At 40.7% G+C, this 72,089-nt stretch overlaps 3 protein-coding genes across 5 annotated transcripts in view; 2 read left to right on the top strand and 1 right to left on the bottom strand.

The window, feature by feature from the left end:
- Window positions 1-14,958, top strand: part of Ranbp16 (Ran-binding protein 16) — a 33,541-nt gene extending 18,583 nt beyond the window's left edge. Inside the window, 9 exon segments of the mRNA XM_074108343.1 lie at window positions 1,225-1,384; window positions 2,109-2,299; window positions 3,577-3,706; window positions 4,596-4,677; window positions 6,158-6,296; window positions 7,790-7,867; window positions 9,978-10,084; window positions 10,896-11,110; window positions 12,047-14,958. Coding sequence (XP_073964444.1) covers window positions 1,225-1,384; window positions 2,109-2,299; window positions 3,577-3,706; window positions 4,596-4,677; window positions 6,158-6,296; window positions 7,790-7,867; window positions 9,978-10,084; window positions 10,896-11,110; window positions 12,047-12,143 — 1,199 coding nt within the window. The 3' untranslated portion in view covers window positions 12,144-14,958.
- A 7,375-nt stretch (window positions 14,959-22,333) lies between these two features.
- On the bottom strand, window positions 22,334-39,055 carry LOC141442643 (ATP synthase subunit beta, mitochondrial-like). The gene is made up of 14 exons (XM_074107683.1): window positions 38,631-39,055; window positions 38,001-38,182; window positions 35,947-36,058; window positions 35,448-35,525; window positions 35,068-35,250; window positions 33,833-33,970; window positions 32,601-32,698; window positions 30,827-30,925; window positions 29,883-30,041; window positions 28,428-28,550; window positions 27,405-27,617; window positions 25,727-25,846; window positions 24,008-24,079; window positions 22,334-22,575 (listed from the first exon to the last, which is right to left on the bottom strand). Exons 1-14 carry the CDS (start codon window positions 38,671-38,673, stop codon window positions 22,471-22,473), a joined length of 1,725 nt encoding a protein of 574 aa, XP_073963784.1. The 5' UTR covers window positions 38,674-39,055; the 3' UTR covers window positions 22,334-22,470.
- Window positions 39,056-42,796: 3,741 nt separating this feature from the next.
- Window positions 42,797-59,196, top strand: LOC141442654 (uncharacterized). Of its 3 annotated transcripts, none has more exons than XM_074107696.1 (5): window positions 42,797-42,962; window positions 45,585-45,835; window positions 55,256-55,348; window positions 56,612-56,772; window positions 58,029-59,196. In XM_074107696.1, exons 2-5 carry the CDS (start codon window positions 45,727-45,729, stop codon window positions 58,170-58,172), a joined length of 507 nt encoding a protein of 168 aa, XP_073963797.1. In that variant the 5' UTR covers window positions 42,797-42,962; window positions 45,585-45,726; the 3' UTR covers window positions 58,173-59,196. The 3 variants fall into 3 exon arrangements, with proteins under 3 accessions (XP_073963797.1, XP_073963796.1, XP_073963798.1); XM_074107695.1 differs by having other exon boundaries at window positions 45,549-45,835; XM_074107697.1 differs by lacking the exon at window positions 42,797-42,962 and having other exon boundaries at window positions 45,487-45,835; window positions 56,627-56,772.
- The last annotated feature ends 12,893 nt before the right edge of the window (window positions 59,197-72,089 follow it).

The following is a 72,089-nucleotide window of genomic DNA, read 5'->3' as shown; positions in this document are numbered from 1 at the left end:
TCCGGCTCCAGCTTCAAAAAACTATTATTTGTTTATCAAGCCGTGAGGACCCTACCTTATCCTTTCACATTGTCACAATATATCATTCTATTAACTCCGACAGTTAGATTATGGAAAAATATGGGACACGTATCGTCACTACTTTGAAAAAATCTCGTATCTCAAATCACTACGTCAACAAAATTGACCTTTGAAATAATGTTCGTAAAGTTCAATTAGAAAAGTATCAATTTTGAGATACGAGCTTTTTTCAAAGTAGTGACGGTATTCTTCGGTTTATCGAATTATTAAAAATCGGCAAAGGTATAGATCAAACTTCCGGAGTGGGGGCTTGTGACGTCACCATTAGGTAAAAATCGTACCATATAGTGACTTCACACGAAACTTCTAAGCACTGTATCCTCGTCATTTTTTGTTTCTCATACAAAATAAAAAATACGTGTACAATATTTTTTAAATATCTAACTGACGGACTAAACAGTTTTTTTAGTCGTCTAGCCTATTCCACGATCCAGCAATCTATCTATCAAAATTTATAGAAATAGAAACATTTATTCGCTATTCGCAAAAATTGCAAAACATTTCATTACATACGTGTAGACAATTTAAGAGAGAAATAAAAAAAACACCCAGATCTATTAACCGTTTTAGCTTACTGTGACAAACTTTCGCATTGTAACAACTTAACTCGACCACAATTAAAGTCTTCAATCAATTTAAATCTTTACAAACACACACACACACATACACAAACATGACGCCTGTATTCCCAAATGGGGTAGGCAGAGCACACGAAACGTTACCGCTTCGGAGCCACTTTTAGCAATTTTAGGTTTTAAGTTTGACAAAAACGGTACAATAGTGACAGGTTGCTAGCCTGTCGCCTACGGTATACCTTAACCTATATATTTTGTCGCCTCTTACGACATCCAAGGAAGAAATGGAGAGGTGTAATTCTAACCCAACACCACACGGGAAACAGGTCCCGTCTTATTATTTTCCCTCAACCCACTGACACTGATAGCTGTCACATTTAAAGCATTATATAAAAAAAAACTATCTTACTAACATTTACGTTTGTAATTAGTTTCAATATATAGCTAATAGTGACTATCTTAATGCTTACAGTAGAATTATAAGCTATCCATTAGGACATTTAACGAATCTCCGCTGTGCCAGTATAATAATATCTATAATCTGAGCTAATTTTTATAATGTCCACAGCGGCTTTCGAGAGCTTAGTGAGCCTCCTGGGCCCCCCAGAGAGTCCCCTGTTCGCGTCAGAAGACGCCAAGAAGACCCTGATAGGACTCGCGCGCGATCTGCGCGGCCTGGCGTTCGCCTTCAACACCAAGACCACATACATGATGCTGTTCGATTGGATGTGAGTACCGAGAGACTCTAGTATAGTCTAGTGAGCCTCCTGGCCCCTAGAGAGACCCCTGTTCGCGTCAGAAGACGCCAAGACCCTGATAGGACTCTCGGGCGATCAAAACCAAGACCACATTTACATAATAAAACCTAACAAGAGCATGTCGAGCCATCCTACCTTCATAATAGGTTCAAAAGTTAGGCAAAAAGGTTAGGTTAGGTTAGGTAAGTTAGGGGGTTAGGTTAGGGGAGGCATGCATATTTTTGAATTTTCTAAACGATTATTTTTATTTATGAAACTGTTGATTTTATCGAAAAATAGTATTTGAAGACCTGCTACCATTTTGACAAGACCTATCCAACTACACCCACACAGCAGGGGAGTGGGAAAAAGAGCAAAATCACATTTTGCTCATTGATTTTTAATAGCAAAACTTAGCTCAATATTTTGACACCAGTCCTTCCAGTTCTTGGCGACGTATTAAAGAGTGGCACCATAAGTAAAAACAGTCAACGAAAAAGTGAGCACATCCCATCAGTTCCCATCATCGGGTCTAGCTTAGTATCTCGGGCAGAAAAAAGATCATATAAGTGTCATATATCATATAATCTGCTTTGAAATGTACATGGTCAGGGAAACTTAGAAATGTGGTCAGGTAAGTCAGGGAAAAGTCTGGGATTTTTTTTAGGATTTGTAGTGGACACCCTGTAACCAATAGTTATCTGTTTATTCCCAGCTACCCGGTATACATGAAGGTCCTCCTCCGCGGCATCGAGGTGTGGTTCTCTGAGCCGGCGCTGACCACGCCCGTGCTGAAGGTCACGGCGGAGCTCGCGCAGAACAGGAACCAGCGGCTGCACTTCGACGTCAGCTCGCCCAACGGCATCCTGCTGTTCCGGGAGCTGGCCAACGTCATCTGCGGCTACGGTGAGCGTCCTTGTCTGACACGCGGCGCGGCGCGAGACAGCTGCTCACAGTTATGTTATGTACATCCACATCTTCATATCCGAACTCGCTCAGTTCCGCGTCCAGTGGCCCATTTCACAAAGCCACAAGTTACAATTTACAAGCAGTAGTCTCTTTTCAATGCATACTATTAAACAAGGACTACCGCTTGTAAATTGCGGCCATCTTTGTGGGTGCATGCGGCCAATCTGCCCGGCCCAGTCTTATTTAAGCTCGATCCAGATTCGATCAGTTTTTTTAACCCCCAGTATGCTGCGCTCCATAGCACGTTGGCAAATCTTGATCTTGGATTTCTTGTTTCCAGTCGAAAGGCCATGTTTGCGCACCGTAGGTCAGGACAGGCAATATACACATGTCGCCGAGTTTGCGCTTCAATGTCACAAATTAAACTAAAACATCAGAATCTCGCCGCCCATCCAACTCGGATGGGCAGCGTTTGGGAAACTTCGTGATATCTTCTCGTCCAATATTCCGCAGTGCCTGGAGACGAGTCTTCGACCAGTGTGTGTTGCCAGTGATGACTTACAGCGCTGGGACGTGGTCCTTGACTTTTGGCCTTTTAGAGAGGCTCAGAGTCACGCAACGAGCTATGAGAGAGCTATGCTTGGAGTTTCTTTGCGCGATAGAATCCGCAAATTCGTCGAAGAACTAAAGTCACCGACATAGCTGGAAAAATATGCAAGTTGAAGTGGCAATGGGCGGGCCACATCGCTCGAAGAACAGATAAGCGTGGCGACCATGAACCGGAAGACGAAGCGTTGGCAGGCCTCCCACCAGGTGGACTGACGACATCGTGAGAGTTGCGGGAAACCGGTGTATGCAAGTGGCGAGTTGTCGTTCATTGTGGCGTTCTAAGGGGGAGGCCTTTGTTCAGCAGTGGACGTCTTCCGGCTGATGATGATGATGATGATGGTGATCAGAATCTTAAAATCGAGATTCAAATTGAAGTCAAAATTAAAATGAAATGATGTTTAATAAATATCACGGGACAATTCACACCAATTGACCTAGTCCCAAAGTAAGCTTAGCAAAGCTTGTGTTATGGGTATTAAGCAACGGATAAATATAATTATATAGATAGATACATACTTAAATACATAGTAAACACCCAAGACCCGAGAACAAACATTCGTATTTTTCACACAAATATCTGCCCCGACACGGGAATCGAACCCGGGACCTCAAGCTTCGTAGTCAGGTTCTCTAACCACTAGGCCATCTGGTCGTCTTTGTTGCAGGCAGCAGAATACTGACGATAGACGTCAGCAAGAAACAGATGTACGCCATGAAGCTGAAAGGCATATCGCTGTGCTTCTGCATACTGAAGGCAGCGCTATGCGGGAACTACGCTAACTTCGGCGTCTTCAGGTACTGTCGGGGTTCTTGTTATTGCTCGCGTATGCCATAAATTGCACCACCTGTTGAAATCTGTTCCTTAGGTCTACGGGGCCGTCCATAAAGTACGTCACACCAATTTTGACCATTTTCAGCAACAAAAATCAAGTTAGTTGTATGGCAGACACCTAAATATTTATTTTATTTTAATTATTTATCGAGCATACAAACCGAGACATGGATGCGCAGAAAAACCAGAAGAAGAGACCAGCATTGGGAATCGAACCCAGGTCCTTAGCAATCCGTGCTGCGTGCTATAACCCCTACACCACTGCTGGACAGGAATCTAGACACGACTTTTTCCTATGCATACGTATCTCAGGTTGCTTATTTCAACTATGTTACTTAAGCAGCAGCACTAGCGACATCTATGTTTCGTCGACAGACGTCACATTCTTTCGGAACCAACCGCTCACCCAGACAAGAGATGTCGCTACTAAGCAATCAAATTATGATTGGTTTTTGGAGTCTTTTTGTATTGGTTTTTGTATTATATTATTTGTATTTTTGTGTTAATTATTTATTTTTAAAGTGAGTATACAACTAAAGATTCTGTGAATATTTCAAGCGGGTAACTGTTGCCATTATTAATATCGAGCAAAAAACGGCAAAAAAATCACGTTTGTTGTATGGGAGCCACCCTTAAATATTTATTTTATTCTGCTTTTAATATCTTTTGTTATAGCGGCCACAGTAATACATAATCTGTTTAAATTTAAAGTGTCTTACTATTACGGCTCAATAGATAGAGCCCTGTGACAGACGGACAGGCAGACAGACAGCGGAGTCTCTGTAGCAGGGTTCCGTTGGCACCCTTTGGGTATGGTACCCTTAAAATGGTAACAAAACTTGTTGTCTACAGGCTCTACGGCGACGACTCTCTGGACAACGCGCTCAACATGTTCGTGAAGCTGCTGCTCAGTATACCGCAGAGCGACTTACTAGTGAGTGCCCGTGCCCGACCACAGCCATAATAGAGGTGGACATTATTTTTCATCACACTTGCTCGTAAACAGTGTCATAACATGCAGGCTACCTTGGTTGCAACCCTCCAAATAAAACCCTCGACCTTAATGTGCTTGTCATGAAGCCCGTGGTCGGTAAATGATTCATTTCGCGTACTAATGTTCTTGTCATGAAGCCCAAGGTCGGTAAATGAGTCAATGTGCGTACTTGTACTGCTGCGCCGTGCCGCGTGCCCGTGCGCGTGCGCGCGCTACTGCTGCAGGACTACATGGACCACATGCACACGCACGTTGCGGCGCATGCCGAGGAGGGGAGGGAGGGCGGCGCTACCAAGAGCACAGCCTGAGGTATCGCCAATATTTGGAACTAAAGTTTTTCTTTTACAAATGTAAAATTTTACTCGCAAATGGTGATGAAAAACAATGTATGTCGCACGGGCGGTACTAGAATTACGAACATCGACTCATTAAAGCCCTCAGTCTTCGACTTCGGGCTTCTAATAGACTCTCGTTCGTAATTCCTTATTTACCGCCCTTAAGACACAATGTACTATAACGTCACCGCTTACAGTAACCAGTGACGTGACGAGTCACCGAATCACTGGTTTCACGTCAAGCGACAAAGTGGTGATTTTTGTAACGAGCTTCTTTTGTGGTGATGCGAGTTTCGTTTCAACGTCATAGACGTCACGAACGGAATGAAACGAATGGCATGGTTGTTTCACGTTTCACTCAAGCGACAAGTGGTGATTTTTGTAACGAGCTATTTTGTTTGTGGTGATGCGATTTTCGTTGCAACGTTATAGACGTAACGAACGGAACGAATGGCATGGAATGGAGTAAAAATTATAGCCGCTTACTCTTACCGCTGTAAGAGTTTGGTTGGCGCCTTATATGAATTTAAATATTATTTGTATTGCAGTAAGGTATAAATTAGGTTGATGGAAAAATCCTACTATATTAATTAATAAATATTATAAACTATCAGTTACAGTTACAGAACTTAAAGTTTAAATTACCCATCATGAAGTAATTGATATGACTACAGCCAAAAATCACGCTTGTGATAAATAACGTCATAGCTCAATAGCTTATTACTAATTACGTTAAATACTCAGTTACAGTGAAACAGTGAGTTACAGAAAGAAACTGGTTACTAAAATCACTGGTTTTAGTAACCAGTGACGTGATTCTTGTCACCAGTTTCGTTTCGGTTCGCTCAAATCACGTAACGACCCATGCCTAACCATTAATAAGAGGAAATAGTAGCGTACACTTACTTATACTCTGTTTATTAAACCGAGATACTAAAATGACGTTTTATGTGTTACCTGTTATGTTATGTGTTACCTCATAAATAGTGATGTGCCACAACCGGTAATAAAAATATAGAAGAATTGCTCGTTTAAAAGTATAATAATATGTTGTAAACGTTTTTGTTTTACGTCTGCCCCCGTAGGATTACCCAAAGCTGTCCCAGACGTACTACGTGCTGCTGGAACGGCTGGCACAAGACCACATGACGTTCCTGGCGTCGCTGCAGCCCGAAGCCACGCTCTACATACTGTCGTCCATATCGGAGGGGCTTACGGCGCTGGGTGAGTGTCTGCCAGCCGACCAGCTGCCTTGTCTCGGCCAAGATCGTGTGGGAACATCCTGAGAGGGGGGTGGGAGCTCCAAAAGTGAGACATGTGTAAGCTGGAGACAATGGGTTCAGTGGGCGAGTGAGTCTTTACCGGCCCGGACAATACCGACATGGAAAAACCGACCTTGAATTTCGTGTACACGCACATTTGAAGCCTGTCACTAAATATAAGCTTGGTATGCATCGTACCGTGATGATCAATTTGGACCTGATAAATACTGTTTTTCGTTAACTTACATCGAAGATTGATAAATCTAGTAGAGAATAACTTAATTTGGTCCTGGTATTGTGGTCGCAATTGTACCTAATACAAACGGAATGGGAAAAACAAGTCCGTAATTATTGGCTTCCGATTATCATACCGGTATTTATCAGGTCCGCTACAATCACCAGCACCAATGTCTGACACAACAAGCGTGCATAAATATCTGATACGACTTTATTTCTGGCGCCGGTAGGACGTGTTACATATTTTTGTACGCTCCGCTGTGGCAGACATTAAGGGGCTACCCGAGGTTTTCATTGATTTTTGACAAGTTTTGAATCGTATCTCCTACTTTTGCACTACAAATAGAATTATAAGTCAAACGGCTATCGGTTCTCCAATCTTTTATCTCCATTTTTGTCTACCGGATTTTTAAACATTGTCTGAAAAAACACTTATTTTGTATCTCTATTGACGTGAAAGATCTAATATATACGAAATCTACTTATTTGGGTTCGTCTTTGACGTCTCTAAAAACTGGTCGAGGGTTTTCATTTGAAACTAATTGACACAAAAGTTATGGCCAGAAAACCAGTTTTTTTGGCCTAAAATTGTTTAACTTTGATACCAAATATCTCGAAAACAATGAATTTTGAAGTAAATATGGGGTACTATATTGCTTAAAGCCGTTATTGTTAATATAATAAGCTTCAAAAATCATTAGAAAACTAAGGGATTCAGATCGAAGGTCATTGGGGCATGGGATCCCCTTAATGCAGGTGAGTGTACCATGCTGGGTTGATGTTGCATGACCGGAATTTACCGCGCTGTTATTTCGAAGCCGTTTGGGCTTCCAAATATCAGGTCGGTATTTTACCGCCGGCAAAGTCAGGTAGTAAGTTAGTAAGGTAGTAAGTAGTAAGTTTGGTAGTTTTTGCGTTTGTAATAACAGCGGGATTTTGACATTTACTCATTTATTCTCCTTTTACGCAATCAGTTCTTCGTGTAGCCGTGTGTGTAATCAATCCCTGATGCTGAGTGAGAATGGGTGGATTGAGTGAAAAAAAGAGAAGTCATTAGATCAGTGAATTATTGTTGCCGGAAAGGGCTGGCTTTGGTGCATATTCATAGTTAGCCTAGGGCGGTTAGAACCCTAAATCAGGCACTGTGTGTAATCATTCACTTCAACTCTCGTGGCACTACCTATACGGTACATGATGGCGATGATTCGTCTGTTGCAGACACGAGCGTATGCACGGGCTGCTGTGCAACACTGGACCACATAGTCACGTACCTGTTCAAACAGCTATTACAGAAAAGTAAGTTTTTTTTACCCTTTTATTGCATAGCTGCTGAATGAGGGCTAAAAGACAGGCGAAATATAGCAAGATGGCGTTAGTATCGTGCAGTTTGAAACCTCACGATACGAGGCTTACTAAGGTATTTTTTTATATTTATTAAAGCCAGATCAGAAATATATGACTACTCGCCATGTTGCGGAATTTCATTGGAACTAATTTCTTACACTGGCAATAATTTTAATGATTGTCAGTGTCACTGTGGCGGTTTCTTTGAACAATAACAAAAATGCCCAAAACGATTCGTAGTCAACAACGGATCATTGTAAATAATGTATACAATAACCTACTGGAAAAAAAACGCCTGGGGAATGAAATTATTTGACTACAAAACCTCTCCAAATTAACATCAGAGCTAACAGATAAACGTTGTAGATAAGTCAAGATGTAATTGTTCCGACTATACTGAACTATTGCCATATTAATAAGAACGATAGCGCCCTCTTGACAATAGTCATATATTTTTGGTTTGCCTTTAGATGACCTGCTCTCATATCTCCATTTAAACCCGGATTTTTAATCTCATGGAAAAAATGTAAACAAAGGTGTTGCCGTTATCAAAAAACATTTGTAGAATTTAAGATATTTTATTCTTTCCACATTTGCCAGAAATGGACTTCCCATTAAAAAACTGTATTTCTTAATCAAGATAAAATATTTTTAATTAACGGATGAAAACTTTACTTTGGCATTTACTACGCTTTGATATATTAATTTACAAAGAGAGTGCTGTTTTCGTATGCATAATTTATTTATTGTCCTGGTATTACACCCGGGTTTTTAAGCTGTGGGCCGCTTGACGCGAGACGTCACTCAATGCACTAACATTCGAGACTGAATTCGTAATCGTTTTCCAGTGACTCTTGTTCTGTTATTTTTTTTACTGTCGACATTGTTGTTATATTTTAATTGTAGTTAAGTGGTTCATTGTTACGTTTTCCGTTGTTTTTCGTTCATTTTTGTATGAAAGGATGGACTCCGGTCCGAGTACTTCTCGGTCAAAAGACGACTTGTAAGTTGTCTCCCATAAAAACGGCTCTTTTATCGAAAATAGAAAAAAAACATGGCAACAACAGAACTTTATATAATATTTCTAGCGGGCCCATACCTTGAAATCCCCTGAAATGTCACCTTGACTATGACGAAACTTTGTTTTCATTTTTTCCGTGGGATTAAAAATCCCGGTTTATGTTTGTCCTACTACTTACGGAACAGCCTGTGTATAATGTGTTTCTTGTTTTCAGCATGGCCATGCTCAGATGTCTCTGTCTTATTTACGTCGTTAGAAGAGAATGGCATGTTTCTCTCAAATAGTTTCGACGAAAGTGTACAAGCGCGGGGCAAGCCCAGCAAGCGCATTCCGGTTATTCGCCATCTAGCGTCACAATTGCAGAACACTACAAAAGCCTCATAGCTGTTGATCAACCCCTACAAGCTATATTTAATACTAAAAAACAGCAATAGATGGCACTACCATTAACGTTTGTGAATTATAAAATCTGAACAAGCCGAATTAAGTAGAAATATTGAGATTAAAATAAAGACTAGCATATTTTATAAACACAACTTCACATCAACCTTAATTCAACTCCTTAATTTCAAGATAAGAAACACCATAAAAATAATAAATTGAGAATACGAAAATAAAGGCTACATGTGGCTGCATTTTCAGCTATGAGGCTTTCGTAGTGTTTTGCAGTTGTGACGCTAGATGGCGAATAACCGGAATGCGCTTGCTGGGCTTGCCCCGCGCTTGTACACTTTCGTCGAAACTATTTGAGAGAAACATGCCATTCTCTTCTAACGACCTAAATACGACAGAGACATCATGCGTATCTCTAGTCGTCTAGGCTCAGTTGGTGAGCTTGTTGGTTGTTGTCAGTGTACTGTACCGTATCCTTAGTGTCTCACTAGATGGCAATACGTATCGTGTTATTTGTGTTCTCACTGGTGCCATCTATTAGAAAATCGAAGGAAAGAAAAATAGCCAGTTGAATAGCCAGTATTAGGGTGATACCATTTGCTTGTACTAGGTGGTGTCTCTGTTATATTATCTATTTTGTATTTGCAGCAAGCAACAAAGTGACGCACGTGCGGCAGCCGCCGCCGGAGATAAGCAACATGTTCATACAGGTGCTGCAACAGCGGCCCGAGATAATGCAGCAGCTGCTCGCCACTGTGAGTGACACATTAAAGGCGCGGACACACGCAAAACGCTCGACGCTCGTTTCCAACGTCAAATCTGGTCACGTGACATATAGCGATGAAGCTGAAAATGTTGAGCTTTATCGCTAGAAAAAAAACCTCTTCAATTTCGGACGAAAAAAAAACACCACAATAACAATTTTTTCATTCATTCCAATTTCTTTAATTGGTAGCACTGCCACGACTGCTACTAAATGAGATTAAGCAATCAGCTTCCAAGACCAAGATCATTCCTGCAAGCAGCCATCTTGTCGCTGCTGCTCGACGCGGCGACTTGACGCTACTTTTTTGAGTCGCGGGAAATTCAAAATCACATTCAAAATTGGGTCACGTGACCAGATTTATCGCTGGAAACGAGCGACTGCATGTTGCCGCACCTTAACACTAAGCGACGCGGATCGCATAGCAAACATGCCAAGCATTACATAGCCAAGTGAATTAGCTCGTTGAAGTGGCAATCGGCAGGCCATATAGCACGGAGAACAGACGCTCGTTGGGGCCGAAAGGTTCTCGAGTGGAGACCGCGGATCGGCAAGCGCAGCGTAGGACGTGCATCAACGATGGAAGGATGACCTTAAAAATCGCGGGTTCACGGTGGATGCTTGCCGCTTCCAACCGAGGCAACTGGAGGCCTATGTCCAACAGTGGACGTCCTACGGCTGATATGATGATGACGATGATGATGACGCGCATCTCTGGAGGAAACGCAGCCTTATACCGGAAAATTGGCGGAGGATTAGTGTCAATGAATGCAACAAAACTTGTAAACTTTGTCTGCTTGCAGGTACTAAACGTGATAATGTTCGAGGACTGCTGCAACCAGTGGTCGATGTCGCGCCCACTGCTGGGCCTGATCCTGCTGAACGAGGAACAGTTCAGCCGCATCCGCGCTGAGATGATCGGCCAGCAGCCGCGCGACAAGCAGCCGCAGCTGGCGCAGTGGTTCAGCGCGCTCATGGCCGGCATCGAGCCCAATCTGCTCACTAAGAACCGCGACAAGTGAGTGACACACATCCGCGCTGAGATGACCGGCCAGCAGCCTCGCGACAATCAAACTGACGGAGTACAATTTTTTGTATGGGTCATAGAATAATTAGTTACCTTTTATACGCCACAGTCGGCAAAACGCGACAACTGCCGGTGAAATTACTGGCATTTGAGGTATCCCATCTTAGGTCTCTAGGTTGGCAACGCCATCTGCAATACCCCTGGTGTTGCAGATGTTTATGGGCGGTGGATCTCTTACCATCAGGAGACCCACTTTCTCGTTTGTTATGCAGTCGGATAAAAAAAATGAAAATCGTGCCATAGGCGCCTATGGAACGATTTCAGAACTTTTTTTTGTCGTCTGTTAGCGACCGTGGCGTTCAAAAGGTTAGGCTAAATTTACTATCCTAAAAAAAACGTTTTTATTGTACGAAATACTCTGTTTTGTCTTTCAGCCGGCGATGTTAGCTACACCGAAAAATACTAAACACTGGCACCACATTTCTTATTAATTGTTAGATAAGACATATAGTTTTTTGTTGTCACAAGGGAGCAAAATGGTGTATTTCCGGTGAGGGCGTACATTGAATCCAGAATATAGCGAAGGATTCTACAATCCTGAGCGTAATGAGGGATTCAAGTGTTAACGCCCAAGATGAAAATAATTTTGCTCCCGAGTGGCTCATACAACTTTTCACACCGAGCATTAAGAAACTTAAAAAAAAAACTAAATATTTTTAAAGAACAACCAGCATAGAAAATGGCGTGGCTTTACAATTATCAACTTACGAAAAATGGCATTTGCAATAAAACACTTAGAAAAGCCTTGAACAGAAAAGTTGCACTTTGCTCCCTCTCGTCAGGGAAGAAAAGTTACTTTTCTGAAGGAGAGGTGTGAAAAATAATTTTGTCACATTTTGACCCATCTATTTGTCTATCCCTTTACAGATTCACTCAAAACCTGTCGATGTTCCGTCGGGACATCAACGAGATGCTAAAAGGCTCCGTGGGCGGCGCTGCATGCAACGACATGATGACGTCTTAGACACACACACACACACACACGCGCGCGCTGCAAGTAACACGCCAGAGGTAAACTCAAACCTTATAGCGACCTTGTGATAGATATATTTTGTAGTCGGTTGAATACCTTGTCACTGTGAACCTAGACTATCGTTTTAGGCTGCGTGTCTACTTATGTGCAAGTTGCGGAAAGTTTCCAAAAAAGTTGGAAAAGTATTCGGAAATTTCTGGAAATTTTCAGAAATATAGGAAACTAGTGTTTACCCGCGGTTTCGCACACGTAAATCATTAGAGCCAGCAGCCGAATTGAAATTTCGGGATTTTTAAAAATTCCCATGGGACTTCCCGGAAATTAAATCGTGGTTTTCATTGACGTTACATTAAAAGCAATCATGTCTTGTTTCGAGTTTTATATCCCTATCCCGTGGGAATATCGGAATAAAGAGTAGCGTATGTTTTATTCCAGATGTCCAGCTATCTACATACCAAATTTCATCCAAATCCGTCCAGCCGTTTCAGCGTGAAGGAGTAACAAACATACTCACTCACTCACAAACTTTCGCATTTTGATTATATAGTACTTAGTCTTTAAATTTGAGAAACGGAAGGTTTCAATCCTCATACAAAATTGTGAGAAGCTTTAGAAATGTTCCTATATGAAAAAATCCGCAATTTTGGAAAGTCTCCTTTGGCACATCAGTAGTTTCCACCAGAGATGTGCGAGGATGTGTTGCGAGGAATGTGTTTATCATTAACCAATAGAAGCGCTTCATTTATCTATCCTCGCTCAGCACAGCTCTAGTGGAAACAGCACATTCCTCGCAATTCTCGCACATCTTGGTGGCAACGCAGCGTTAGGATCAATCAACTTTATATTGTAGCTCGTTGCCATGGTAACAACTACCGAGTTAAAGGCTGACCAGGAATATAAAAACCTCGCCATATTACGGAAAACCCATAGAACTAATTTCTTGCACTGGTAACACTAAATTCGATTGTCATCTGTCTATTGCTGTCAAAGTTTTACGTTGTTTACGCGTGGTATGTTATAGTGTTATTTTGTGTTTTTATGCGTTTATATGCCGAAGATTGATCATACAAAAAGTCGGAGGGATTAGAAAATATCCCTTTAAATAACATCACAGACACCGCTGTCAATATGACTGGTAGGTATCGTATAGTAAGTGTAAAGAATGTTGCAATATAAAACGTAGAAGTGCTGCCCTCGCGTCAGGTTTTTTTATATTCCTGGTCAGCATTTACATATTGAAATTATGATTTTATGGGGTAAATCTCGGTTTGTTAATGTATTTTTTTGGTGTGAGATCACTACAGTACGGTCGGTGTCTTTAGGTATCTGTAGTAGGGTAAATGACGCAGACTGTGTTTAAAAATGATCTTTCTACTGCTAGGCCATGAATCCTAAGGGTTGATTAGAAAAAAATACTATAAATATATATATATATTTTAATGAGAACGCTACGTAGTCAAAATACCATAAACGGGACTTATGACGCTATTTTTACACGAGTAATATTTACCTCGACGTTTCGGCAACGTTACAGTTGCCGTGGTCACGAGTAGACTGAAGTGTGGGGTGTCAAGTCTGCCTAGCAGCGCGAGTTCTTCGAACTACCCGCACTTGATCATTAATAGTACCGGCACTCGTATCACGAACTACCCGCACCTGGTCACTTTTATTAGTCACCCTATCAAGTAAGTATCGTATAAGTCCCGTTTATGGTATTTTGACTATGAGTGAGAATCACGAAAGTTTGAAACGTTATAGAGTACGCTATGTACACCACCACAGAACTGAAAGTAAGATGAATATAAATGTCATGTCATATAGTAGTCCGCCGACAAACAAGAATATTCCTTCCTGCACCTATATCACGATTGAAATGAAATCTCTTGAAATTGGAGAGCAGAGTACCAAATTCAAAATTCAAATCAATCAATATAAAAAAAAAACAGTAAATAGGCCGCAATGGGCACTTTTACACGTCATTTTTAAACTACCAGCGCTTTCGGAAAGACCATCATTGCCAAGAAGAATGCGCCGCAAGTAACTTGGCAGAGAGTCGGTTACCGGTTGCCATATTCAGGGAATGTTTACCCTGTTAAGAAGAAGAAGTAAATCGCTTAGTCAATTTCTCCTTCCAACCATCGAATGTAATGCCGTCTCTGTTTGTTTTGTTCGAATAGACGGAGACGGCATCACATAATTTATCCGTCAAATAAAACTAATTAATGGATGGCAAAACAGCCCCTAAATGTCTCTGTAATCATACGCGCGGCCGTGGTTTTTTGTCGCGTGGCATTTTATATTCCTCCTATTAACAGATCTGTAGTGTCAATCGATTTTATTTGCTTGACAGGCAAACAATATAATTTTGTTATTATTTATTAGACACTAACCCCTATTTCACCACCCATTGATTAAATTTTACGTATAAATGTGATGCCGTCTCTGTTTGTTTGTTCGAAAAGACGGAGACGGCATCACATTTATCCGTCAGATAAAATTAATCAATGGGTGGTGAAACAGCTCCTAAATGTTATTACAACAGTTTTCAACAAGGTCAATTGTGCATTGCGTCGGGAATAGTTCATATTCGCGTAATTACCACTGGATGATATTTGAGAATTTTGCCAATTTTTACTCCAACCGTTTGACATAAAACAAATATGAAGTCAACACCATCCACTGTAAAACACGTGGTGTCGATACGCGGTATTTACTTATGGTGGATTTAAGCCTATTTGCACTATGCACGACGATTTATTTTTAATCTGTATTCAGACTAAATAGTTTTTAATTTTCAAACAATATTGAAGTGTCCATTTGTACGAAAAAAATGTACCTTAATTCAAAAGGTACTTCGTGGAACTATCTCATTTGCACGACACAACTAGATGTTTTTATTGAAGTGACTTTGTACTGTATTACCTTCAATTTAACTTAAGGACTTGGTGCAACTATCTCATTTGCACGACACAACTAGATGTTTTTAGACATTTGCTGTACTTACACATTTGAGGCAGAAACATTGTAATATACGCTGTATCAATCGAATTTATAAAAAGTGTAAACAAACCGATTTCATAAAAGTTCTTGTATAAACACCCATTGGATCGAATAAATAACACATTTGTACACAATTCGTGTCTTTTAGCTAGAGACGTCTAATCACTTTTTTCACCATAATTCACTTAATTTCATGAATGAAACATGTGTATATTCTATAGTAGCATAAGGCTCGCTTAGAGATGGTGGAAAATTTGACTTTAAAAAATCGATTAATGCTCGATTGAATAAGCGATCTTTATTTACTTACCTGAAAAATAAAAAATAACTGCTTTTATAATTGAATAAACAGGCTTTGGAATGATACCAATTAATTAAAAAATAATCGATTTACCGAACAGATTAATTATTTTGCAATAGGTTCTAGGTTTTCACATCAATAAATGTCTGTCATCGGGTTAATGGCGTCTTTGTTTACACTTTTCATAAATTTAGATTGAATTACAATATAGGATAAAATATGTATAGTTTTTTTAAACTCTCCGTGTCCGTCTGTAGAAATGTACGATGTGGTTGTCGCGATTGCTTGGAAATAAGAAGGGATAATAGGAATATTTTGTGTACAGATAATACCTAAGGACAATCTAATGAAATTTAGTGAAAAACTACGCAAAGGAACGTATTGTAGATGGTAGGTATATTTGGGAAAATTACTTTATTTATGTACAGGGATATTTTGCAGAAGAGCCATTCTGCGAAAGGGACGTTTATAAAATGGACCTTTTGTGTAAGCGACAAAGGGACATTCTGCTAATGGACATCAGGGACGCTAAACTTCCCGTTCGGAAAATGTCCTTTTCGAAAGTGACCCTTTCGCTAAATGTACAGTTAAGGGCTTCAACATCTATACAGCCATAGCGTAAATGGGCATTTCTATCTACTGTACCTGTACCCTGAGTTTATCTCTCCGATTTCAACAAAATTTGGGAGGTAGACCAGTCCATGATTCCGAGCTAGAAAAACAGGGTCTCCAGATGTGTCCCCAAAATATTGTATGGATGTGTCCGTTTTGTTACGATTTTTTCTTTTTTCGTAACAAAACGGATGTTGAGTGTAATTACCTTTCACAAAAGGTCCTGTTTGAAGGTACATTTAGCGAATGGGACATTTTGCATAAAGGACGAATTGGATGGACCTTTTACGAATGCATTCTCGTTAGTAATAAATAAATGCACAAAATCGCCCTTAACCGTTAATTGATTGAGTTGCATGATTATAATTATGGACATACGCAAAATAACATCCTGTTTACATCAAATGTATTATAATGTTAAAATTTTCGCGACAAGTTTAAAAAATATCGCAATAATGACGTAGTATATAATATGTAAATAAAATTAGATGAATTTCGACTTTGGATTAAATTCGGGTTTCCTAGCCACGATGTTGCTGACAGTTTAAAACTATAATGAACTATTAAAAATTATGTATGTATGTCGTTCACCCGCGACTTTATGATAGATATTTACGTTTACGCAACAAATGTGTGTTCATGCTTCTCCGCCTCCACACTATAAGAACACACACAAATCACACAAACCCAACTGTCACCACCTCACTACGCTGACGACGCGACGTTTCGAACTCAACCAGAGCTCATTATCAGAGCAACATAATCGTTTACCATGCTAATGGATACTAATTACGTAGCTATTGTAAGGTAGACGTTTGTAGTTAATTGTCAATAAAAAAACATCTTTTTTATTGATTCCGAATTAAAATGTCACTTATTTTCCGGAAAAATACGCGTTTTTCCCTGTGTCAGCGGACAAATCTAGATTGTTCTATAATTATCTATGTTTTCTTTGAATCTTCATGATTTTTTATCCGCTTTCAGTGGTTGAGTTTACATGAAATTTGATATGTATAGAGCTCTGGATACAGGGCAAGAAAGTGTTAGAATTTTTTTTTCTACCTAAAACCATTTTCACTTTGATTCTTCACAAAACTATGCTTTTCTCTTTTCTTAAAACCTTTAACTTTAAACTTGTATATGTAATTAAAATTGTGTTTTCCGGATGATGTTCTGACAGAGCTTAGAAAAAAACTTAAATTATGCTATAGCAACACATCGTACGGCTAAAACCCTGGTCTATAGCCCCTGGGCTAACAAGGACCTCCACAATATCGTTTTTTTTAAAGAGTTCGCTTTAGTGCTCCTTCGCCCCAAGGGATCCATCTCTAATTCGGTGTCTGCTAAAGCCTAATCTAGTAGATAAAGAAGATTCTGTTAAATATGCTGACTGTATTTTTATAGACTGCACTTGCATTGTCACCCAACTTCCATATCTATCTAATATATAAAACTCTCGTGTCACAGTGTTTGTGACCAAGCTCCTCTGAAACGGCTTGACCGATTTTTATAAAACTTTTTGTGTATGTTATTGGTTGGTCTGAGAATAGGACGTAAACTATTTTTGCATACTTCTACGCGGGCGGAGTCGCGGGCAACAGCTAGTATGTAAATAAATATGTACGTATTTTATATTTTCAATTTCTTCGCCACGTTTTCTACAATCTTCAGTGTCCTCTTTGCTAAGCTATTACTACTGTGATTAACTACAAACAGAATATGTATCTTATTTTTTATTTATAGTCAGAACAAAATTATGCAAATACATGCCTTAATTCGCACAAATTATGCATTATTTTACATCCTCATCGCGGTTTATACACAAACTTATGAACATCCCATAAAATTTATTTGTCCGTCACGTTTGTTTTTTTTTTACGTGTAGAGTCCAAATTGTTAGACTTTTAAAAGTGTAGCTATCCGTTGTATGAGAGACAGTTGATCATACAGTTGTATGGTTATTTTTTGTGTCACAACGGAACGCGTTACATGCACTCTTTTTATTTACGAATTGACATTTGACATGGTCCAACTTGTTCAACTCCACCTTCGTCGCAAAATATAAGTAGGTTTGTGTTTTACCACAATCACTTGACTTGCCGTTTTTGATGAATGAATGCGTGCGAAAGAGATGCACTCGATTCTAGCGTGAGCGAAGGAGATGCCGATAGCGCGACGCGAGCGCAAAGCCAAGTGAAGCGCTGGCCCTATATTGCGAAGTCCAGAATTCGAACTTGTATCTGACGCTTATATTATTTAATACGAGTGTCAGAGGGACGGTACGGTAGGAACTTCGATTTTCGTAGTAGCCCCTCTGGAGTAGAATAAACTATTATATAGAAACGAAGCCCTGCCGACTGTTACAAACACAAGTACACTCACAAACGCAAGTCCTAACCGTAAAAGTCGCTGGAACTACTCGCCATATCGTTATAACCAGCGAATTTGAGCTTTATCCTTTAAGGGATCTCTCCCAGTCAACCTTTGAGTGGATGTGAGAAGCAATCAGCTAAGGCAAAGTAGCTAAGGGGTCATTATCGTTTATTCCTAATAGGTTTAAAATGTTTTTATAATTTAATTGACTAATTCTTGACGGACTCAGCTTGTAATAAGTGGGAGTTACGGTCTGGGTTCGACTGCGCGCGATCGGCGCACGGCGAGCGTGTTTTTGCCTATCCACAGTAACGATATTCGTCAGACATATTGGTCTGTTGGAGATTAGTGATTCGGTCCGAAACCGCATCTGAGGGCCTGCTCCGAAGTTCGAAAATCGAAGTTCGTATCGTACCGTCCCTCGCTCTCGTATTAAATAGTATGTGTCAGAGGGCCTGAACGACATGAAATTCGATTTTCGATTTTCGTAGTAGCCCCGCTGATTGAACACACGACATCACACACACATATACTCGCACATCATTCACATTTCACATTAATGTCGGCTGTCCATCCACCATTACCTCTCATATTTCGTTTTATAAATTTTTTTTACCGTACAACGGCAAAAACTACTAGACACTGGCAAAATTGTCCTCCGATGGACAGAGCCATATTTTTCTAAAAAACCAACCAATACGCGATGGGATTCGCGCTGTCATCGTTCATCCACCATTACCTCTCATATTTCGTTTTCTAAATTTTTTTTACCGTACAACGGCAAAAACTACTAGACACTGGCAAAATGGTCCTCCAATGGACAGAGCCATATTTTTTTAAAGAAACAACAACACATTCATGTCACATTAGTGACATCTCGCTCCGCCGCCGGTCGCGCGTAGTCCAACCGCTCCGATAGTTTTAAGACCAGAGACAAGTTAGCAGAATTTTTGATAGTGTCTGATCACTGATCAGTCAGTGCCCTTGTGTTAATTTTTACGTCAATAACGTTTTACGCGTTTGCGTCGAGGGTGTAACACCAGGATACGGCGCGGCGTTTTTCATAGAGAGCCATTCGAGTGTTACGTGGAGCTGCGTGTCGACTTCGAGCGAGCAATCCGACCGTGGCAAACCTGGCCCTATATAGGTACAGTCGAGTTAATAAACTTGTGAGCAAAAATTTGAGCGAAAATATATGAACACGACTCTATTGTTAAAGGCGTAGAAGCCTGTTCAGATATTTTTGATCAAATTTTTGCTCACAAGTTTATTAACTCGACTGTACTACGAAGTTGCCGTCCCGCTGACGCTAATATTTTAAGAGTGAGAGGGACGGTACGATACGAACCTGGATTTTCTAATTTACTAGTAAGTACTTAACCGCTTGTTTTGTTGGAGTTGCGAAGTCGATACACAGCAAGGATATTTGATTCTATGTAAACGCGTTCAGGACGTTAGTTGTGTCATAAAAATTACCCTGAGGGCTTATTCAGGCAAGCACGAGTGGCCGCGACTACCTTTGCCGCCATGTTTAGAGGACGATATACTTACTCCGTTGCCTTTTGTTGGAATTTATCATTTGAAATTTACCAACAAATGCAGTGCGACTCTTCAGTCGCATTTGTATCCTCGATGTTTGTTGTTATTGCGTTTGTTGTCCTCACGAAACAGTTTTACCCATTTAGGGGTAATTACCCTAAGTTTGGAACTAATGACATAAAGCCGGGTCTCCACTGAGCGAGCTGCCGCACGAGGCAAGCACATGAGGCATGATTTTTTCCACGCAGGGCTCAAAATCGAACCGAAAATGGCTGACGCGTGTGAGGCGGCTCGTTCAGTGGAGACCCAGTCATCCTGCTTAACGGGTCTGCGGAAAATACGCAAACCATGTGAGCCAGAAAAAAACCAATGACATATGTAACCTAATGCGGAAAGGTGTTAACACCTGCCCTCGTCCCTTTCTCGGGAGTCGGGGGTACTTTTGTAAGTGCAATAGCATATCTAACCGAACGTTCAAAATTATCCGAACTACTTTTTTGTCATTTATGGCTTTCACTCTAGCTGTTTTATAGTGAGACGTATTTTGCCAATGTAGAGACGTTACACACACATGAGGAGACTGTTCGGTTTGTGAAATTTTGATTTTGGAGCAGACAGGATACCTAAAACGTTCGAACTACCTGTCACTTAAATTCCACTGTCAATGTCAATCGAACTAGCTGTCACTGTCAAAATAAACTAAACCATAGACAACAGGATCGTGCTACAACCAATGTAACGATGAAAGAGAGGTTATTATTTTATATTAAAAAAGCTTATATTTAGTAGAAAAGATTGTCTTGATGAATGAGAAATAAAAAAGTGTATTTAAGATGTAAGAATACCGTACCTAGTTAGTAAGAAGGGTCTGTGGGCCCAACGGTAGAAAAGGTTTTTGAGCTTGTGGGCCGCGGTCACTGGTGCTGGCCGCGTCGTGTATTCCGTGTACTAGATCGTATACTTTATTTTAAATGTTATAATGTACGAGTGAGAGCGAACGTTTGTAAATAGTTGATGAAATAAATTGTGATTTGTACAAAGCAATCTGGTTTTTTATTTTGAATTCAAGCTAAGGAATGGTAAAAATAGCAGCCTAATACATTTACCCTTAAGGTAGAGGCGATTTAGCGACCTCTTGCATTGAGTTAGAAACTGAACCTTATTAACTTCACAATACGTCACAATTTCCATTGTAATTATTGAAAATACGACTAGCTTTAAAAATATTCTTTGTCAGGTATTCGATAGCTGCTTTTGATTCTGTGGTAGTATGCTCCAATACATGGGGCCTATTAAGGGTTATAGTTGATAGCTGTGCTGTGCTGTGCTGAGGTGGATACGGACAGTAAGTAAAACAATTCGACACGAATGAAAATTTATTAGTGTAAACAAAAAATACTTTAAAAAATTAAACCACCTTTAGATTCAATAGGTACCACTTTTTCAACAACTCCACGTACCGTCGTACAGTCGCCAACATAATAGCATCCTTCCTGAACAAATGTTTAAAAAATATCTGCTTTTTAAACGAAATTATATTAATCAGATTGTGAAAGAACAGCCGAGCAAACTGAATCACGTACCAGGATGGAACCTTTTCATAATCAGTTTCTCTATGAGTTCTTTGGCAAATGTATAGGATGTCAACATGACATTAGTAGCTCAAAGGTTCCACCCTTGATTGAACATAGGTAGGTACAATCGCCATCATATATTTCGGAGCGGCCAAGATGGTCAAAAATATCGGCACATGCACTCTATTATTAAGGGGATCCCATGCCCCAATGACCTTCGATCTGAATTCCTTAGTTTTTGAATGGTTTTTGTAGCTTATTATATTAACAACAACGGCTTTAAGCAATACTTCAAAGTTTATTGTTTTCGAGATATTTGGCATCAAAGTTGAACAGTTTTAGGCCGAAAAACTGGTTTTCTGGCCATAACTTTTGTGTTAATTAGTTTCAAATGAAAACCCTCGACCAGTTTTTAGAGACGTCAAAGAAGAACCCAAATATGTTAGATCTTTCACGTCAATAGAGATACGAAATAAGTGTTTTTTCAGACAATGTTTAATAAAATCATACAAAATTAAGTATTCTTATTTTTCAAAATCCGGTAGACAAAAATGGAGATAAAAGATTGGAAAATATGTGAACCTATTGTTTTTAATTAACACCTCTTGTACCATATTTCAAGCGAAATAAAGTTATTTGTATTTGAAAACCGATAGCCGTTTGACTAATAATTCTATCTGTAGTGCAAAAGAAGGAGATACGATTCAAAACTTGTCAAAACTCGATGAAACCTCGGGTGGGCTACTTAAGGTATTCGAATTCATGTTTCGATATTTTTGATCACTTTAGCCGCCCCAAAATATCTGTTGGCGACTGTACATAGACGATAATAAGTTCTGAAGATTTGAGTATGTTGGCGACTTGTACCCGCAACAAATTTTCTTATAAACTAATATACTCCCGACTACACGCTCTTTGACTACACGCTCTTTGCGAGCGAGGCGGACTTAGCGATGACGTCCTCAATGGTGCCGACCATGTAGAACGCTGCTTCGGGGATGTGGTCCAACTCCCCCCCCAGGATCTGAACAGTAGGTACAAGTGAAATGAAAACGTGGCCAGATTGTATTAAAGATCATCTTTTTGTATTTTTTTATAGTTGTTTTTGTTAGCTTTTGAGAGAGAGAGAAACATTTATTTACACATATTCGATAAAAATACATTAGATGGAGAGAAAATAATAATAATAATAATGTATGTATGTAGGTATATATATATGTAGGTATGTCCCTGCGCCAGTTCTTGAAAATGGTCGTGCCACGCTCTATTGGGATCGATCTGTCATCACGGACAGGACTATTGTAGCCAATAAGCCTGATATCGTGCTGACAGATCGATCAAACCGCCAGGCTGTGCTCGTCGACGTCACCATCCCACATGACGAGAACCTCGTGAAGGCCGAGAAGGACAAACTCAGCAAGTGCCTTGACTTGGCTCACGAGGTGACTGCTATGTGGGATGTTGACTCGACGATCATTGTCCCGATAGTCGTTTCGGCAAACGGTCTAATAGCGAAGAGTCTCGACCAACATCTCAAGAGACTCTCGCTAGATGGCTGGATCAAGGGCCAGATACAGAAGGCGGTACTTCTGGACACGGCACGCATCGTCCGGAGGTTCCTCACTCTGCGGCCCTGACCACCGGTAGCTTGGGCCCTGCCCGTTACCGGCGGCAAACTAGGTTAGGTTTTATAATATTTTTATTTTGTATGTACTTTTCTGTATTTTACTTTTTACAGCTATTATAAAAACCTAAACCTAAGAATGAAAGAAAAATAAAGATAATAATAATAACATCGAATAGTATAAAGTGGACCCCACTCAGCATAATGTTACGGCAAGCCGCAACGCTGTTTTTCAGTGGGACCCATTTAAAAACTAAAACATATAAAAACATACAACACACTATGACGACACGAACGCCAGCGGAAGGAAGTGCAGGCTTTTGCAGGTGGTAGGACCTTGTGCAAGGTCCACCCGGATTGCTACCACCATCTTGCTCGCTAATCCTGCCGTGAAGCAGCAGTGCTTGCACTGTTGTGTTTCGGCGTGGAGAGTAAGACAGCCGGTGAAATTACTGGCACTTGAGGTGTCTCATCTTAGGCCTCTAGGTTGGCAACGCATCTGCAATACCCCCGGTGTTGCAGATGTTTATGGGCAGTGGTGATCTCTTACCATCAGGAGACCCACTTGCTCGTTTGCCATCCAGTCGAATAAAAAAAAAGAAAAGCCACAAGAATCCAACGAGGCTTGAATTGAGTAGATTGTCTCAAGTTGCTAAGTTTAGGGTTAAAGCTGCGCAGGGCTACCACGAAACTCGAAGTTCGTATCGTACCGTCCCTCTCGCTCTCGTATTAAATAGTATAAGTGTCAGAGGGACCGCACGACACGAACTTCGAGTTTCGTAGTAGCCCCGCTGAAGCCGACTTTTAAAGTGAACCATCGGCACTGTCTTACCCTCTGGAACCCTTTGATGGTCTCCTCAAGCTTCACCAACTTCCCAATGTGTCCCGTGAACACCTCGGCCACCTGCAACCACATGCATTTCTATTTGTAATTTTTAATGAGCTGGAAGGTCACCTAATGGAGAGGCAACATCGTCACCGTTGTATCCGTCCGGAAATACTGGCTTACCGTACCGTAAGTACCAGCAAAAATAGGCAAATTCACAAGAGCCACCACAAATAAATTGAACGAAAGTCAGGACGACATTGCGTGAGAGCTGTTCTTATGTACACAGTACCTACCTAGCTAGCGTCTTTAGTACATTGTGTCTTAAGGGCGGTAAATAAGGAATTACGAACGAGAGTCTATTAGAAGCCCGAAGTCGAAGACTGAGGGCTTTAATGAGTCGATGTTCGTAATTCTAGTACCGCCCGTGCGACATACAATGTTTTTCATCACATTTGCAAGTAAAATTTTATATTTGTAAAAGAAAAAATATAATTGTTCCAAATATTGGCGATACCTTAGGCTGTGCTCTTGGCAGCGTCGCCCTCAACCTCCCCCTCCCGCAGCATGCGCCGCAACGTGCGTGTGCATGTGGTCCTGCAGCAGCACCATCAGTACGGGCACTGATTCATTTACCGACCTTGGGCTTCATGACAAGAAAATGTGTACGCGCAATGACTCATTTACCGACCACGGGTTTCATGACAAGCACATTAAGGTCGAGGGTTTTATTTGGGGGGTTGCAACTAAGGTAGCCTGCATGTTACGACACTGTTTACGAGCAAGTGTGATGAAAAATATTTTGTAAACAATCAGGTACATCCTTCTTATAACACAACTACCACTAATTAAATCTAGCTGTATTTAATCATTTTGTGATGTACAGTCAAGGGCAAAGATATCAACACGGCCAAAGTTGCAAAAATATGTATACACGACTTTATGCACTTAACATTAAGGCCGTGTATACATATTTTAGCAACTTTGGCCGTGTCGATATCTTTGCCCTTGACTGTACAAAGACATTATCATTCAACTCACTCGTTCACTTTTCATTCATTCAATAAAAAAAAATGTAAGCAAGCGGTGAGTGTCGTGCGCGAGTGTCACATTATGTAATGACCGTGTTATCCACCAATGAAACTGAGCGTTAATAGGTACTTAGGTAGGTAACCTGAGGCCGTATTGCCTAACGCAGCTTAGGGATGGGGAAACTGCGGCCCGCGGGCCATCTCCGCCCCGCGAAGGCTTGAAATCCGGCCCGCGACCATCAAACAAAAATCAAGAGAAGATTTCGTATTGTTAGAAATTTCATTCTCATTGGCAATGGCCAAATTAGTGTTTCAGAAAATACATATCATTATTTTTATTTCAGTAAATAACATAGCCAAAAATGCAACAACTTGGCCCGACATATATTTCGTTAGTATAATATTGGCACGCGAAGGAAAAAGCCAATCAACTTTTTTACCGACACTAATCTATCCGCGACATTTTTCAAACAATTGCAGATTTTTGTAAGTAAACATGTTTTTTCTGTAATTTAACAGATGGTGTACATGAATACATGCCATCCTACATAAGTTCAACCCATTCAACTGTGAAATATCTTGTTGCAAGTATGATTTTTTGGTAACGCCAGAGACAATTTTGGTAACGCAGGAGACGCTCAAAGTGTCGGTAAAATAGTTGATTGGCCCAGGCCTATCGTTTATATTCCCATACCTGGAAAGGCTGCGATAAGAAGCGTTGGATCTTGCGCGCGCGCGACACGGTCATCTTGTCGTCTTCAGACAACTCGTCCATACCCAGGATCGCGATGATGTCCTGCAGAGACTTGTAGTCCTGCCAACAATATTACACCTTAGTATTCGCTTAGTAGCGAATTAGCTCGTTGAAGTGGCAATGGGCGGGCCATATAGCACGGAGAGCGGATGGCCGTTGGGGCCGAAAAGTTGTCGAGTGGAGACCGCGCAGCGGCGGCGGCTAATTTGACGGTACACGCCAAGAAGTCCCAAGCTATTGTTGGTAGCGCCCACACTTCATCTCAAGGCTGGGCTGAACAAGAGAAAGAAAGAAAGAGAGAAAAAGAACCATAAAAAATAATTTTTAATACAAGCTTTTGTTGCTGACTGTACTTTTTGTTGACTGTACTTGCATTTCAAGTTGATGCTATTAACCGTTGAAGAGTTCCATCCTGCGGAGACGATCCTGGCTGGACTACCGGGATGTCACTACCAGATTATTGTATCGTCACGCAATTTACATAAGTACCTATTCAAAATTTCAAGTCAATCCAACTACTGGAAGTTGGTCAAATTTAACTTGCAAGATTTGACTACAGACAGACAGACAGACAGACAACGGGACAGGTGAAACTAAATAAAAGCTTGTAAAAAGAGTGATGCCCGAATTAGTTTCTTGACGGAACTCTTATCCTTTTCTCGCCTAAGATGATCCTTTATAGCCTAATCGCCCTAATCCATATACCGGTGGAGTAGACGAGTTCTTGAGTGGAGACCGTGTCTCGGCAAACGAAGTAGGACGCCCTCCGGCCAGGTGGACTGACGATCTGCGAAAGACGGAAGCTGGATGCGTCTCGCAGAGGACAGGGCGCAGCGCTCATTGGGGGAGGCCTATTGCCTACTGTCCAGCAGTGGACTGCTATAGGCTGATGAGTGATGATGCTTATGGGAGGGAGAGGCTACAATAAAGAGATCTCTCTTCAGGCGGATCGGCCTAGGGATCAAAATTTCTTGCACTGGTAACACTAAATTCAAATGTCATAGTGCTGTCAAAGTTTAACGTTTTTTGCGCGTTTTGTGTTTTTGTGCGTTAAAATGACGAAGATTATCCATAGCCTTGAAGGAAAATAATTCACAATGTAGGTATAAAAGTATTTGTCATAGAAAAAGTCTGAGGGATTAAAAAATATTCCTTTGAGTAACATCACCGACACTGTTGTCATATGACTGTTAGGTATCGTATAGTAAGTGTAAAGAATGTTGCAATATAAACGAAACAGTGTGCCTCGCGTCAGGTTTTTTATATTCCTGTCAGCCGATATAGATAGGATCAGCCAAAAGTGGTCTATCAATTTTTAAGAAAGAAGAAAGAAAGAAACGTATATTTTGGCTCCAAAAAGTACACCTAAACTAAGACAAACGTTAAACAAGTTCCTATCAAATGAATATGTCGTAAGTCGAACTTTCAAGTTGTCAGACAGTCTATTGGCATTATTGTTTTATGACATGTAACGTTATCAACTTTGGGTAGTAGCTACATATTCTGATGATGGTACCTATGCGTCCGAGTTGGAAAACTTCGATTGCGCGATGTAGGATTCGGTAACTACACTATATCCTACTCGTAATAGGATTAGTTAGACATATCCTAATCCTACCTGCAGTATCTTTTGCACGCCTCTCGCCACCCCGTAGTGCTCGGGCCCTATGATGTTGGGGTCCATGACGCGCGAGGTGGAGTCCAGCGGGTCCACGGCGGGGTACACGCCCAGCTCGGCGATGGCGCGGGACAGCACCGTGGTGGCGTCCAAGTGGGCGAACGTGGTGGCTGGGGCGGGGTCCGTCAGGTCGTCCGCTGGCACGTATACCGCCTAAGGACCAAGTGTTTTATATAAGGATCCTACTCGCTCAATACACTTGCGCAAGTTTGGACAAGCAAGCATGTGCGTTAAGGCAAAACGGTGTACCGCACAAATGGTATTTAGAGGCCATACAGTTTTTCCGACAATTTTTGCACGAGTCGTTTGCGCATGCAAGAGCTGAGTGAAGTTTTTAAACTGTCCAATTTTTTTGACGTGCTAGACTTCTACTAAATAACCTTGAAACTAACAGAATTTTCTACCATATCAACAGAAATGTGCCTACGAAAATCATACGGAAAACGTTCGAACTCAACCCAAACCCAACCCGAGTTTGGCGATATTTTTGATAAAATCGTTATTTCCTAGTACCAAAATTTCCATTCGCGTTTTTCTCCAATTGCTTTTTTACTAAAGCTTAATCTTCACAGTTGCGTTTTTTCCCAATCAGAGTCGACACCGATACAGTGTTGACGGAGCTCCGCTCGGGCGGAGCTCCTACTTCTGTGTAGTTTTGGCCCTTCGGGCCGATGCAAACTTAACATAACCTAAACCTACCTATGTTTCTGTGTCGACTCTGATTGGGAAAAAACGCTACTGTGAAAATAAGCTTTAGTAAAAAAGCAATTGGAAAAAAAGCATTTGGGCAAAAACGCGAACGGAAATTTTGCTACTAGGAAATAACGATTTTGGGGAAATGATAGCCCTCCCCCCAACCCAACTCAAACCCAAAGACCCAACCCAACCCAAGAACCCAACCCAAGAATTGAGACCTTTTAACACACTTGGAATTACGAATGCACGCCTAAGGTGATGAGGCACCTGCACGCTGGTGATGGACCCGGCCTTGGTGGTGGTGATCCGCTCCTGCATGGTGCCCATGTCCGTGGCCAGCGTCGGCTGGTAGCCCACCGCCGACGGGATGCGGCCCAGCAGCGCAGACACCTGGAGGGAGGGGGGAATACATATAGTTACTATACAATACAATGACTTGTATAAAATAGTAAGCGACACAGAAAAAAGGTTTTTTTATATTTTTAGGGTTCCGGAGCCAAATCGGCAAAAACGGAACCCTTTTAGTTTCGCCATGTCTGTCTGTCTGTTCGTCCGTCTGCGGCTTTGCTCAGGGACTATCAATGCTAGAAAGCTGTAATTTTGCACAGATATAAAATTAAACTATGCCGACAAAATGGTACAATAAAAAATTAAAAAAACCCCCCATACCTCCCATAGACGTAAAGTGGGGGTGTTTTTTTTTCTCATCCAACTCCATAGTGTGGGGTATCGTTGGGTAGGTCTTTTAAAACCATTAGGGGGTTGCTAAAACGATTTTTCAATTCAGTGATGTATTTGCAAAATATTCAACTTTAAAGTGCGTCTCCCTTAGTACCAACCACAGCAACTCGAGCAGTCACTGGTCTGTTACCTTGCTGGCCTTTAACCTGTCCTCTCCCAGAGGCACAAATTTGTGCCCAAAATCCTTCGATCCTGTTATCCTGGGAGATGACAGATTAAAGAAAGTACAAGCCCTTTTTGAAAGCCCCGATGTCACATTTGTCAGGAAACACTGCTGGCGGAAGTAGATTACACAATTTCGCTAAACGTGGCAGGCAATAGAAAGTTCTATAATTAATAGATATGAAAATATCACTCATTAACAATAATTGATTGTATTTTAGTAATTATTTATTTGGCAAAAAACATAAAATACGTAAGGCCTTATTCTAATAAGTCTCACAATATTATGCACCCTGGTAGGGTATAGCCACATTTAATATAATGTTATCTAATTCTATAAGGCAACTGAAAAGTAAGATATTCTACGTACTTGCATTAAAGCTCAAAAACTACGGTTACATTATGCTATAAATTAAATTAGACTAAGTTATACTTAAACTATTGAATAGACACAGCTGCCACCGTATTCAGACTTCGTTAGAGCGCCAGAAATATCTCGGGTGAAATGGGTCACTTTCCACCCTTGGTTATAAATCTACTATTGTCTTGCCATGGACCACCAACTGTTTGAAGGTAATACACGGTAAAAGTAAAATTGTAAATGAATGAACGGTTGCGACCGCTGCTTGGCTGGCGCGTCGTTTTGCCAATTCGTTGTTGATGGCTTCGCGGACCACTTTGAGTTCTTCCAGGGACCACCGGTAAGAAGGAACCACTGCTTTAAAGGGATATTTTCCAGTTAACCTTTGAACGATTGACAGGAATATCAGAAGCAAGAAAACCCCCGATGGAAATACGTACGCTAGCCTAGCGCCTCACCTCAGAGCCCGCCTGCGTGAATCTAAAGATGTTGTCAATGAACAGCAGCACGTCCTGTCCCTCTTTGTCCCTGAAGTGTTCCGCCACCGTCAGCCCGGTGAGCGCGACGCGCGCGCGCGCTCCCGGCGGCTCGTTCATCTGACCGTACACTAGCGACACCTGTGGGAAAAATACAAAGACAAACTGCAACACTAGGGATTTTGACACCACCAATCAATTGACGTACTTTTTATGAGTTGTCAAAACACAATTCTCCCATATTTTGAATGGAAATAGCAACTTATGACGTCACTTGTTCGCACACTCAATCAACTAACTATTTATTTGTTTTCAAGCAACAAAAAATCAAATTTTGCAGTTAATCGAAAATTAATCTGGTTTTCATGGCTAAAATAAAGCGTTTTTTTTTTACTGGAGTTTTTAATGGTGTCAACATCTATTACTTTGCTCACCCGCGACCTTATGATAGCTACGTTTATGCAAGATATGCGTGTTCATGCAGTTCCTCCACCTCCACACTGTAAGAACACACACAAATCACACAAACCCATCTACCACCACCACCACCCTACACTGACGACGCGTTTCGAACTCAACCAGAGCTCATCTTCAGAGCAACGCTTATTTCCCGCGCGTTATTCTATGCGGAGGGACTCTTTCGTGTTAGCTCGAATATTACAACCAGCCGCACCGCTCCGCCACCGCTGTTTGTGTTTCAGGCTAGAGCAGCGCGTGTGGCGTGATGCAAACATTTGTACCGATAGGTACCGAAATACGAATGTTTGCGCGCATGTGAGTACCCCTGCTGTTACATAGGTATATTTGTAACTAATATTTATTCAACCGGAACAATCTGTTGCCAATCTTAATTGTTTTTTGTCGCCTCGCTTTTGCGCCAAGACTCGCTTGTCATACACATCGGATCTTTCCTAAGCAGATCTCACCTTGGAAGTCTTGTAGTCGTCCGTGATGACACCGCCGACTTTCATCTCGTTGTATAGATCGTTGCCTTCGCGCGTGCGCTCACCCACTCCCGCAAACACCTTGAACAAGACATAAAAACAACTTCTTAAATAGTAATATAGAGGTACATTTGACGATACAAAGTCATCGACATAGCTAGCTATAGGCATAGGCAGCGGAGCGGAGCGAGGGGTAATGCGAATGCGGAGCCGAGTTGCAGGCTATTTTTCCATTCGCGGGGCTTCCCTGTATCGCCGCTCGGCGCTCGTTTCTCCATACTGCTTCTCTTCCTCGCACCGTATCACAGCTCTGCGTCCTCTATCCGCTTCCCGGTTTTGTATGAATCTTTAACCACTGAAGAGTAGTGGGGATTTTGTGCAATTCTATTGGTGGATTATTACTGGCCCTTGAGCAGTAAAGTGGACGAGGAGGGGTTCACATTGGTGCAGAGTAAAAGCAAGGCTTTCCAGAAACCTTGCAAGAGTCGGTGTGGCTCTGCAGAACCGGATCCAGGCTCCGGGCTGAGGGCGGCCACGGTATGTCTCGTGTCTGGTCTGCATTACACCGTCGCAGTCGCAGATATAGTGGAACGTCCGTCGGAAGAGCGAATACACGCTGAGGGTGTTCCAGCTGCAGTCGCGCCACTACGTGCACTTCAGCTCGTTTGTGGTGCGCGTGCCGCGGCTGCTGATGGGGACCATCGCGAGTGCTGCCTTCTGGCCGAAGGACGTCGTGTTCCAGCAGTTCCGGGGCACCATGCCGGCATGAATACGACACCAGGGATGGTTACTGGTGACGCGCCGTTTTTCACCAAATTAGTTTTTACTTAAATATTATTGATTACTCTAAGGGTCGTTTCACCATCCATTGATTAGCGTTAACCGACGGTTAAATGCGATGCCGTCTCCGTCTATTCGAACAAAACAAATAGAGACGGCATCACACCTAACCGCCAGTTAACACTAATCAATGGATGGTGAAACAGCCCTAAATCTTCTTTTATAAGAACCTTCTCCTGATAATAGCAAACACAACAAAAAAAGAATTAGCGAAATCGGTCCAGCCGTTCACGCGTGATGCCGTGAGCAAGGGAAATAGGATTCATTTTTAACCGACTTCAAAAAAGGAGGTTCTCAATTCGAGTGTATGTTTTTATTGTATGTTTGTTACTAGATAACTCCGCCAATTGTGGGCTGAATTTCAAAATTCTTTTTTAGTTCTAAAGGACATACTTCCGAGGTGGTCCCATTGACACCAAGTCATGATCTGGTGATGGGATCTTAGAGAAATCGAGGGCAACCCTCGAAGTTTTAAAGCACATCTATAGCGATTTTGGCATTTTTAACATCAAATCAAGTATTTACATTCAGAAAGTATCATTTGGTGAACTAGACCCTGATAAAGAAGACCGTAGGTACCGGTACTCTGTTATAAAATTATATAACTATGGATGGATGGGGTGGCTATGTTTGAGCTTAATGGAATCGTTGTGAGATGCACTTTGGCTACATATCACTAAAAGCTATGTAAAAAAAATTAACAAAAAATGGAACCGACTTCAAAAACTTTGAAAATATTTTTCTACTAGTTTGAAGTCGGTTCCCCAGCACGAGCCAGCAGGAGTGATTGAAGCCCAATATTAATATGTACCTACAGCCACGTAAATAAGCCCGCCGCACTTCCAACTCGACCCGCTCCCGACCCGCTGCCGTCCTGTATGAGTTTCGCGTTTTAATGCTACAGGCTATGGCGTACCGAGAACCCTCCGTGGGCTTTGGCGACGTTGTTGATCAGCTCCATGATAAGCACAGTCTTGCCGACGCCCGCGCCGCCGAACAAGCCGATTTTACCACCTGAGCGACAAACACTATTATTGCGGGTTGAGGTCTAAATGTGTGACCGACCGAAGGTTCGGTTTCGGCCAGTTTTGGCCACAAGTTAGCCACCAGTGTCAGGGATATGAACCTCATTCGACCCGTTGAATGTCCCCTGAAAGTGAATGGAAATCTAAAACAACATGTTGCATCGTCACGTCACTACTTTGAAAAAAATCTCGTACTTATCTAAAATGTCTTAACAAAATTGCACCTTGACAAAATGTTCATAAAGTTCACTCAGAAAATTATCTGTTTTGAGGTAAGAGTTTTTTTTTAAGGTAGTGAAGATATCGTACTTCGTCTGCTTTCAGAGCATGACATGAGTGCGTGTGAGCTAACTTTGGGGGCGGCAGACGTGAACTTGCCTTCGAAATCCAAAAGCTTAATGGTAGTTGACCTGAAATGTATATTTCAGAACTAAATTATTGTTATTATTATTTTAAAATTTATGACGGTGGAAGCATTCTACACTTCCACTGAACGTAGATATAGTTTAGATATAGTTAGTGTATAGTATTGTAACTAAGGGACCCCATACATCCCTGTATTTCTTTTATTATTATTTTTTGTATTTTTTTTTTCTTTAATTGTAAAATATAGTTTTTAAGTATTTTATTTGTAATTATATTTTATGAAAAAATGACTTTCTGCCAAGTTTCTTGCGGCGCATTCTTCTTGGCAATGATGGTCTTTCCGAAAAGCGCTGGTAGTTTAAAAAAAATTACGTGTAAAAGTGCCCATTGCGGCCTATTACTGAATAAATCATTTGAATTTTTTTTGTACGGTCAGAGACTTAATTCATGAGCCACCATGGAACTATTTCACAGTAAACGTCATAGTGATCATCGCATTAATTAACGAGGAAAATCGTAATGACTTTTCCTTTGAAAAGGTTCCATTGTGGCTCATGCATGAATTAAAGTCCTTTACCTACATGTGATGTGGCCATGCCAAAGACGCGCTCCTACACTTCCAAATAAATCGATATAATGTCACAAAATCTATCCCAAACACAAGCTAACGCGTTTCGAGTCTTACACGAGCTCATTCTCAAAGCAAGCACGCGCAGGCCACTGCTCTCATAATTCATATATGTATTGTTTCAATAACCTTTGACATAGGGCGCCAATAAATCCACGACTTTGATCCCAGTAGCCAAGATCTCTTGCTCCACGGACATCTCCACGAATGGCGGCGCGTCCGCATGTATGGGCGCGTATTTGTCCGTTGCTATTGGTCCTCGCTCGTCTGCGGAACACGTTTCAATAGTTTTGATAATTTAAAACCTAGGGCTGCCTCGCTAAAATGATGGTGATGACTGTAATCATGGCAATATTGATGCTGCTGATGCAAATTATGGTGACGCTGATGACTTAGTGACGATTACAAAAATGGCGATACCTGGTGACATAATGACAATGTTGATGACGCTAAAGATGACAATAACGACATTAAGACAGTCACAAGACTGAAAATGATAGTTACTAACAAAATGGATTCGATTTGTAGCATTCGAACATGGCGGATGTAGACAATATCTAACTTTGCTACTTATGTCTGTTTCTTTGGCTAGTTGAAGTATAATTTTGATAGTGTTTTATGCGGCGTTTAACCTTAACAGTGAACAGTGAATACAAAATTCTATATTGCTCTCGTGTCTGACATTTTTTAACAGAAAGACAGAAAAGCCATATTTTAAAAGAGAAGAAGTACTAACAAAATATGATGAGAATGGCAGTGCTAATGATGATAGAGAGGATGTTAGTGACGACACTGATTCTGCCCCTCAACCGATGGGTTCCCCGATGACGTTGATAATGCGGCCCAGCATGGGCTCGCCGACGGGGATGGTGATGGGCGCTCCCGTGTCCGTGATGGGCTGTCCCCGCACCAACCCCTCCGTGCCATCCATAGTGATAGTGCCATACAAGATGATGAAGATGATGAAGTAGTAGAGTGGAGTAAACGAAGAAGCAGTACAGTAACCAGCAACAATATCTGACATAACAAAACTTGCATAAATTTCTGATAGGTCTTTATTTCTAGGGCCGGTAGGACGTCTCAGATATTTTTGCTCAATCCGCTGTGGCAGATATTAATTCTACTATACTGACTGTATATTATATAATTATAATAACGAAGGGTATCTAGTGCAGGATACGCTCATGAGATGTGATGGTAATGATAATAACGATTATAATCATGGCAATAATGATGTTGCTGATTTGAATGATGTTAGTGGCAATTACTTACCTACAGACTGACAAAGACTATGAAAATGACAATGCTGATAACGATAAAGGTGACAAAGATGACAATAATGACGAAGACCCAATCCCACTAACCAATGGGCTCCCCGATGACGTTGATGATGCGACCCAGCGTGGGCTCGCCGACGGGGATGGTGATGGGCGCTCCCGTGTCCGTGATGGGCTGTCCCCGCACCAACCCCTCCGTGCCGTCCATAGCGATGGTGCGGCACGTGCTCTCGCCCAAATGCTGGGCCACTTCCAGGATCAGCCGGGGCGCTGGACAAAAAAAGTAGGTTAGGCTAAAAGAGAAGATAGTAGATTGATCAGTAAGCAGCAGTAGTAGATGAGGTTGTGATACTCGAAATGATCTAAACACTCACTTATTACTTTCGACATTATAGTCGTGTGTAGGTTTAAGCACCGTATAGCCCTGATCCAAGTCATACGTTACAGCTTCTCGAGGATACACTTACTTCTGCCAGGTACCTCCAACGCGTTCAGAATGGGGGGCAGCTCTTTGTCAAACTGGACGTCCACCACGGCACCGATCACTGCACAGAAATATTAACAAGAAAGGCAAGATTAATGAGAAAAGCTATGATTAACAATAAGAGCATGATAATAAGCAAGATATGATTAAAATAGGAAGTAGTTCATGATCAATAAGAATAGGAACGCGTAGAGAGGTATCAAGGTGAAATGAATACCCTTTGAAGAAGTGAAAAAAAAAACAACGCAATCAAAAAAATAGTTATTAACAGAGGTGTTGCCATAAAAATGCCAGGGAATCAAAACCTATAAAGTACTTCTGTAAAATTAAGAGCTGCGGTTAACATCTTTTTTAAACAATATAAATTCGTGTGATTGGTAATTTGTTTCTGTGTCCATCTTTTTATTTCAAACACGTAAAAATTCGCGCATAAATGGTCATTCTTTCTTCCTTCGCACACTTTTTTAAATTCTTTTATTTACCAGCAATGATTCTGCCAGTGGCGCCTCCCCCCGTTTTAGGGGGTCCCGAGGAGGGCGGTGGGCTACTCTTCTCTTTGCCTTCATTCTGCCACAGCGCCGAAAACGTCGAGAACTGACGCAAAAATATTCAGAGTTAGGCTAACGAAAGATGAACCCTGCTATTATTTGAGTGGCAACATTATTCAAATATCATGGGCAAACAGACCAAAGAGTATAAGAAAACAAACACATGAGCTTGTACTATTATCTATTCTGTTCTGTGACTTGTTGAGTTTAGTACCTTCGTGTGATAAAACGATCGTTCTTATGCCTAATCGTCACTTTTGTACAGAGAAGCTTCTGTACTTGTACTATTACTTATTCTATGGTGATACCTGGTGATACCATCTGCAATTTTTTTGAATTTTTTTATCGGCGAATAAAGTTATGCCTACTGTCTTCTCGGAAACACGAGGAGGCTCTCATCTATGTCCATTTATTGAGATTGCGGCGATTCTGGCTCCTCTATGGAAACCCCTCGTACCCCGTACGTAATAACAATAACCATCTTACATAACCAGCACAGGAAGGGGTCAAAGATTTCCTTGTTTAAAGACATTTATGGGGCCCTAGTGACGGATACCGTAATAGAGGCAGACCGAAGAGGAGATGGAGGGACGACTTAGATGCCTATAATGTGGGATGGCGGGAGCTCGCCTTTGATAGGCAGGAGTGGAGCAAGAGAGGAGAGGCCTTTGCCCAGCAGTGGGACACAAAAATAGGCTAATAAAAAAAAGACATTTCAGTAATTTAATTGGTCACTTTTACTGTCAATTGAGGTTCCGGAAAATTAGGTCCAACAACAAATGAAGAGAGGAGAAGTGTTTGGTAAAATCGTGAACACAACGCGCGAGCCGAGCGAGCGACCTAAATAATTATAAGTTAGAAAATAATTTGTCCCTTACCACTGCTGGTTACGTAAGATGGTTACGTACGGGGAACAATGGGCTTAAATTCACCATGGTTGGGCAACTGGCTGCGCTATTAGGGTGACCGCCAATTAGAGCTTTTAGGTAGATATTAGCATCTTTGAAGCCCTGAGGCACCATCGCGCAAGCGTTGGCCAAATAGGATAGTGCTTAGAAAGGTACTGTCATTTAATATCGTTCGTATTGTCACTTAGAACTTAGTTTGGAAGCTTGAATCAGAGAGCGTATTGCATGGTAATGGTTCCTATGTTTTCGCATCTGAATAGGGCCAACAGATGCTACGAAATATCTTAACGACCAGGCTACACCGTTCGATCGGTACCGTTTATTGTAGGTATCGTATGTGTGAGAAAAACAACTGTTTTATATACGTTTTTTAAGACTCTACCATCGAACGAAACAGTATCAAAATTCGAATAGATAAATCGGAACAGATGTAAGTATTAGGGCTATAGCCTATAATAACCCACAACCGCTGGAATGAATTGAAAATTGCTTCGATAACTGCATGCATGAGCATGTGGTGTGGCGTAAGAATACACGATAAAACGGACCGAAGGGTGTGTCCGGTGGTAGGATTTTTCGTAGCGTCTGCGTCTGTGGGCCAGGGGCTACTACGAAATTAGAGAATCGAAGTTCGTATCGTACCGTCCCTCTCACCCTCGTATTAAAACATATAAGAGTCAGCGGGACACGGCAAGATACGAAGTTCCGATTTTGCACTTTGTAGTATAGGGCCTGCGGGGCTACTACGAAATTCGAAGTTCGTGTCGTTTCGTCCCTCTGATGCTGATACTATTTAATACGAGAGCGATCATGATACTTGTCAGTGCTATGTGACATAGGTAGCGATACACTATAATGTGAAAGAAGAAACGCTGTTAAAATTGTTTCAAAATTTATTGAGACGTCAAAAGCCAAAACAGTCAAAATTTGATCACAAACAATTTAAACTTTCCTCCAAGGCAGCAGAGGCCAGGCCGGCAGCTTGGCCGACTTCAGTTTAGACAGTTTCACGAAAACGCTACCAAGAATTTCTTCTCTCACAAATTTTTTAGCGCTAGGTTTCTTATCCACAGCTTCTACCTTCCGTTTCATTTTGGGAGGCTTGAGGGTCGCAGGGGCTTCGCGAGGCATGACCGGGACTTCTATCTGCTTCTCGTGGCGAGGTTGCTCCCTTTCGCCGGCTTCGGGGAGGGAGGGGTCGCGGTCCCGAGGGGGGATGCTCGTGAATTCGCGGAGAGCTTGTGGACGGTGGAGGAGGCGGTCTGAGGACAAATGGATAATCTCTTTATAGAGCTCAAGAGTATCACAAATAAATACCACACATGGGACTAAGAAATTTAGAGTTCAAACTCTTCCGAATATTCTAGTACTTCATCGTTACCTATAAGTCGACTGAAGGACGCTGTACCCTTGATCAGAAATAAATTAAAAAAAAGTTTAGCAATGCTGATTGAAATTAATCGGACAAGTTTTATTTATTTATTATTCAACTGGATGGCAAAGCAAATTTTTTTGCGGTGTTGTCTATGGCTTCGTCGCTGCGTCGTCCGGTGCGTGTATCTACACAGATTCATTGTAAGCCATACGAAACCGAAATTCCGGCAAAAAACGCGATCCGTTGTCCGGTGAAAACAACAGACGTCTACAAGCGGCCTTAAACTTTAATAAAATGTCTGTAGGTATTAGGTAAACATAAATTACCGAACTTACAATAGTTGCTTGTGTCCACGCCGATTTTAGTTAGCCACTTCATGATTGAAAAATAATACTTAGTCGGTTTTAAATCAATTTAGTCGGTCGTTTTGTGGTTAGTTAATTTTTGATTTGACTCGGTGACGCATGCCATTTGGAACGGTCGTTTATTCTTCACAAGAAGATTTATTTTATGGCTTTATAAGCGGCCAGAAGCAAAAAAAACGACTATGCTCTTTGTACTTAGTGTTGGCTAATCTGTTGTTTAACTTTTTTTCATAATAATTGCAATTTCAATGGATCATAACAAAGCGTAGCGTGCATATCTGTTCCAACTCTATTTCTAGTTGTTCTAGTGCCAGGTAGTGTCAGATATTTTTACACGCACTGTGGCAGTTATTTATACAGGTGACTGTACAAGATATTAAATAATCCCGAATTTAATTATTTCAGCAAGTGGTAGCTCACGTCAGTTTAGTCAAATGTTCTCGGGAACGAAGTACAATAGCAGTGGTGGCAGAAAGGTGGGAGGGGGTCAGGTCGCGGTTAAATAGTGATTAGCTGGCAATCACCCACGAACCGCGCGGCACAGTGGACCTACGGAGTCGCCCTTTGGTGCAAATAAAAAGAAAAAAAAACTAAACGCAGCGATTGACCGCTCTCTTTGTTAGAAAGATAGACAAGGTCGAAAACACATTTATTTTCGCCCACACAAGACACAACAATATTATTACAAACTAGCCGCCCACGTAGAATACAAGTACACGCGAAACTTTGCAATTTTCCGGGATAAAAACTATCCTGTGTCCTTCCCCGGGACTCAAACCATATGTACCTATACTGAATTTCATCTAAAGTCTAAATCAGTTCAGCGGTTTAGATGTGATGAAGTGACATATCGTTGCTTAAATACAAAAGGGCCACAGGTAAAAAAAATATTTTTTTTTCAATCGCAATAATTGCATTTAAATGCTTTTAACGTGCAACTATTGCAATAAAAATGAAAAAATATTTTTTTTGATTTGTGGCTCTTTTGTATTTAGCAGCGATATGTACAAACAAACAGACTTACAAACTTTCGCATTTATAATATTAGTGGGATAGACATTACGAAGGATAAAGAGAGAATGTGTCATTGCGGTGGCGAACTGGTTTATATAATGCTCTAGCGTTTATAGCAACACCCAAGCACTAATTTTCAACCAGAACCGTTGTTGATACCTAGTCAGACCGCTCGGTTTTAGAGTTCCGTATACAGATTTCGATCTATGGTCAGTACAAGGAAACCGTCGCCAGTGTCACCATGTCCGTCCGTCCGTCCGTGGCTTCGCTTAGAGACAAGTGTGGTACCTATAGATAGCTCAGAAGAGCTCTAAAAGAAACAAGAGCTCTAGAAGAATCTTTAGGTTTTTTTATTTACGTGTAGAAACACGTAAATAAAAAAAATTACCCGACTATCCGGAGGAGGGTTATTCTCGACCTAACTAGTAAGAGGTATCATTGGATACCTCTTTTAAAAACATCATAGGCTATTTGAGAACATTTTTGGATTCAGGGATTCATTCGCAATCATTATAAATGATAATGTTGTCAGGCGAATTGTGTTTGTATTTTTTCCTGTGTCATACAGAGCGGTCAAACTTATAACAACGCTCTTTTTGCGTCGTCCAACTGTTGTAGCGTGAAGGAGTTACAAACATACACACATACTCGCAAACTTGCGCATTTATCATCATAATAGGATTCTCAAATATTGTAGGAATCAAAATGCGTAGAAATTTAGTAAACTGAAAGTTTATTGAACTTTTTAACAATTTTATTATGGGAGAGGTGTGTTCGCCGTGCAAGTCTTAGTAAGAAGAGTGTTGCCTGCTTAAAAATAAATAAAGCTGTCTACACACTATATGTTTGGTTTTAAACAAATATATTTTTTTCAAGCTTTTATTTAACTTCCAATAATTCTATCATAGTATAAGTTGTCTTCAAATCTGGGAAGTAGAATTTTACCCACTTTTAGTTACCAAATTGACTCCAAATTCGGCACAAATAATATATTTTAGATGACAATGTTAGGGTTTCTTAAACTTTTTGCAGTCACGGACCACTTTCAGAATTTAAATAATTCCACGGACCCCTGTCAAAAAACATTGTTGGAAATGGAAAAAAAACCTTATTAATATTAATAAAAATAAAACCTCCGCGCAGCGCCGAAGCGCAGTGATTACGTATTGAATACTATTGAATTAACCACCCGACAACGACAATGCGTCGCGTCAAGTTTACTACACAATTTTCTTATAAATTATGTTTACAGACTGACCTACTACGGACTACGGACCCCTGATACACATGCTACGGACCCCTAAGTGGACCCCACTCCACTTTAAGAAACCCTGATGAACAGAGTGAGCGAAGTCCATACAAAAATAAAAGGGAAACATGAAAGCCATAGCCGTTTCGGGGTAATAAATAGTACCTAAGGCGGTTGAGGTGTGACACAGGAACGAAAATAATTGTGATTTCCTTTGGTGTCAAATTTGGTGTGCAGTAATTTATGGATGCTCCGTAGAAAAAAATTACCTGAGCAATTGACAACCATATCGATTAATGATAACATCCCGTAATAATTTTAAAACCACTGTTTCATTAATTAAGTGTCTCTACAGATGTCGTAGTGCGGTTACTCGAACGCGGCGTCACTCGCGCCACCCCTCCATTTTGCCCACGTTGGGTGCTTTATTGTGCCACTTCATAATGTAGGAATAGGTACAGAATAAAAATAGTAAAAAGATTTTTGGAGTGGTTGAGTCAGCAATATAAAAAGAAGAAAGGATAATTTATTTAGTTCGAGCGTAGTTCTTATGAAATAAAGGTTTTTCCAGGATTTTTCTACATCATTTTTTAATACTCTCACCTATAGTCGAAATATGTATTTATTTCTTTATAGTGACTAAAATACCTATAAGTATACCAAATTTCATCCAAATCTGACCAGCCGTTTTAACGTGAACGATCTTCATTAACGGTGTTTTAAAAACCTTGCCAAATTTCATGACTTGCTGGCTTAGATCTAGTTTAGCGATTGAGGTTGCAAGATTTTATACTGATCCGGTGAGAATATCAGGATAAAAAGTAGTGCCTTATCCCAGATCTCCATAATCAGCGTCGAGTCACCCTTCGTAACCTGACAAATGCTGAGTGGATTCCTTTTTCATCAAACGTGTATAGATAAGCTATTGGAATATTTGTTAAAGGCTGACCAGAATTATAAAAAAAACTCGCCATATTGCGGAAAACTAATTTCTTACACTGGTAACACTAAATTCAAATGTCATCTGTCTATTGCTGTCAAAGTTTAACGTTGTTTGCGCGTGGTATTTTAAAGTGTTATTTTGTTTTTTGTGCGTTAAATTGCCGAAGATAACCATAGCCTTGAAAGGAAAATAATTCACAATGTATAAAAGTATTTTTCATATAAAAAGTCCGAGGGATTAGAAAATATTCCTTTAAATAACATCACCGACACACCGTTGTCAATATGACTGTTAGGTATCGTATATTAAGTGTAAAGAATGTTGCAATATAAAACGTAGAAGTGCTGCCCTCGCGTCAGGTTTTTTATATTCCTGGTCAGCCCTTAGTACTTAATCCTATTGATTATGTTAGGTAGTTATGAAATAAATGTTTCTTATTTTTTTTATTATTTTAGCTGTCTATATGCCAAATTAGGTACATCCAAATCCGTCGAACCGCTTCAGACTGACAAACTTACAGCTTACTTATACTTAGGCATACTCTCAAAAATTCGCACTTATAATATTAGTAGGACTAAGTACCTATACTATAACTAAACAAACAAACGCGTAAGGACTTATTCAATCTTCGAATTAGCAAAAAACATAAAAGCTAAACGTCACAATTACCTTACAGCACATTAAACATCCGAACAAACAAGCAAAGTAAATCAAACAAACAAATTGAAAAAACAAACACGTTTCCCCTCAAAACTTGCCCGGTAAAACACCTCGCCATAGATAATAACACGTCATCAACTATTCATGATGCATCGTTACATTCTATGACATACTCTGTTATAAGCGGAGTGGGCGTCGCTCGCTCGACCAATCGCGAGCGAGGAAATGATCTAATAATTAACATATTAGCCAATCGCAGAGCCGTGAAGAGTTACCTAACTGAACGCCTGGACGCGTAATGAGTTAGTTGGCGCGGATTTTACACCGGTGTTGGTATCTTTTGATTTAGTGTCAAAGTGTTTTTTTTAATTCGATTGCGATGGCCAAAGCTTTTTGATGATTCTGCCACTGTCACGTGTATAAATTGGCCGAGTAGGTGCGTATCGGGCCACAGTCACTGTAAGGGCCGGCAACCGACCAGTGACTCTCCTTGAGTTGTCGGTATTCATGGGCGGTCGGTGACGATCATTTCCTATCAGACGCCCCGCTTGCTCGTTTGCCTCCCACTCATAGTAAAATAAAAACAGAGTATTTTTTGTTTAATCGTGGTTTTTTTGGAGAAAATACAAATTTAATAAAGTTTAAAAGTAAAAAGTAAATTAAATTAATAATTGTACAAATATGTAGAAAGAAAAACTGGAAAAGCGCGAGTCGGACTCGCCCACCGAGGATTCCGTACAAATTTGTTGGTACATTATAAATAGTTCGAGTCTCGCGGTTTTTTCTGAGCTTTTTCCTAAATTCAGATTCCAAAATTTTTTTTTCTTTCTTTGTCATAATATATCGAAAGGTAAGGGTAAATAATTAAAAATCTGACTAAGCTTTTGCTGGAGCCCTTTCTACGATACCCCACTCGGTCTCCTCGATCACATCCAAATTTGGACGACTTGCACAATGACCCAGCTTTTGTGATTTAATTAAAAATGAACTAAAACAATTACTTTGCTCACCCGCGACCTTATTAGCTAGGCCTATGCAACAAACGTGTGTTCATTCACACAAATCACACAAACCCAACTGTCACCTCCACCACACTACACTGACGCGTTTCAAACTCACCTAGAAGTCATCCACATTGACAACACAATACTTATAACAATATTTTTTTTTAGTGTAGAAATATTTTATTCACTCCTCGCACATTACATAAAACATAATAAAAATACATTAAAAAAAAGAAACAATAAAACAAAAACAAAATTATACAAAGAAACAACAGCATTAACATAAAAACAAGTATTATGTAGGTGCCTATTATGCGAAACCTCTGCATAGTTTTCGCTGGTCTTCCGCTGTGACCGCTTGGCGACTTCAAGGAAGGCGACAAAAATTAACTTACAAAAAACAACAAAAAGCAATAAAATCAAAATAAAAAACCAATTAAAAAAAACAACCAACATGAAACCAAAACACACAATGCAACTAAATTAAACGACAAAACAGTAAAACACTAACTCACGTTTTCTCAGAGATAAAGAGAGATTGATAAATATCTGAAAGGGCCGGCAACGCACTTGCGATATCCCTCGAGTTGCGTGTCTATTGGCGGCGGTGATTGCTTCCCCTCAAGTGACCCGCATGCTGGTTTTCTGCCTCTCACATAAAAAAAGAAAAGGACCGCTAGATCGATTGTTCGCCCCCGAAAGCTCCCACGTAGTTTTCGTCAAAATTGTTATCTTAGAGTAGGTAGTTTTTTTTTATTCGACTGGATGGCAAACGAGCAAGTGGGTCTCCTGATGGTAATAAAAATATAAGAACTGCTCGTTTAAAAGTAAATGACATTATTACCTATTTACACAGTGAAGCTACGGAACAACGGTCAACCGATGGTGTCTTTTCAACCCCCGACGCAAAAAGAGGGGCGCAATAATTGAAAATTTAATTGAAAACAACCTAACCATCAAAAAGTTGGAAAACCCCCGACATTGTCACTTCAAAGTTCAATATCTCAAAAACAGATTTTGATAAAACATGTCTAAGAATCATCGCTAGAAAACCTGCTTTCAAATAAAAAAAACCGCATTCAAATCGGCTCACCCGTTTAAGAGCTACGGTGCCACAGACAGACAGACACACATAGCGGCCAAACTTATAACACCCCTCTTCTTGCGTCGGGGGTTAAAAATAAATTTATTTGGCATTCTTTCACATAGTAAAGTAATAAGTAAGTAAGTATAAGTTTGACACCAATGTCTGTCTGTCTGTCTAAGGCATGGTAGCTCTCAAAAGGATACCTAAACCGATTTTGACATGTTTTTTACGTGAAAGCGAATCTTTGAAGTTGTTCTCAGCTGTGTTTCATTATAATCGGTTTTAACCTTATTTTAACCGGTTTTGAGATATTTAACTTTCAAATGACAATGTCGGGGAATTTTCAACTGTTTTATTAGGTCAGTGCCCCCAGTTTAAGTTTTCGGTTACAAAATACGTATCGATAATCTCAATTTGTATGGAAACACGAACATCGCAAACGTTCATTTTAGACGGCGGAAGTTCTACTTCCACTAAACGTAGATATAGTTAGTTATAGTTATTTTAGTATTGTAACTAAGGGACCCCATACATCCCTGTATTTCTTTTATTATTATGTATTTTTTTCTTTAATTGTATAAATATAGTTTAAGTATTTTATTTGTAATTATATTTTATGAAAAATGACTTTCTGCCAAGTTTCTTGCGGCGCATTCTCTTGGCAATGATGGTCTTCCCGAAAGCGCTGTAGTTTAAAAAATTTCGTGTAAAAGTGCCCATTGCGGCCTATTTACTGAATAAACATTGAATGAATTGTCCGTCAGAGGCGCTGTTCGTGTTTCCATACAAATTGAGATTTTAACGCAAACGCGATCGAGACGTATTTTGTAACCGAAAACTTACACTAAGGGCACAGAGTCAGAAATCTGGAACGAACACCGGCCCTAGAAATAGAGTTGAGTAACGTAATACCTACCGTTCAACGTGACAGTGCAGTGAAATCTTACCCACAACCAAAACCGGCCAGAAAAATCCATCGCCTAAACAAACCAACTTGTGCCTACCATAAAACTAAACAAGCATGAATCTAACCTACCTCTTCACGAGGAAAAACTGTGACTCGTCATAAACTCTATTTTGGAGTTCTAACAATAAGCTGGCGAAGAAGTATGGATCAAAATCTGCCCCTTTATGAACTGGAGCCGTGCGCGACGCAGCACGGCGGCGCACTCGCCGCTCTGAGACTCCTGCGCAGCTACAATCACTTCCTACCGCCAGGTAAGATATAGGTACTCACCGGCACAAAATTTGGCCCACTCTCCATACAAAATTACTTATTAAGTACTGCATACATTTGAGGGCCAGATTTTTTGTCGCTCAGTATAGTCAGAAAACACAGATAGTTCAGAAGTCAATCTCCTGTATGTACTTCACTTTTCATACCTACGCTCGGCGGTCGCTCTAAGGTTGTCAACTATGGCTTATGCACCAAAAAACTATCGCGGTAGTGGCACTCGTATAGATCTAGTTGTTTGATTTATTGTTTAGAATGAAACGGGAAGAATGGAAATATAAATTAATAACTAAAATATTTTAATTTTAATGTCATTGTTATATTATAAATTTGTCACAGAAAATATCTTGCGACGATTTCGTTATTGGCGAAATTCACGATTATTTAATTTAAACAACCGTCCACTGAACAGTTATAATAACTTTTTTTTGTTGCTCCATTATTGCACAAAAAAGTTCACAGACGCGTCTCCAGCGGATGGCACTCGCGCTCGCACTGCAGGGCTACTACGAAACTCGAAACTCGAAGTTCGTATCGTACCGTCCCTCTCGCTCTCGTATTAAACAGTATAAGTGTCAGAGGAACCGCACGAACGAACGAACTTCGGTCCGAGATATCGTGTCCGTGAGCAGTGTCTATGTGTGCGTTGCTCGAGCGCACTTGTATGGAGATTGATTTCTGAACAGTCTGTGTTTTGTGGTATAGTATAGTACCTAGTAGACTAAGAGCCCGCGACTGCCAGACCTTCGTTAAAGTATAAACTATTTTTTTTTTTATTTTGAACTAACGCAGGTAAAAACGATCGCCAACTATGCAAAAGGATATAGAGCGCTTTGGAAAATATCACGTAAATATCAAACGTCATAAAATTTCACCTCGATTTAGTCAAACTATATAACTAAATATTTGTATATTTTGTTCGGAATGTATCTATTAGAAATCAATCACCTACGTCATTCAACTAGATTGTAGAATAGAGAGAGAGAGGGACTTGGTACATGAGAAATAAGTGTCATAAGACTCTGGCCAGCGAAAGCTGTCCACGCAGTTTTTACGAAACTTTAATCGAGTATCATTTTTGAGACTGTCAAAATTGACATATTGTCATTCTAGCCCGGCTTAAATAATTTTGATACTTCTACAAGAAATAAATAATTCAGCCTGTCATCCTCAAAATGCAAAATTATAAGATTATGTTAGAAATAAAAATGTTAGAAGATATATTCAATGCCAATCAGGTCAAAATGGTCTGCAAATTGATGCATCTGGACTGTAGGGCACTGACAAAAAGATCATAAAATCTAGATTTAAAAGGTTATAAAAAATCCTAAAGTGCATCATCAACTTTCACTCATTACTACATGAATTTTGATGCAGCTTGAAGAGTCCCCAGTATAATTTAATATCTGGAAAATTTGAATAATTTTCAAGTATCAACATCGTTTAATCAGTGTACAGCAAGTGTTGTCAGCCTCATTTTTTTTTATTTGCCGCGGTTTCTCGTGGCCAGCTTTCGCTGGCCGGAGTCTAGTCACGTCAGGTCTCTGCCTCCTTTCCTCGCCAGTCCTCATGCCACTCGTCGACTGTGTAGCAGCATTGCAGATGTAACTCCGCCACTGCTTCTTGCACTGATCCATCCAGTTGCGACCTTTTACCGATGATGACAACATAGAGATCATTCGATATGACTGGTATCATCATCATCATCCCAGCCTATATAAGTCCCACTGCTGGGCACAGGCGTCCTCTCAAAACAAGAGGGCTTGGGCCATAGTTCCCACGCGGGCCCAGTGCGGATTGGGAACTTCGCACGCACCATTGAATCGCTTCGCAGGTTCGTGCAGGTTTCCTCACGATGTTTTCCTTCACCGCAAAGCTCGTGGTAAATATCAAATGCAATTCCGCACATGAATTTCGAAAATCCCGCGACCCTCTGCTTGAGAGGCGATAGGTCAAACCACTAGGCCACCACGGCTTCTTATGACTGGTATACCTAGCATAAACTGAGTCTTTATTCTCTGATACGAAAATAATGAGTTTTGTTGCCGATGACACCATATTCATACATGACAGGTTTCAAGTTCGCGATAAGATGCCGACGGGGTGCGAGGAGGGGTCCAGTCGCTAATAGTGACACCTATGAAAACGATCTTCCGAAAAGATCGAAACTAGTCGAACCGTGCCTGACTATAATCGTAACTTAAACCGTTTAATTTTGTAATTTTATCAAAAATACTTATGTACTGTAAAAGCCGTGGCCGAAGCCGTGGTGGCCTAGTGGTTTGACCTATCGCCTCTCAAGCAGAGGGTCGTGGGTTCAAACCCCGGCTCGCACCTCTGAGTTTTTCGAAATTCATGTGCGGAGTTACATTTGAAATTTGTCACGAGCTTTGCGGTGAAGGAAAACATCGTGAGGAAACCTGCACAAACCTGCGAAGCAATTCAATGGTGTGTGTGAAGTTCCCAATCCGCACTGGGCCCGCGTGGGAACTATGGCCCAAGCCCTCTTGTTCTGAGACGAGGCCTGTGCCCAGCAGTGGGACGTATATAGGCTGGATGGATGATGTACTGTAAAAAACCTAATAATTAATTGTAGCCGGCATCTTAGTGGGATAGGATAGGTAGATTTCAGTGATCCAACGACTGTTCTTTATAATTTTAATTTTAATTAACTTTCTGTAATTTTGACTATTATTGTATTATTTTTAATTTTAGAACTATGACATCCTATTTATTTTTATTTTTATTGTTTTGATAAATTCAATCGCAATTAATTAACTACTACATTATCATTATAAGACTGTAACTAACACGAAGTATATGGGACTAGAGCCTGAAATAAACGTTAAATTATTATTATTATTATTAAAAAACCTGCAAAGAACAGCGCTAAGTACCTACTTTTTTTCCTGGACTATTCAAGTTGAAAATCATTCATGAGACGGTGGCTGCGTAAATAAATTAATTAGCTAGCTTATCTAATCACGACGAAAGAAACAAGAAGTTCTAACAAAACAAAAACCTCTAAGTACATTCAATATTTGTTCAGTTAAGTTCCCGATAAATATTGGCTTAAACAGTGCTTTTTTCCCACCCCCCGCCCTGGCGCTTACTCGGCCTTTATTATTCAGGGGCTACCAGGGGCAGCTAGTTCACAGGGATACCATACGTATCGTACCGTAACGTATAGAGTTGCCATAGGTACGTCAGGATTTGTCCAGACATGTTCGGATTTTTGAACCTTTGTCAGGATTGCGCCCAGACTTGCCAAGTGTCCGCATTTTTAGAAATGATCTCACAACAAATAAGTTTATGTAAAAATCTTCATTTTTAATACAAGCTTTTATTTTGCTGACTTTACTTTTTGTTAACTGTACTTGTATTGTCACCCAAACTACATATGCATACCAAATTCCAAGTTGATGCCATTAGTCGTTGAAGTGCTGGATTACCAGGATGTCACTTACCAGATTATTGATTATTGATATTGGGGAGGGGGTTACGGAGTCGGGTGAAGGGAAAGGGAAGCGTAGATCCACGTTACAGTAGTCGTCACACCAATTTAGACAATTTTTAGACCCCCCCCTCGTCACATGTATTGGTATGAAGATTACTATTATTTTGTTTCTGTGTCACAAATCACCTTACTCCCCCCTCTCCCTCCCCTAAATGTATGACAAGAAATATCAGAACTTACAGGGTGAAGTCAGGATTTTTGCCAGGACTTTTAAATTTTTCATATAGCAACCCTAACAGGGATGGGCATTACGTCTATCGGGTCTGACCTGTAATATGAGCAAATAATTAAAACATAGATCATACTCCTCAAACTGAATAAACATTCGTTCAGCGACTTTTAAAAATAATTCGTCATTTTAATTTTTATAAGTTTATTCGAAGAAGCAATGTTAAGTGAAATGCTTGATGTTTGTACCGTGACAGGTGACCACGGGTGATAATCTGTAGTATCAGATTCGACTGATTGTAAATTAAATAAATGTTATTGACCAATGTCTGAAATTAATTATATTTCCCCTGAAACATGATAAAAAATCCTGAACTGACATCCCTACAAAATGATTTACTTAAATGCTCCAATCAGAGATGACCCCGTCAACACAATCCTCCCTCCTGTTACCAGCCGAAAAAATATATTAAAATAATTGCCAGATTAATCGGATTTCGGGCAGTTCGAGTCATGGAAGAAAACACAACGTTACACAATACTGATCGATTATTGAATTCAGAGAAAAAAGAGTTTAACAAACGATCACAGATAACCCTCTGCAAACGATCGTTCTGACAAACATTACATTCAGACTTCCAAATAAGTATGCGAGCTGATATGGACCCGTATTGCATATTCTAAATAGTCGTAGCTGGCCACAACGGATGGATAAAATTGAGGCCTTCGCTAATGTCTCAAAAACAAACAGTTTTTAAAGCTGGGTATCATTACAAAGCACTTATTTAACACACGCCGGCCGACAAGGGGTGTTGCTGCGGCCGCGCAGCTGGTCGTACCCACGGCCTCTGATCGGAAGGGTTACGACGATTAACCGTGCAAGCTTTTGGTGAAGGGGGGTAATTGAGGCCGTTTGTATCTTCTGAAAGGGCTTGTGAACTATAAATCAATAGATATCGCTAACGATATTCTCATACTTAGGTATTACACTTACCCCGTCACCGTACACAAGGAAATTTTGGGTTGAGTCGCTAAGGCCAAACCAAAACAGACCAAAGACAGTACACTTACCTAGACACACAGTACACAGTATAGGTAGAGTCATTCACGATGAAGCGTGCCGTGGTTCTTATTAAAATGTCATTAATGTCTAATTTTGACAAAATCACGAGTCTTCGTGGATGACACTAGTACTTGAGCTGCCAGATTTGGTACATTGAAGAATTTAAAACATTTTACTTATCTATCATTTCATTGTAATACAAAATAGATAGACCAATGTATGTATTTCAATACAGAAATGTTAAATGTTTACATAGTTTAATGGGGGAGTTTCAATATTTAAGACACCCATTAACGTTGTTTTGTTTACATTTACTAGTTAAATACCTAAACCTTTTAAGTATAGATCCTTGCTTTGATTTACTTTTTTTTTACAGATTAAATAAAAAAAATAAAATAATAAGAAGAAGACAAAGAAAACTTACCTAAGAAACCTTAACTAAATATATCTATATGTTACTATAAAATAAAAATTATAAAAAGAAAAACCCCGTCCAAAAGATTTGCCTGTGGCAGAGTTTCCCATGATGCTGGCCGCATTACCCCTTTGGACCGCAAGTGCTTCCGCTATAAATACGTACCACCAGCTCTTGGGTCCCCAGAGGTGTCGATCAACCGGGAAGAAAGGGCCTTGATTTACTTGATTTATCTCTATTTATTAGTACATGAGTACACACTTAACTTTTATGGCAATTCGCTAGCGAATTGCCATAAAAAAAGAAAGTCTATACTTTCTAAAAATAAACATCCTCTTTCTAAGTACCGTAGCGTCCGTAGCCATGTGAAATTCAATTTTATAATTACCGTGTCCGTAAAAATATCTCAATAAATCAGAAACTATTTTGTTTATTCTCACGCTGTTTTGAAATATTAATAGTTTAGCTTATAATTGTTCATATTGCCCATATTCTACTGCAATTAGATGAAAAACGTCAAGAAGTGAGAATGGCCGGCCCAATGTCAGAAGTCTGGACGCATTGGTCACTCAACGTGGCTTGGACTGGACACGCGGAAGGATTAGGAGAGTTTCGAGCCGTGAAGTGAGTTTAAGATCGTAAATCAGGGCGAGTCTGGTGTTAGAGGCCAAGTATTTCGGGTCTCTGCGTCCAGATAGTAAGTAAGTATGGGTATCCATCCATCCATTGGCGGCGTCATTGGCCTGCCTGCAGTGGGTCGATTCCTGTGTAGGTACACATCACTAGCATTACCTACCCTCTATGCCCCAAGCATGATAATTTCAGCTGATTGCTTCCCATCAAGTAACCCGCCTGCTCGTTTGCTTGCCTATCTTAAAAAAAACGGTTTTCAAGCCCTGGAAATAACTGCGATCGCGTGGCGCCGCTCGCGCAGTAATTAAGTGCAATTAGCGACGCTTCACCCCTGCACCCTACGCGCTGCACCTTGCACCTTGCACCCGGGCGCTTTGCACCTGCCGAGGATGCTCCGACACGTGACGTGTGCGTGACGGGAACGGGACAAGTGCATCAGAGCAATTGGTCATTTGGAAGGCAGATTCGACCAAAGCGTGAAGAGGTAACATAATGTCTGTCACTTCTTCACGCAGAGAACGCTGAACCGATTTCAATTACTCTGAGAAATGTCGGTAAAAGTCTACATTATTTCTTACATACAGAAGGCTAAGTGCATAGTTTATGGTCAGCGCGAGAAATAAAAAAGTTAATAAAACCGGCCAAGAGCGTGTCGGACACGCCCAAAATAGGGTTCCGTAGCCATTACGAAAAAATTAAGTAATATTTTTCTAAGGATTTCGTATTTTATACGAAATCTTCCAAGTTTAGGTATATTTTATACCTTAGGCTGCTATTTACTCATAAACTACTAATAATTCTCAAGCAAACTTGGCCGCTATAGTTTTCCTTAAGTTTGATATATTTACTGTCATTCTGATTTTTTCAAATTTTTCCACCACCGGTTTAGATTTTAGAGGGGGGGGGCGCTCGATATTCATCAAAAATTTGCACTTTAAAGTTGACTATTTCGCAAACACATCACTGAATCGAAAAAATTGTTTTAGCAAACCCCTAATGGTTTTTAAACGATACCCCACACTATAGGGTGGATGAGAAAAAAATCACCCCCTTTACGTCTATGGGAAGTACCCAAAAAAATTTTTTTTAATTTTAATTATACCATTTTGTCGGCATAGTTACCTACATATCCGTGCAAAATTACAGCTTTCTAGCATTGATAGTCCCTGAGCAAGCCGCGGACGGACAGACAGACAGACATGGCGAAACTAAGGGTTCCGTTTTTGCCATTTTGGCTCCGGAACCCTAAAAAGACGTGTAAAAGAGCCCTTTCCGGCTTATTTTACAGAATAAACGATTTTAATTTGAACTTGCACATGAAACTTTTCGCATAGACCTACTCTTGCTGTCTATCAGCGTCCATACGACAGCAAACACATCTCATATTCGAATTCGTCAACATCATCATAGTGGAATTTGGACCATGAAGATAACTCGAGACCCTGGAAAAGTTTTATTAGGGTTCCGGACCCAAAATGGCAAAAACGGAACCCTTATAGTTTCGCCATGTCTGTCTGTCTGTCCATCCGCGACTTTGCTCAGGGACTATCAATGCTAGAAAGCTGTAATTTTGCACGGATATATATGTAAACTATGCCGACAAAGTGGTACAAATAAAAATAAAAAAATTATGCGTACCTCCCATAGACGTAAAGTGGGGTGATTTTTTTTTCTCTCCCTACCCCGTAGTGTGGGGTATCGTTGGATAGGTCTTTTAAAACCATTAGTGGTGATTTGTTTGCGAAATATTCATCTTTAAAGTGCAAATTTTGATTAAAATCGAGCGTCCCCCCCCCCTCTAAAATCTAAACCGGTGGGTGGAAAAATTTGAAAAATTCAAAATGACAGTAAATATATCAAACTTTTAAGGAAAACTATAACGGCTAAGTTTGCTTGAGAATTATTAGTAGTTTAAGAGTAAATAGCAGCCTAAGGTATAAAATACCTGAACTTGGAAGATTCCGTATAAAATACGAAATCCTTAGTAAAATATTACTTATTTTTTTCGTAATGGCTACGGAACCTTATATCGGGCGTGTCCGTCACGCTCTTGGCCGGTTTTTTTATTCCCTCGGGATAGCGATAAACGAATTTTTCGCAGACCGAAGTCGCGGGCAAAAGCTACTTCCTAATATTCTAACTATAGACTAGGATCTAGTCTTGGTGGGGGTAGATGTCACAGCCATTCCATCCACCAACGCATCCCTGCCGTTGAGTGCCGGGAACGCACAGGTGCGTCGACGTAATGACAGGGCGTAATGACAGCGCTAATGGGCATCGATCGGTGAGTCAACGGCATCGGGATACGCCGTGTTGGTTTAGTAACTGTAGGGTCATAGGTACACTGATTTAAGTTCGTCTCGATGGCTTGGGTGCTGGCGGGGGGGTCACATGGTCAACTTACTTAATTATTTATTTTTTCGTTCAAACTTAATCCACTATTATTACAAATGCTTATATGTTTGTAAGTCTGTGTTAAGTTATTAAATTAATAAAATGTACATCTTCATATCAGGATAAACATATATTTGGAATGACAGTCCAAGTTTTCAACAACTGTAACTAAGAAACCATGCAAATCAAATATGTGACACGCCTCCGCCGTGAATCAGAGGAGCAGGGAGTATCTGGTCCAGGTGTCGGATCCACAGGAGTCCGCTGTCTGTCCTAATCTTGTAATATATACCTGTCCGAGACTGCGGATTACAGTGCCAAACTCCCATTTGATTTTCGATACCGAGTAGTCCCTTGCTTGGACTCTGGCTCCGAGACTGAATTCTCTCCCGTCTGTATCGTGTCGAGGCTCTGTTATTTCGACATTTTATCCCTAGGTATCCCGTGGGAATATCGGGTCAAAAAGTCGTCTATGTGTTTTTCTAGACATCCGTGTTATTCCAGAGGCCCAGCTACCATAATAAATTTCATGGCTCTAAGCCCAGCGGTTATTATTTCAAGATTTTATCCCTAGGTATCCCGTGGGTATATCGGGTCAAAAAGTCGTCTATGTGTTTTTCTAGACATCCATGTTTTATTCCAGACGTCCAACTACCTACATATCAAATTTCATGACTCTAAGCCCAGCGGTTGTTTTTTCGAGATTTTATTCCTATCCCGTGGGAATATCGTGATAAAAAGTATCCTATGTTTTAATCCAAGTTATAAACTAACTTTTCGACAAATTTCATCCAAATCCGTCCAGCCGTTTCAGCGTGAAGAAGTAACATACTCACTCATTCACAAACTTTCACATCCTACCTACTAATATTAGTAGGATTTCAGTTCAATTATTTGATGATCAATATTATTTTCCAGCGATTATAATTAATTCTTAGGAAGCCATTTCTATATTGTTTGGTGATTCAGTTTTAGTGACACATCTATTATTTTGGAATCCAATATAATTATTTGATGATCAATATTATTTCTGAGTAATTTAAAATAATAAGGTAACCGTTTTAATATTATTTGGTAATTCAATTTAGGTGACAGATCTACTATTTTAGGAACAAATATTATTTATTAGGTCGCCGAAAACACATTTATTAGGTGATCAATAAAATCATACCCCTTATTTAATAAATCAATCAGTAAAGCTTGGTTTGTTCCAGATGTGCCCAGCATGGTGGGTCCGCTGCTAGCCGCGCTGCCGCCGCCGCCATGCTTGTCTTACTGCCAGCACCTGCCTCTGCGGAGCCCGCCAAGTAAGAACACTGACAAGTTTCGAACTCAGCCAAAGTTCATCCTCAGAGCAACACAGCTTTCCTTCCTTTTTAGGGTTCCGTAGCCAAAATGGCAAAAACGGCACCGTTATCATTTCGCCATGTCTGTACGTCCGTCCGCGGCTCTGGTCAGAGACTATCAGTGCTAGGAAGCTGTAATTTTGTACGAATATATTATGTACTTAGCAACGATGCTGACAAAATGGTACAAAAATACATTTTTTAGCGTAATTAGGTTGGTACCTCCCTAGACGTAAAGAGGGGGTGTTTTTTTTTCTAGTCTAACCCATAGTGTGGGATCTCATTGGATAGGACTTTTAAAATCAATACTTAACTGATAAGTTTGCTTAAAAAAATTATTAGCAGTTTAAGAGTAAATAGGTATTATTACAGCCCACGGTATAAAATCGTCGGGTGACAAGCAAAAGTCACTAATTACCACCTAAAGTCGAGAGGGATAATCAAACTTATGCATAGCATCGTAAGGTTAATACTTCTTCCAAATTTTTTTTTCACACCTCTTTCAGAAAAGTAACTTTTCCTCGAGAGGGAGCAAAGTGCAACTTCAGGCTTTTAGTGTAATTTTCTAAGTGCAAATGTCATTTTTTGAAGTTGATTATTGTAAAGCCCGCCATTTTCTATGCTGATTGTTCTTTAACAATATTTAGAATATTTAATTCAAGTTTATTAATGCTCGGTGTGATAAGTTGAATGAACCACTCGGAAGGAAAATTATTTTTATCTTGGGCGTTAACACTTGAATCCCTCGCTACGCTCAGGATTCTATTGCAGAATCCTTCGCTACATTCTGGATTAAATGTACGCCCTCGCCGTAAATACACCATTTTGCTCCCTTGTGACACAAATAACTATTGCAGATTAGTGACTTTTTGACGAAATATACCTAAGCTTGGAAGACTCCGTACAAAATACGAAATCCTTAGAAAAAAATACTTGATTTATTCGTAATGGCTACGGAACCCTATCATGGGCGCGTCCGACACGTTCTTGGCCGGTTTTAAGTTACTTAGTGGGTTTTAGAATTATATAAACCAAACAATTTAAGTAGACCATTTAGTACCAAAAATATCTGTAAGCTGACGCCACTGTCTATGGTATTTTGACCTATCGCACTTGGTTGGTTTATTTTTCTCTTCTTCTATATCATTGTTGGGCTGTCATTACAATTTATTAAATCCGTTTATATTAAAGTAATTCCTTATTATTTTCGCCAAAACCCATCAGTGGGTTTGTCTCCAGGCCTGGCGAGCGCGGAGGAGCGCCGAAGGGGCGAGAAACGCCCCATCCCGCCTGAGATGAAGGACGAGAAGTACTTCGAGCGGCGCCGGCGCAACAACCAGGCCGCCAAGAAGTCGAGGGACGCGCGCCGGATCCGCGAGGACCAGGTACCATGATGATTGCATATCTTTGGGTCCAAATCGGATCGCATACTTAGTTGTTCAAAGACAGAATGTATAGTTTTTCATAATTCTTTTTTCTCATAGTCCAACATTTTGCTCAGAATTGATATAAAACAAAACTTAACCTAACCTACAGTTTTATACCGGGTGTGGCCTGTAATACGAGCAAAAAATTAAACCACATCTAACTGAACAACAGTGACTTCAGTGACTTTTAAAAATAATGGAGTCTTTAAATTTTCCTTTATTCATACAAATTAAATACTGCTATCAATGTACCTACGCCGTCCCAGAACACACCTGACGTTGCAAGTCACGCTACAAACATCAAGCATTTTGCTTTACATTGGTGCTTCAAATAAACTTTAAAGTGTAATACCTACTTAAAAATAAAAATATAACTAATTCTTTTTAAAAGTCGCTGAACTACTTAATGTTGTCAAACTGTTGACGAGTACGATCTATGTTTTAATTATTTGCTCGTGTTACAGGCCACACCCGGTATACAGAGTCGAGTCCGACATTCATAACTCATGACCCGATGATTGGCTTTCACGAGATAACTTAGAGTTCATTTAGTCAGATAATTATTTGAATATTCTTTTCATGGGTAGACAGCCGGGTGGAAAATTGCATTTTCATCTCTAGGGTGTAAAGTATTTTTTTTATTTCTCGATTAGCCAGCCACGGAGTCGAAGATAATTTAATTGAGTTACGTCAATGACACTTTTTTTTTCACGTTTCGGCATGGCCATCTAGTAGAGATGCAACATCCGTTTAAAACAAGAAATTTGATCTTTATCACGTCACGAACATGTTCCGTCTCTTTCTTTAGTTAGGTTAAGCAAGACATGGAAGTAATTCGTGAAATTTGAAAGAAAGAGATCGAATATATAAATAAGTAATAAAGGTCAAACTTCTTCGTTCGGCGTTCAACCTCCAATTTTGTAGGTATATAAGCTCCTTGGTCGTGACCAACTCTATTTTTTTTTATAGTCGGCCGTGGCAAGTGGTCAGCTCGAAAAGGTACCGTTGGAGGTTGGATATAAGTAAATTCAATTTTCTGAATACTGAAATTCAATTTAATATTATTCTCATTATCATTTTAAAATAACTCTTGTTCTCTTTCTCATTATCAGTCTCATTATCATTCTTATTCTCGTTACCCAACGCCGCCATCCAGCGTGAATGTAATCAAATACAACGCATACACACGCTACAACGACGTTTCTCTCCCTCAGATAGCGTGGCGTGCCTGTCTCCTCGAGCAGGAAAACGCCTCGCTCCGCGCACACGTGGCAGCGCTGAGGCAGGAGGCACTCGCATTGAGGGCGCTGCTGGCTGCTGACGAAACTGCCGTGCCCACCAGCACCACTGCCGACTGAGCAGCCACAGCTACTGATGAGACCACGCCAATCAATTATGGCGAACGAATGACATTTTAAGAAATGATAGATAGATTAGTTTTCAAGACTATAACGCTTTTCTGCCCTAGATAGCGTGGAGTCGTGACTGTCTTCTCGAGCAAGAAAATGCCTCGCTCTGACGAAAGGTCTCTGACGAAACCGCGGCGCCCACTGCACCACTGCCGACTGATCAGATTGCCATAGCCACTGTTGAAACCACACAGAACTCAAAAGATTGCTCTGATCGAGCGTGTAAAAAGCATCATTCGACTTACATCGACCTACCTATTTTAGTTCCGTTCGGTTCCTGGTACTTACTGCAAACAATTGGGACCATCAGCCAAATCAGTGGTCTATCAGTTTTTAAACAAGTTCCTATCAAATGAATATGTCGCTAAAGTCGAACTTTCAAGTTGACAGACACGTCTATTGGCATTATTGTTTTATGACATGCAAACGATTATCAACTTTCGGGTGGTAGACCACATATTTGGCTGATGGTAGGTACCTACTTGTGCTGCGCGTTAGTAAATGTGAGAAGCGTTGCTGCCAGAATCTCTCCAGAAGCTGCGGTCTTTTCCTCAATTGGATGATTAACTGAACGTTTTGTTTACTTAAATGATGCACTGACAATTGAGCATTGAGTCTATCTCTGCTCGCTGACAACTGAACATAGAGTCTATCTCTATTCACTAATGATTGAACATTGAGTCTATCTCTGCTCGCACTGAGCATAGAGTCTATCTCTATTCACTAATGTTTGAGCGTTGAGTATTATTTCTATCCACTGACAATTGAGCATTGAGTCTATCTTTATCCAGTGACAACTGTTATTCCGTTAATCGTAGTATAGTGAATGCCCTAATTCTTCTTAATTTTTACTTAGATCTCGGGTTATTAAATAATGGTGTAAGTTAGAACATAACGTAAAATAAGTGTCAACTTAACTATTCCGTCCTTTTTGTGATCTCGTAGTCATTAAGCTTTAGTTAAGTAAGAGTTATTAAGTATTATTAAGCTTTAAAACGCTTATGCATGTTTTGCTTATGCCCAGTTCCCTGTCCTCTTGGTTGAATCAATACCTAATTGTAAACGCAGTTGGCGCTGCTCATTTTATTTTTCAATAGATGTCCACCCGCTCCGTAAAATGCAAACCGCGTCAGCTAGCGTATTAAGGAACTATAGGCCCTAAAAGTCATTATTGTAACTACATATCAAAAGGCGAAATGCTTTAATGAGTTTGATGAATATGACGGTCGATCAAGAATAAAAAAAAATGTTATCCAACAATCACAACAAATCCAGCAATGTTACGTACAAATCCCATTGTTGTCTATTTTAACAACTTTTGTAAAATAAAGGCACAAGACTTTGTCAAGTTTAAAATAAACATTATAAAGACAATTGTTACCTTTTTCATTCTTAATTTTGTTTTTACGAGTTCTATTTTACTGGATACGATTGTAGTGACAGAGAAAATTGGATATTTTCCTTCCAATTGCTTCTATTTTTAGCGCTAGAACAAATTGACTGTTTTTCTCCAATTTGCTACTACTACTTATTACCTACCTACTTTTGATGAATTTGGCGATTTATTTATTTATTTATTAAAAAGTACATTTCACAGCATTACAGTATTGACCAATACACTGTGAAACTACATTTGGCGATATTTGGTATAGCGGGGCATTCAAGGGCGAAGAATCGATCAAGCTTGGCCTCTTTGACCTTTGGGGAAACGGGTGTTTTTGAATTATAATGGTTTGAAAGTAAAACAAGTATTTTATTTACACATAATATGATCGGTAATTTCGATAACTTAGAGATCAGTCTGTTGGCTTTCGTGACATTCTTACAAATAAAAGAAAAAGAAAAAAGGAAATAAATTTTGTCACGAAATGGTCCCAACTCAGCATGATGTCAACCTTGCGGCCGACGCTGGTCTTCCGTTGGCCGTAGAATTTTATAACATTATAGAAAGATAATCTAGCATAGTCTTGTCTCTAGGAAAACGAGTTTTAGGCCGCTCGTTTCCAGCAAGGCTACTACGAAACTCGAAACTCGAAGTTCGTGTCGTGCGGTCCCCCTGACACTTAAACTATTTAATACGAGAGCGAGAAGGACGGTACGATACGAACTACGAGTTTCGTAGTAGCCCTGTAGTGTCAAATCTGGTCACGTGACATATAGCGATAAAGCTGAAAATGTTGAGCTTTATCGCCGGAAATAAAGATCTCTTCAATTTCGGCAAAAACACTGTTATTTATTTTTTTCATTCACTCTACTTAATTTCTTTTATTTGTACCACTGCCCAACTGCTACTAAATGAGATAGAAATCAGCTTCCAAGACCAAGATCATTCCTGCAAGCAGCCATCTTGTCGCTGCTGCTGGACGCGGCGACTTGACGCTACTTTTTTGAGTCGCGGGAAATTCAAAATGGGGTCACGTGACCAGAGTTATGGCTGCAATCGAGCGACGACCGACTGCATGTCTGCAAGCAAAGCTCAGTCGCCCAGGTACTATAAGTATTATATGTATAATAACACTAAGAGTTAAGGTAAAATACCGTTATCCTCTTTATCCTGTTGTGTAAATACGCTCAATTTCCCTAAGTATATTTATAAAAAGTTTGCGGTTATTCCAAACCCTATCAGTTTTCAAAAAAGACACGACGCAGCTATGACGTGGTAAGTAAGTGAGTTCCACACTAAATATTATGGGGTAGTGATTCAGGAGAAGTGAGCAGAGGGCCTACTCCGAAGTTCGGTATCGTACCGTCCCTGTCGTTCTCGTATTGATTAGTATAAATAAGTGTCCGAGGGACCGAACGACCACGAACTTTGATTTTCGCATTTTATTGACGCCCTACAGGACCAACCCCGGATTCAGTTGGCTAGGTACTATATCGTACCAGTATTTTAGTGAGATTACCTGGGCGACCGAGCTTTGCTCGGGCTAAAACTTGTTAATAAGCGTTTTCCCAGAGATAAGACCAAGCTAGATCGATTTGTCATCCCCGAAAACCCCTACATACCAAATTTTATCGAAATCGTTGGAGCCGTTTCCGAGATTCTAATTATATATTTATATACCTTTATACAAGAATTGAGCTGTCGCGCGCGGCGCCCTGTAGTACCTAGCGCCCCGGGTAGCCGCCCCGATTGTTAAGTTGAGCTGTCGCGCGCGGCGCCCTGTAGTACCTAGCGCCCCGGGTAGCCGCCCCGATCGTTAAGTTGAGCTGTCGCGCGCGGCGCCCTGTAGTACCTAGCGCCCCGGGTAGCCGCCCCGATCGTTAAGTTGAGCTGTCGCGCGCGGCGCCCTGTAGTAGGTACCTAGCGCCCCGGGTAGCCGCCCCGATCGTTAAGTTGAGCTGTCGCGCGCGGCGCCCTGTAGTACCTAGCGCCCCGGGTAGCCGCGCAAGAGCCGCCCCGATTGTTAAGTTGAGCTGTCGCGCGCGGCGCTCTGTAGTACCTAGGCCCCGGGTTGTCGCGCAAGACCGCCCCGCCCGATTGTTAAGTTGAGCTGTCGCGCGCGGCGCCCTGTAGTAGGTACCTAGCGCCCCGGGTAGCCGCCCCGATTGTTAAGTTGAACTGTCGCGCGCGAAACATAGGTAGGATTAGGTTATGTTAAGTTTGCATCGGCCCGAAGGGCCAAAACTACACAGAAGTAGGGGCTCCGTGCGAGCGGAGCTCCGTCGACCCTGGCTGGGAAAAAACGCAACTGTGAAAATAAGCTTTAGTAAAAAAGCATATTGGGAAAACACGCGAATGGAAATTTATTTTGTCAAAAATATCGCCAAACTCCACAATATTTATTCAATGTCTAACCTACACTAATATATTGCTAGTTTTGTATTTGTTATATTGTTAGTCATATGTGTACAGCTAATTACATATTTTCCTCCTATATGGAATTACCCAGTAGGAATAGTATATGTATGCGTATTCGCATTTGAATTTACCGATAACCTTATTGATAAAATATGAGCATTAACAACAAGTATACCTTCAATCTAGCATGGATTCTTGTTGTTTTATAGGATCTTAAAGGACACTATGTTAATCTAAAGTAAGAGACTATTTGTGTCCACCTGCTACGATTCTGACAACCACCAGTCACCTCAATAAGTTCTTAGACTTTGCCTCAACACTCATCAGTCTTTTCAAACATGCTCGCCGGTTTGGGTACTCTTGACCTGACATTCCTTCATGCATCCTCTCCATATGGGAAAAAGGCGTGATTGTATGTACAGTCTAGGAAACAGAATCACGTACCAGGGTGGAAGCTTTGTGGTACTACCGTCATTTTGACATCCCATGCCAAATCATAGCGAAATAGATTATGAAAAGTTCCACCCTGGCACACGGCGGCCACGACGTACAAAATACGACTTCTGTACACGCGTCAATGTGTGCGTAAGATACACAGGGCTGACTATCGCATATAGCCGATAGATAACTAAGGCCGTCCCTGGTTATTGGACACTGTTGTGGGCAATTGTAAGGAGAGGCTACATTATATAGATCTGTCCACAGGGAGATGTTATGCCTGAGGACCGAAGTTCAAAGGAAGGAAGTTGAATTTATGCGTCACAGCTGAGAAACTTCGATGGCGCGATATTCGATGGATAGTTTCCATATTTGCTCACAAGATGGCGCTAGGAGTCGCTACAGTGATCTTATCACCGTTATATGTAAACTATAGTTAGGTAGGTATTTCTTTTATTTCACTCACAAATGAGCTATAACATGTATTTTTTCAAAATTATAGCTGTGGGAGAACATGGAGATATCTTTAAAATACTTTACCATACATTTTTCTGCAACAAGACCTAAAACGAATTAATGATTGAAATCTCTTTAGAGAAACGTGCACGCGGCATACTAAATACTGGCCACTTACATTTCGTTAGGTCTTAATTAAAAAAAAAAAAAAGAATTTCACGGCGGAATATTTAAGAAACTCTTTTCAAATATGTAAATGATAAAAAGAGACATAATATTAGGGATAGTAAAACAAAAAGTATTTCTATCGAAAATTTTACTATCCATAAGATGTGATGTGATTGTAATATTGTTTGCTCTGTCCTCTCAGTGATGCTGAAAGCAATTTTTCGTAAAAAGTGTCGAGCAGTTGACATTAAACTATTGAATCTTAGGTTATTTTATTTAGGTACACTAAAAAGCGTGAAAAAAAATGATAACAATAGTACATTGTGTCTTAAGGGCGGTAAATAAGGAATTACGAACGAGAGTCTATTAGAAGCCCGAAGTCTAAGACTGAGGGCTTTTATGAGTCGATGTTCGTAATTATAGTACCGCCCGTGCGACATACAATGTTTTTCATCACATTTGCAAGTAAAATTTTATAATTTGTAAAAGAAAAAATATAATTGTTCCAAATATTGGCGATACCTTAGGCTGTGCTCTTGGCAACGTCGCCCTCCCCCTCCCTCGGCATGCGCCGCAACGTGCGTGTGCATGTGGTCCATGTAGTCCTGCAGCACCGCGCGCAGCACCATCAGTACGGGCACTGACTCATTTACCGACCACGGGTTTCATGACAAGCACATTAAGGTCGAGGGTTTTATTTGTGGGGTTGCAACTAAGGTAGCCTGCATGTTACGACACTCTTTACGAGCAAGTGTGATGAAAAAAAATAGAACCGACTACAAAAAAACCATGAAAATAATTTTCTACCAGCCTGAAGTCGGTGCCTCAGCACAGCACGAGCCAGCAGGAGTGATTGAAGCCTAATGTATAGGTACTCGTGTGTAGGTGAGGTAGACGACTATTAGGTCCACTCGTGCTGGCTCGTGCTGAGGCACCAACTTCAGACTGGTAGAAAGTTATTTTCATGTTTTTAGTAGTCGGTTCTATTTTTTGTTATAATTTTTTTTTCGTACCTATACCTTCTTTATGTTTTGCATAGTCAGTAATTTTACTTGATTTCTAACTCTACACTCGAAATTTGTAATTTTCAGTTGCGCTTCCACGTTGTTAGAAGAAAATCAAACTGACACCAAAACTATCTAAATGTAAAAATATAGTATGAAAACTCGCTAAATCACTTAAACGGCGTAGGTACCTACCTAGTCGTAGAAAAAGTATTGTATGCAACGTTTTATGTCAAAAAAAACCTTGTGGAGTCTTCTTCTTTCGCTACGCTCACATCGTAACGCCACTCGCCTATTTTGACGCCTATTATACAATTGTTGCATAAATAGTAGGATTGTTTACCGTCTTATAGGTTACTGCCAGCGGCGTGCGCGCTGATGCTTGCGGCGCACGCGGATGCCAAAGGTTTCGTTGTCAGACGATGCCCAATTGGCACGATGTCTCGTATTATTGCAGCTAAACCAGGTGATTCTTTCATTCTTTTCTATATCCATCCTAAATTTTAATAAGCGCGTACTTAATGATTAATTAAATTTTAAGTTTTTATTTTATCGTGTTATGTAAATGAAACGATGCTGACGACACGTCTTTACTGTTCAAGGTTAGTAGAAAAGATACAGACTTCACTGAGCCCAATGAAATCCTGTCCGTGATATCCGCATGGTTTGCTGCCAATAATTTGTTTCTAAATTCTAAGAAAACTAAATGTATTAAATTCTCGATCATAAATTCATCTAACTCGAATTCAGTTTCTAATATAAAGTTAAATGGTCAAACTATTGAATTTGTAAAATCAACAGTATTTTTAGGAATAACGCTCGTTTCTAAACTGCAGTGGGGACCTCACGTCACAGCAATCGCGGGTAGATTGAGCTCTGCTGCTTTTGCAGTTTGGAAAATACGGCAGATAACCGATGTGGCGACGGCACGGTTGGTGTATTTTGCTTACTTTAATACGTACGGCCTTATTTTATGGGTATCTGCTGCAGACATTGAGTCAATTTTTATCTTACAAAAGAGATCAATTAGAGCAATTTATAATTTGAAGACGCGTGAATCTTTAAGATCTTTTTTTAAGGAAACAGGTATCCTAACCCTGCCGTCGCTTTATGTTTTTGAAATAATCACATATGTTAGGAAGAACATATGTGATTTTCCCACTAACGTCGATAAGCCAAAGGCTACTAGAAACACAGGGAAGCTTAAAGTTCCATCTTACAGACTGGCTAAAACCAAAAAGTCGTTTCTGGGAAATTGCATACGTTTTTATAATAAAATTCCAAAAAATATTATTAACGAAACGGATACAAAATTCAGATCTATTGTCAAGAAGACATTAATATCAAAGGCGTATTATAAAGTTAATGATTATATATCATGGACAGGGATATTTGGAAATAATTCCGATCCGCATTAGCGATCCCTTCAAATAGCGAACCTACTGTGTTAAAAATAAAGTTGTTGTTGACGCCAGTTTCATTTTTTAATATTTTTAAATGTACGTATGTTGAGCAACGCCATCTAAACGAGCGCTGCTAAGATTAAAATTCTTCCGCGCGCCGCCCGCGCGAAAAACATTAGTCAAAACTGTTTCCCTTATTTCTAAAAAAATAGAATGCACGAGCTGTTTCCTTCTCCTATCCCATTCCCTTCACAACCTCAGCGTATACGCGCGAAAGAGATGACTACTACGCCCTCAATCGGAAGTGGCCGAAATCCTTTGGATCGGGAAGACGAAGGAAGATGGCGCTTTGACAACAGACAGTCGCAAATATCCTTCGCTGCGCGTGCCATCGCCGCCGGCGTCGCTTCGCCACAAAATTAGTGAAAATTGACATTATTCTGGTAATCGAGAGCTCTCGCAACACGAATTGTGCATGTACAGTGAATGTGTTGATTGAAGAAGTGGAATGGTCCAGCCTGAGCGACCCAGGACTCCGGACCCAGCCCATCATTCTGCCCTCCTAACCTAATCAAATTATTAGGCACATCTCGCAAAAGGTAAAATTTTCCTTATAAACCTACAGTCCACTCAATCCTTTAAATGCAATGGCAGCTCCATTATTTTGGTCCATTCGAATCGGAAGCTTTAATTAACATATCTGATAGGTAATAACTTCATACGTGTAGATCGCGTAGTAACGTTTTTAACCTATTCACCCCGCCTTCATCAAAGTGTGTCCGCCATTGCATACTTATGGTCTGTCCCAGAATTCGAGATACTAAAATGACAGTCTGAAATGTCAAACGTAAAATAATGTTGCCAGCATAAAAGGAACAGTGCTGCTCCGTGATTCGGTTTTCGTAAATAACCGATAAAATGTTTATTTTACGATAGCAAAAATAACATTAATGCATTCAATATTCTACTTTCCATTTTACTTTATCCTACGATAAAGTGATGAAATCTAAGCACAGGTAAAAATTACAGTGTTCATCACTTAGTGCCAACGTAAAAAATAATACAGAGGGGCTACTACAAAACTAGAAAAACGAAGTTCGTATGGCACCGTCCCTTTCAATCGCGTATTGAATGAGATAAGCGTCAGCGGGACGGCAACATACGAAGTTCGAGTTTTTGCATTTCGTAGTTAGGGCCAGCTGGGCTACTACGAAATTCGAAAATCGAAGTTCAGTTCGTTTTCCGTCCTTCTGACACTACTATTTAATTAATACGTAAGGTAAGTGAGAGGACGTTACGGTACGAACTTTGATTTTTCGAATTCCGGAGTAGGCCCTCAGATATCCACACAACGCCATTGTTCATGTTTTTCGTATTCAAGTGGTATCAACCGATTTTCGTTACTTTACTCGTATTGTCATCGGATGTGATCAGTGCGTTTTCTCGCTGTTTTATTTAGATATTCATATCATAGAATAATAAATCAAATATTCATTATTCTCATATTATTTAAATTAATGTAAAACTACTTAGAATGAAATTGAAACTTAAACATCAACATCTATTAAAAAGTCGAAATATCTTGAAACGTCGCATTTTTATTTAGACCCTATTTTACCTTTTCTAGAATGTCCTAAGTGCCCTAACAATTATTAGCACATCACGGATCCGTTTCATATTTTAATATTTTACCGACATACCATACTAGGTACCTACAAAATTTTCGTAATGAACCGGTTGCGGCAAATCACTATTTATGAGACGCAAAAAACAGGTAACGCATGAAACGTCATTTAGTATCTCGAATTTCTGGGACAGATCATACGTACCGCATCGAATCGTAACGTAACCTTATTATTATGATTTACATTCCGCGTTTATCCATTTGCAATTATTGAGTTGGTGATAGGGCAATACGTTCCTATTTACCTATACCGCTCCCGCGTCGGTAACGGACATTGAGTTCCTAACCGCTAAATCTCCCGCTTATTTCCCGCATAATTTCGGTGCTAATTCCGATATATTACAGGTGTTATTTACCAAACCCGCATCTTTCAAGGGCATTTTCCTTTCCGCGTCTTTTCGTTTATTTATGTATAATATATATAGGTACATTACCTACCACGCACCCGCGTCGTTCAAGGTCATTGAGCACCTATTTTTCGACATTTATTATTTTATAACAACCGCTTGTTGTTTCAACCCCGCGCCGCGTTTATTATAAACAAAACAACACAACAATAGGTAAATACCTACCTAGACCGCATATCAAGTCATTGCGTAGGTACGTGATTTACTGTTTAGTTAAACATACTTGCCTAATTGTCCCGCGTTCAAAACCCCGCATCTAACATTAAGTAGGTAAACCTTACCTCTCAATAATAGGATTATAGGACATATCGTGCCTTCTTGATAATCTATTTCGTTGTAATTAAGTTACGCTGTAGGCAGGTAGGTACTTACCTATACGCTTACAAAACCGATACCGCGCTTCGCTAGGTCTTTTGATTTACCTGAAACTTAGTTCGGTTATCGTTGTTTACTGCATCTTGTTCAAGCCTGTTTTATAAATCTTGCAAATTTAAACTTCAAGATGTCGAAAGCGGAACCGGGAACTGAACTCTCAGAAGACGAAATAGAGCTTCAAATCGCTTTATCGCGTCGTAACTCCATATACGCTAGAATACAAAGCATTTACGAGTACTCAAAACGCGCTGAAGTTAACGAGCATGAAAGAGAATCTTTTCTATGTAATTGCATCAATTTAGATAATTTGCGTAATGACTTTCAAGACGCAAACAATAGATACATCTCTTTCAATTTAAAATTGAACCCTAAAATGAAGTTAGATGATCAATCATGGACCTCGTTTGAGGATTTATTTTGCCGCATTAAGTATCAGTACACAAAAATGACGTCTTCTGAAAGTTTAAATAAATCGGCCGCCAATAATATGCCTAAGCAGCAGACTAGGTTACCGCCAATCGAGTTGATGTCATTCGACGGCGATATTCGCACTTGGCCGTGTTTTTACGCTAGTTTTAAGGCGACCGTCCATGACAACAACTCGCTGACTAAAGCAGAAAAATTATATTATTTAATGGGCAAGTTATCAACAAAGGCCCAGTCCGCATTCGCCGGCACTACGCCGTGTGAAGAGAACTATGATCTCATACTTCGCTCGCTCGTTGAAGACAAGCGCATGCTAGCCTCAAGCTATTTAAACCAAATATTCGATTACCGGTCTTCGACATCCGCCTCTGTTCACAACTTGGAATCATTCTCTGACAAATTTGTCTCTGCAGTTAATGCTTTGAAAAATCTAAAAATAGATAATTTAGCAGATTTCATATTGTTGCATGTCGCCCTTAAAAAGCTCGACTCGGAAACAGTGAGATTGTTCGAGATGGATTCGCGAGACATTGAAATCCCGCAGTTAGATAGTTTGGTGAAATTCGTAAAGGGTCAACTGCGTGTTATGCATAATACCGATTCGAGTTCGAGTTCTAATAGTAACTCCGCGAGAAAGGCGACACCCCGTTTTCCTCATCTGACAAACCGCTAAAAATTCCGCAGCCTCAGTCTTATGTCGCGGTTTCGGACTCGCAGAAGTGTTTATGTAATAATATTATACACGAACACTTATACAAATGTCCCGCGTTTTCGAGTATGAATCCCAGCAGCCGCTATAAATGTGTAAAAACGCGCAACGCTTGCATTAACTGTTTGAGTATTAGGCACAGGACTGGCAGTTGCCAGTCAAATATCGCGTGTAAAGTGTGTGCTCTAAAGCATCATTCACTTTTACACTTCGAACCACGTAACTCGAACGCGACCGCACCTATCACAAACCACGCGCTGGCCGTTGCCGACAACTTCGCGTCTTTGAACTCACCGCCGCCGCCGCTTTTGGTACACGCCGCCGCTGCCACATCGCCCGCGCCGCTATCGCCGTCTTTGTCGCACGCGCACCTCGCTACACCGGCGCGCGATACGCACACCGATTATGAGTATGATTATGAGAATACGGACGCTCCGCTATGTAACACGTCCATTGCCGCGCCGCCGCAGACCGCTAACTCCGACAAAAACATACGCGCACATGGCAAGCAATGTACGTCGCCGGTTACGGTATTACTCGCTACAGCTGTAGTTATGGTTCTCGATAAAAAATAAACAACATTTCGTGCGTTGTCTTTTAGATAGTGCTTCGCAAAGCCATTTTATTACTGCAGATTGTTGCAATCGCTTGGGATTAAATCAACCTGATCCAAACAATGCATATACCAAAGTAAAGGGCATCGGCGGAACGGAAAAACCTGTTAAGGGTTCCGTCAATTTTTATTTTTCGTCTCGATTTAATTTAGACGTTCGATATAACGTTTCCTCGCTTATTGTCGATAATATTACAGACAACTTACCTACCGCGTGTGTCGACACTGCGGCGCTGCCGTATCTAAAAGGCCTACCTTTGGCCGACGAGTCGTTCCACATTCCCGGCCGCATCGACGTGCTGATTGGGGCCTCGCTGTTTCCGCAGTTGCTGCTGCCGGGTTTGGTCAGCAGTAACACTTCCGCGCCTCCCGCTATACAAACCGTGTTAGGCTACGTTATTATGGGGACGGTCCCCACACTACCGGTACCGCAACACAAAACTCCGCTTTGCTGTTTTGTCCAGTGCAGCAATGAACCGGAATCTGTCGATTCGGCATTAAAGAAATTTTGGGAGATTGACGAATCACCCGTCACAAAACCCATCAGTACGCAGTCATATGAGGAACTCGAATGTGAACATTTCTTTCGCGAGACTACCGAACGCGATGTTAATAGTGGTAGGTATACCGTCGCGTTGCCGTTTCGCTCGGACGTATTCTCTTTAGGAAACTCGATAGATGCCGCGCGTAAACGATATTTCTGTCTCGAAAGAAAGTTAGATTCCGCACCCGCCTTACGCTCCGCTTATAATGACGTCATCCGCGAGTATGTTGATAATGGGTATTTATCCCCGGTTCCTGTCACCGATGACGATGATAGTCACCCTGATTATGTCATTCCGCATCATCCGTTGTTCGCTTAGACAAGGCGACAACCAAAGTACGTATGGTTTTGGACGCTAGCTGCAAAACTCGTTCGGACGTGTCACTTAACGACGTCTTGCATAGCGGCTCGAACCTACAGGGTGATTTATTTACAATAATTCTAAATTTTCGCTTGTTCGCCGTCGCGCTTTCAGCGGACTGCCGACAGATGTTTCTTCAAATTGGAGTACGTGAAAGCGACCGTCGCTTTCAGCGTATTATGTACCGGTTTAGTTCAAATGAACCGTTGGTCTTATACCAGTTTAATCGCGTATGTTTCGGTCTAAAATCGAGCCCGTATCACGCGTTACGCACGGTACAGCAGCTAGTTATCGACGATGGTCACATGTACCCTGAAGCTCGCGATGTCGCTTCAAGTTCGCTTTACATGGACGATATAGTACACAGTGTGGGTCGGAGTCTCAAGCCGTTGAGGTCGCGCGTCAACTGATTCAGCTCTTTAAGGGGGGTCAGTTTGATCTGGTCAAATGGACCAGTAACTCGCAAATTGTGCTGGATAGTATACCAGCGTCTCATAAGGTTTCAGAGCAATTAGAATTCGAAAAGTCTATGGAACAGAAAGTTCTTGGATTACGCTGGTCTAGATCTGATGATTGTTTTCGATTCCAAATCTCCGCGCCCGAGACCAAGTGCACTAAGCGTACGATCTTGTCAACAGTAGCTCGATTATGGGATTTGATGGGTTTCGTCGCTCCTGTCGTATTGTATGCCAAGCTGCTTATCAAGGAGCTGTGGTTATTAAAGCTGGGATGGGACGATGCACCTCCCCGTCATATAATAAATATGTGGCATAAATTTTGCTCCGATCTTCCGCGATTAAACGACTTCCAAATACCGCGTCATATAGGTGTTAGTAATAATTGTGTTGTTCGATTGCTAGGCTTTTCAGACGCTAGCGAGCGTGCCTATGGCGCGGTCATTTACGCTCACATCACTCGTGCCAATAATGTCACCACGCAATTATTGTGTGCTAAATCAAAGGTATCACCTGTCAAACCTTTGTCCGTCGCTAGACTTGAGCTTTGTGGCGCCGAGTTATTAGCGAAGTTACTTCGCCGTGTACATGATACGTACAATCCGCGTTACAACATATCAGCTATTTATGCTTTCACGGATTCCAAAGTGACTCTTTGCTGGTTGAATTCCTCTCCACACCGATGGCAGACGTTCGTAGCAAATCGTGTTGTTAAACAATCGACAATATTCCCGCTGAATATTTTATCATGTTGCCGGTACTGATAATCCCGCAGACTGTTTGTCGAGAGGTTTAACACCTGATAAATTGATCGGTCATCCATTGTGGCTACATGGACCTTCGTGGGCCAGTTTAGATCCCAGCCAGTGGCCTATAAATAAGGTAGATGTGGCTGACGTTGACGTCATACCTGAAGAAAAGATTCACGCTCATCCGATCATCGCTGATAAAGAATGGGATTCTGTCTTACTTGCGCTAGCTGAACGGGTTTCATCGTGGTCTAAATTAATTCGTATAATCG

Source organism: Choristoneura fumiferana, chromosome 26, assembly GCF_025370935.1.
Source record: "Choristoneura fumiferana chromosome 26, NRCan_CFum_1, whole genome shotgun sequence".
Classification (NCBI taxonomy): Eukaryota; Metazoa; Arthropoda; class Insecta; order Lepidoptera; family Tortricidae; genus Choristoneura; species Choristoneura fumiferana.
Note: the sequence above shows the minus strand (reverse complement) of the source record. Positions and strands in the feature narration are given on the sequence as shown.

Excerpts from the sequence above, each read along its gene's own strand:
- LOC141442643 (XM_074107683.1), bottom strand. The coding sequence starts at position 38,673 with ATGAAGTGGCTAACTAAAATCGGCGTGGACACAAGCAACTATT. Across the intron at positions 27,618-28,427 it reads GGTCCATCACCAGCGTGCAG|GCGGTATACGTGCCAGCGGA; the intron begins GTGCCTCATCAC and ends CTTGGTCCTTAG. Across the intron at positions 25,847-27,404 it reads GCGTGCAAAAGATACTGCAG|GACTACAAGTCTCTGCAGGA; the intron begins GTAGGATTAGGA and ends TATTGTTGGCAG.
- LOC141442654 (XM_074107696.1), top strand. The coding sequence starts at position 45,727 with ATGGATCAAAATCTGCCCCTTTATGAACTGGAGCCGTGCGCGACGCAG. Across the intron at positions 45,836-55,255 it reads CAATCACTTCCTACCGCCAG|ATGTGCCCAGCATGGTGGGT; the intron begins GTAAGATATAGG and ends GGTTTGTTCCAG. Across the intron at positions 55,349-56,611 it reads GCCTCTGCGGAGCCCGCCAA|TGGGTTTGTCTCCAGGCCTG; the intron begins GTAAGAACACTG and ends AAAACCCATCAG.